The sequence below is a fragment of the Phoenix dactylifera genome, unplaced genomic scaffold (assembly GCF_009389715.1).
Source record: "Phoenix dactylifera cultivar Barhee BC4 unplaced genomic scaffold, palm_55x_up_171113_PBpolish2nd_filt_p 000097F, whole genome shotgun sequence".
In the NCBI taxonomy this organism is placed as follows: Eukaryota; Viridiplantae; Streptophyta; class Magnoliopsida; order Arecales; family Arecaceae; genus Phoenix; species Phoenix dactylifera.
In genome coordinates this window covers 1-54106 of record NW_024067681.1, presented here as the reverse complement: position 1 = coordinate 54106, position 54106 = coordinate 1, and the positions used below count along the sequence as shown (strand labels likewise).

The 54106-nt window shown below is 41.0% G+C and overlaps 1 protein-coding gene, 1 long non-coding RNA gene and 1 pseudogene across 4 annotated transcripts; all 3 read right to left on the bottom strand.

Moving 5' to 3' along the window:
• Positions 1 to 9831: 9831 nt before the first annotated feature.
• Positions 9832 to 12611, bottom strand: LOC120104755 (ACT domain-containing protein ACR8-like). Of its 3 annotated transcripts, none has more exons than XM_039116482.1 (4): positions 12295 to 12611; positions 10981 to 11797; positions 10743 to 10847; positions 9832 to 10640 (listed from the first exon to the last, which is right to left on the bottom strand). In XM_039116482.1, exons 1-4 carry the CDS (start codon positions 12345 to 12347, stop codon positions 10245 to 10247), a joined length of 1371 nt encoding a protein of 456 aa, XP_038972410.1. In that variant the 5' UTR covers positions 12348 to 12611; the 3' UTR covers positions 9832 to 10244. The 3 variants fall into 3 exon arrangements, with proteins under 3 accessions (XP_038972410.1, XP_038972411.1, XP_038972412.1); XM_039116483.1 differs by having other exon boundaries at positions 9832 to 10613; positions 12295 to 12610; XM_039116484.1 differs by having other exon boundaries at positions 12196 to 12331.
• A 5571-nt stretch (positions 12612 to 18182) lies between these two features.
• Positions 18183 to 43017, bottom strand: LOC113463119. Its single transcript, XR_003386835.2, has 3 exons — positions 40053 to 43017; positions 20814 to 20881; positions 18183 to 20726 (listed from the first exon to the last, which is right to left on the bottom strand). It is a non-coding gene; the product is annotated as an uncharacterized LOC113463119 (long non-coding RNA).
• Positions 43018 to 50402: 7385 nt separating this feature from the next.
• On the bottom strand, positions 50403 to 52552 carry LOC120104772 (annotated as a pseudogene).
• Positions 52553 to 54106: the final 1554 nt, after the last annotated feature.

Below are 54106 nucleotides of genomic sequence, written 5' to 3'. Positions count from 1 at the left end.
GGAAGTGTACGCAAGTAACTACCAAGGGATAGGGTTCGGTACTACCACCAATAGGGAAGGCCAGGAGAAGAGAATGATTCATAGTGGATTGTTTATTGTTATTATAAGGGAAGGTTGTTTATTAAGGGAAGAGAATCTTGATCATATATAAAGAACTTTATCATTAGCATGGAAGAGATAACAACAAAAGGGTAGAGTGGAAGGTGATACACCTCAGAAACGACCACAATTGATATGGCAGACTGATCAATTAGAGTTCACCACAAAGCCTCCGATCAATTAGTCAAAGCCTGCCACATGGCCAACTAAGAGGCACGCGGAGAGTCCTTCAAATGTCGAATTCCTTTTCCAACTAGTCAAACTTCGGCCATGATCGTGAGCAGTTTCCATAACCGCATAAGCAAGATGCACAGAGAGTGATGCGAGGTTAAACATCCGCATATGACCTTTGAATCGTGCAATGGGCTACCAGAAATGGCGATTTACATGCCCAAATTTCTCGGCAACGGGCACGAACCCTCGCCTATATAAACTGTTCTCAGATGATCCTCTAGGCAAGGGCTCTCTAGTCTCTAACGTCCTTGTAATATCGCTTTGTCGCTCTCACAACACCTCCACTGTTCCTAGAGAGTCAGACCACCTACACTATTCTTAGAGAGTCTGTCTAACTTAGGCATTGAACGGTTGCCCACCATACACTCTCCAGCAAGAGGACTTTTTCATATTTGTTGTTTCAAGTCACATTCGGCATTAAAGTAAAAGTCTAAGCACGGTCTCCTCTTCCCTGCAACATCTCAAAAATGACCAGCATTGGAGGCATCGCCACCCAAGCACAATGATCACCATCTCACTACCTCAAAAGCACATTGCAACCTTCAACCAACATCTACAGTTCGAACGGCCTAATTTTCAAGCCCTTAGTAGCTCAACTGGTGGAAATAAATGACACTAGAGGAAGAGTCTGTGATCCCACTACCAAAGTTTTCACCAGACTGCAGACGACTTATAACCATGAAGTCTAAAGAACTTGTTCAAACTGGGTCCAAATCCTAGCTTTTAGGCTGCAAGAAGAAAGAAAAAAAAAACTATAGAGATTTTTTTTTCTTCTCACAGAATTTAGGCTGGATAGAGTTTGGCCGAAACAGGGCTATGCTTAAATGAATGGCCTAATCCACAAATTCTATAAAAATTTTCAGTCCAATCCTATAGAAATCGTCAAGCAGATTTGGAAAGAGAAGAAAGACATAAAAAGTAAATTCTTTTTTGACCCAACTCAAGTTATGCATCCATGTTTCTAACACGGCAAAGAATCTCTTTTTCCTTCTCTTTTGCAATTTAACAAATTCTTGTAGAACCTTTACAGAAATACTTATCCCATGGATGTCACATTTAATAGATTCAGCCATAGCATCTATCTAGAGCAACAAATCAGAACCAGTTCTGGGAATGATATGGAAGCAAACTGAATGCATGCCCTGGACAATGCGTTACTTCATGACAAAGAAGTGATTTATCCTTCTAGAAGAAGAATCAGCATGAGAAAAAGTTTTAACACCCAACTCAGCTAGATTCTGTTCAAAGCCAACTACTGAAAAGAGAATTTGAAACCACACCATGAGGCACCAACTTTCCTACTTTCAACGTGTGAAACTACAAGATTCGGCAGGCACTTTTCTTTCCCTCTCTCGAACTAAAGTCATTGTTGGGCGGTGTAATTTAAAGAAAACCAACGTAAAGTAGAAGATTACAGGAGGGATGTGAAAGAATGCTTTGAAAGTATCAAAAGCTGCCTTCGGCCTTCAGGTTACAGCACACTAGATAGATATTCTGACCACCCACCTTCCTAGATCCTTCAGCTCTTTGAATCGAGTCAGTCAACTAGGTATTCCGGCGTGGCCGCTGCAAAGCTGGAGTGCCATTTGACGAGAGCATCTTTGAGCCAGCTTGATATAGTTTAGCAAGTATGACATACTTACTGTTGCCACTGAAAATTCGGTACAACTGAGGCACCGAGGTGCCTGAGGTGGTACTAGGAAGAGGAGATCGTGCTTGGACCTTCACTCCGATGCCAAATTTGACCTGAAATAGCAATAACGATGAAGAAGTCCTCTTACCGGAGACTATTTAGTATAGGACTATATGAGACCTAATTCAGACAGACTCTCAGAAAACAATGAAGATGTTGTGAGAATAGTAGAGCGACAGCACAAAAGCGTATAAGGGCTCGAGAACACTTACCTGTAGAGTCCTCTAAGATTTATTTGTATAGGCGAGAGTCAAGACCTGTCGCCGAAGGAATCGGATGGGCAGATCAACCGTCTTTAGTAAGCCATCGCACGTCCCGAAGATTATGCACGGGTATTTCACTCGTGCATCATGCCTCGCGCATCTCATTGGTGCGATTAAGGATACCACTCGCAGCCGTAGCCAAGGTGTTGCAGGCTAGAGAGAGAATTTGAAATTTTGCGCACTTTTAGGCTAGCCATATGAGGGGCTTTGATCGGTTAAGTGGAGCCTTCATGGCGAGATCTAATTGGTCGGTTTTTCATGTCAGTTGTGTTTAATTTCGAGATGTATCAATTATATATATGAATCACATGAGCTTCTAAAGTGTGACATATCTGGGTTTTATTTTTTCAGCCCTTTTCAGTCTTCCAAACATCAATACCAAGCGATATATACAACAATCTTGGTTATAATGCATGAGTTTCAAGATAGACTAATTCCCGCTGATAATATGGCTAGTTAATTTGGTTTGTTCATAAGGGTAAGTTGTGTGGCCCTCCATATAAATCTTAGGCTTTCATGATACAAATCTCAGATTTTTGAAAGAATATATGCATGTATATAAATATGCATAAAAGACCAGAATTTTTGGATATTATAGCTGTAACCATACATATAATTTACCTTAACTAAACCTATTCATAGGTTGGGTCAAGATAGGCTTTGCCCAAACATTAACACAATTTACTTAGACTCAGGCCCAACCAGGCCCGACTTTTGAGCCTACGTCCCAAGCCTAAGTCTAGCCCTTACTCGAACTTCGGGATTTGGACCAAGCCTCTAGCTTCATGACCCTTTGTTTATTTTTAGAAAAAAAAAACTAAAAAGGCTTAACTATATTTCTAAAAATGCTAAATATAAATAATCAAATATTGTCAACAATATAGAGCATATCTATTATCCTATTAACTTCACATATTAATAATAACTGTTAATTAAATCTGCAAATATATAAAATATAAACAAATAATATAAAAAATATAAAAATTCATGTCGAGTCAAGCACAGGCCAGGCTTTAATCATCAAGCCCTAGCATGCCTCTTTTATTTTATTTTTTTTTTTGTGCTAAAAAAAGGGATAGGGGGGAGGAAGGGACAAGCCCACTCCCGCATAGCAACCCCCACTGAGCCTCCACCCCGTCAGGAGAATGTTCGATGCGGGCAGACAAGTTTTACTCATATCCTCCCCATCCTAGGGTGAGTACGTCACACCTGGCACCACCAAAGCTACCAGCGGACCAATAAGCGCTTCTAGACCCCACGTCCAAGCAGTGTCACCACATTTTAATCGACGCGCAGGGCAACTCGAATTTAGAACCATGCAGTTAGAAGACAACACCCAGTTCCCTGGCATGCCTCATTTATTGAACAAAACTATTTTCAGGCTCAACCTAGTCCATCAGGTTTGAAATTTTTGGCCGGAGCCCATTCAAAAGACTTCGGGCTTGAACGGGCTAGGCCGGTCAATTCCTAACCGAATTAGATCACTTGTCATCCCTAGGTATGTAGAATGATGGGCAATTACCTAGCTTAATGAATTGCAAAGGCCCTAGATGAGGTTTCGCAATGCCATGTTTAATTTGGTCGGAAATTGTTTCAAAGCCTCCGTGCTGCTTCTCTGAGGGGTTATTCAATTGCCGTCAAGCCTCTAAAAATTTGCATCTATATAAGTGAAAAATCTTGCAACAACCTTGAGGCAAATCCAGTCCAACTTCTTGAGAATAAACTTCAGTTCAACTTTAAATGGATAGCTTGTGGCCCTACGCTGACTTCAAGCAATGTAGTGCAAAGCTAAACAATAACGTGGAACGTCGCAGGAAAAGAAAAGAACAGCAAAAACCAAAGCAAAAACTGCGTCTCTTGCTCATTATATGTTGTAGTGGATAATTTGATCTTGGCCCATATTATAGGATAAGGTCCACTTATATATAACCATTAGTCAAATTCACATAATCTCAATTTAGCATCGACCATGATATTTGTTATTATTTTAGATTCAAATTGTCTCAATTTAGCTATTTTTTTCCAAATAATATCCATCATACCCATTATATTGGTCAATAATGTTGAGTGTAAATTTGATCAATTATTATGCAACATAGTGAGTTAAAGTCCTTGTATTCTTACATCTTGAGGCATCTTGTGATGCTCCTAAGAGACACAAAGTCAAAACTTTCATGAATGTCTTACATGTTTGCCTCTCTTCGCCTCCATATGAGACATGTGTGGCCTCATACAGACTATACTCGGCTAAGAGCCTACGAATGTCGTATAACAGCAATCTGAAGCCGGCATCACACTCTCGGCCCCGAATTCACTCAACCACCGTGACCGAGTCATCCCCGAGAAGAATGCAGTCCGCTCCCAGAACCCGCCTGGTGTAGGTGACTCTCTCCCCAACAGCAAGAATTGTTGTTCAACGTCACAACAATTACAACAATTATTATCTATCTCAAAAATAGCATTTCAAATTTATTATAGCTATTATAATAGCACAATAATGAAAAAAAAAACTATTACCGTTTTTCTTTTAATTTTTTTATGAATAAAAGTTAATTTTTTTTTAGAGTGTACAACTATTTTGCAGAAACAAGGTTATGAAAAAAATAAAGTTCAAAAAAAGCAGTCTTTATTTTTAAAAAAAAGTACAAGTAAAAAATAACAGTTATTATTTATCTTATAATAGGCTGCTAAATAATATATTATAATTATTTTCACTTTTTATCTTTTATTATATATATATATATATATATATATATATATATATATATAATATAACGGGGTTTGTGGCCGATACTTTATAATACCATTATTTAAACGTTTCGGAAAAGGCACGTTCTCAGCGCCTAACGTGCGACGTGCCGCGTCAGGCGTCACTGTCACGTGATCTATCGTCCGTCGATATTCTCGCCTTTCCATGTGTCGCCTCCTTTTCTGAAATAATTTTTCTCTGCTGTCTCTGAGTGGGAGCCAGCTGTTCTCACGATCTCACCCGAAGGCATGGGTGAACAAAAACCCCACTTACGAATTACGATCTCCCTTGTAAGCAGTCTCGAGGCTCGTGGCCTAATCATAGTAAAGGCACCCAAAGCCACTTTTTCTACTCCGTTTGGAAAATCCAGCAATTGGATTTTCTGATCATGAATTATACTTCAACTCAATTCATGTCCAACCTAAATTTTGTAGGAGAAAATAAAACTTCATAACTCTTTTTTGCCTTCTAGTCCAACAAATCTATAGATAGAATTTAGGTCAAAAGAACAATTGACCTTCAAAAGAAAATTGACTAAGCCTCCAACTTAATTATGGATGAAAGTGGACCAGATATGTTCTATTTTTATATCCGAATCCATCCAATTATAAATAGAAATTTGTGCATCTAATTAATATCCATATTTGTATCCATATTTATTAAAAAATAACTATCAGATGTGTATCTAAATATCCGATTCTATTTGTAATTCTACTTAATTTTATATATTACTCATTAACTTTAAAGAAAATAAATAATCGTATTAACGTACTATTAACTTAATTTATCATCTACTTAGTAATATATTTTATTCTTTGATCATAAAGTTTAATTATCCGATTTGTATTTATATTTATATCCATACTTTCGGTATCCGATTTATATCCATATCCATTTAAAACAGCATCCGAATAACATCCATATTTGTATCTGTATATGTTAAATGAAACAAATTAGATATATATATACTAACATCCAATTCAATTTTATCCTTAAGCTCAATCTTGCCTATACTACGTGCACCAACATGACTATGTACATAACCACTTATAGCCACCGGTTTCTCTAACGGTCCCTGAGATGCATGTTTGATGAATGAGGTCTATAGAAATCTACAGTAATTTCTATGATCGGCTATATGGACGATCACATAGTGCATACAGTATGAGCAATAATTTCTGGTTCACAAGTTTTTTTTTTCTTCTTAGTAAACAAAAATTAAATACTATGGCAATTTTAAGTTGGGCATCACGATCCACTGCCACACGGATTCCCAATGGAGATTCGACAAGGATGGAGATTCGAATTTCGCCTACGCATGAGATTTTATATATATAATACGTGGATGCTTGACGCCATCCTGGCCATGTCACAGGCTGCTTGATGTCTCCGCCACCTTTCACCTCATGGAGCATCCCGTTCACATTCTATCCCCTCTAGAGGTTCTCTTTTGGAAGTGAAGCTACATGGCATTTATGCTGCTATATTGTATGACGAAGGCAAGCAAAAGAATAAAATTATATATGGATTTGCTCCGACAAACTGAATTAGCTCCACTCATTAATGGCAAGCCGGAATTGATATAAACTTCTATACATACTCCACTCCTCATGGGTTTAATACTAACCAGAATCGAAATCCCACCCTTATGCAGATGGCAAGGCATGGTACCATCCAAGAAAGCACTTTGATGATAGGCTTCCCCGCATGGAGCTCCTCGCAAGTCAACTTTTGATATCTCTCTTTTAATGTTAAAATCGAATCGGATCGGATGCTAGTTTATCGATATCTATATTTATTTTATTTGGCGAATACATATACGAATATGAATGTTAGTCGAATGTAAAAATATTACTAAGTAAGCATGGGTTGGAGGAGTCCCATTCTCATTCTGATTCCATAAGGAAATGAGAATGCCCTAATCTTCTAAAACCCAATCCCGACTCTCATATGATATTCAAATTTCATTTCGATTCCGATTTGAGTTACGAAGCAAATACATCAAAGAATATAATTATTCTGATTTCCATTCCAATCTAGGCCGATTTTGATTCTAATCATGAACAAAACACATTCTAATTTTTTTGGATATTCCAAGACTTACTCGGCGATTAGATTACACAGTCATCCAAATATATCAATATATAGTACAAAATTTCCACAAGCGATAAGAGTTCTTATTAGTATGATGTGGCAAGACTGCAATCCGAAGTTCGTTAAATTGCCTTTCAATGACTTCTATCACTGTAATTTGTGTAGCAGGGTTGAGGATTTAGAGTTTAAGATTTGTGCAACCTAATGGAGACACCTTTTACTGCTGGTACTAAGAAATTGATGATGGATTTTTTAGCTGACAAAGGGAGGAAGGTTGGTGCTATGGGTTCAAGTCAAGTTGGATAAAGTGGCTCCTAGAATAGATCCAAATCCCAACATATTGGGAGTTTGGGTTCACATATTCATCCAAGCCCTGCCGAACCAAGGAATTAAATTGGGTCCAATTCTAGATAGGATCCAAGAGAGACTAGATTGGATAGTGTTGGCCAGATTAGGTATGAGGTGGATCCAAGCCTAGGTTGTGTCAAGTATGCATTAAGAACAGATCTAGATATTCAACAAAAACTGTTATTCGGCAAGCATAATTCCTTTCGTCACATACGCCTCAAAATTATTATTTAGCCTTAATGTATAATTAATTAAATCTTGTAAGAAATGTGAATAGAACGAGCAATGCCATATATTATAAAGATAAATTAGCATGTCAGGGGTCAAATTGGAATTATGAAAATCAAAACTATATGCTAATATGATATATGAACGGGTGAGGTTGAGTCGGAGTCAAGCAGGGTTTTGGTAGACTAATACCTAGATTCAAGAATTTGATGGATCTATATTTAGATTCGTAGCTGCCCACAAGCTTATGAGTCTAGATTGTGCTCAGAATATTGTGTTTGATAAGATCCAACTAATAGGTCTATGTGCATTAGTGACAAACCTCGAACGTTCTCTAAATACTTGGATCCATTAAATAATATGAAAGTTTTAGCATAACATTTTTTTCGCCTATATCATCAAAATGTTAACTGCTGCAGTTTGGCTAAATTTGTTTAACACATTGTTACAACATAAATAACGTCTACTTGTAAAATTAGGGTTGGCTCTGAAGATCCTCAGCATAGATATCAAGCTAGATACTTCAGGAATTATTAGGTTATTGGCATAAAAAGAAGGGGAACAATGGTTGGGCAATGGATTCAAGCATGATTATAGAACAAATTTTTTTTCCCACCATTTTGTGCAACCATGGTAACTTAGCATTTGCTCCTCCGATATCATCGGTATCTAGCTGATATCAGTTGGGCTCCAGTAGTCCTATATAAAGCTATGCAATGGTAAAAAATATCTTGAGCTGGCGTTGTCCAATATCTATCAAAGTCTTCCAACCATCTGCTGAATTTGGATGCAAGACTTCTAGCCAGGTATCCAATTCCAACTAGAACGGCAATTAGAAATTAAGATACTCATTAACTTGTAACCAAACATAATTAATGAGCAACATCAACGGTACAAGCAAAATTCAAGGTACAATAAGTAATCATGGGTTCGCACTCTTTTAACTACTTTCCGCCTACACAAATCTCAAAATAATTATTACGCAATTTAGTCATAGATTTGCGTGAAAGAAGATAAATCCTTTCCCGCGAAAGATACGACCCTACTTGCGATCATGCGTACTAAACAAGGCAATTATCGGACAAACTAAGATTACGTATTTTTATCTAATTTCAGTGTCTGTCCTTATCTCCGTGCATGCAAAATTTTCATGGTTAGATTGATGTACGATTCGTCGATTTCCTATAAATGGTTAACAATTGGCCCTCATAAATTGCCTAACTATATATTTTAGTTGACGGATCAACTACCGCACTGAATGTATCCTATGTCACCTGTTCTCCCAGCTGCCATTAATAGGAGCATTCTTGATTTTGAATTCGTTTGGTTCAAATAAATAAATAAATAATATATATATATAAAAGTTAATGTCTAATAATATTATATTAAAAATAATAATTTTTGAATGTTTAGTTCATAATAAAAAATTGGCAATAAAAAAATGATAAATTTCAAAATAACTTATGTTTGATTAAAAATCTAATTTTAAAAAATAAAATACATGTTATATCTTTAATAACAATAAAAAAAATTATTTTATTCTATCTAAAAACTTGAGCATTATTTTGGGAAAAAAAATTATCCCAATTTCTAGCTAGTGAAAATTGAAATTTTTTTAAATCTCATATAAGTTTTTTTTAATAAAATGTAGAAATTTTATTACTATAAAAAAGCTATTTTTATCCATGAAAACTTCAGCAAATAAAAATATTTTTCTATCTTTTTGTTGATCATATTTTTTTCCTTCCTTCTTCTGCAAATCAAAGGAGTTCCTCATGCCATGAAATATGATGCATCCATGGCTTTCTTCTAATATCACCAGCACAGACACCACAGACAGACGCCAGAAATGCGATACAGCAATCCACCAGCACAGTCCAATTCCAGACCCTTTCTCCCCTGATCTTTGTACCATTAAAACAAGGACAACAGTCATTTTCACCGTTGATCTACTGCGCCTACTGAAGAACTTTTGATCAAATTTTAATTAGCAGTAGGTGGAGATAGGTCTGAAAGCTGCAGTCTGAGGTCTTCTTCCGAGACCAGGTACAGACAGCCACGTTTTGGCGTCTCAAGCACCAGAAGAAAGAATCCTAGAAACCAAACAAAGGTAAAGAGAGAGAGCAAGCAAATGTACCCAGTCAAACGTTTCTAGTACTAATTCGTTATGTACATACAAAGTCTGTGTACGTAAGTGTAGCAGAGGAACAAATTTAGACCCACTGTCGGCCATCCGGACACCATCAATTCCACCATCACCACCTACCAATCTCACGAGCCAAGCCAGCTTCCAATCACCCAACCGAGCCTCCTCTGTTTTTCTGTATACATCTTGCAGCCTTTTAGAAGTTTCTTCACACTCTCTCTCTCTCTCTCACTTTTACAACAATGTATGGTGTGTGGGTCCCCAAATTCTCACCATCCCCAGTGGATCCTGATTTGATCTCCTCCGTGCAACAACCATCAGATATTTCTTTTTTTCTTATGTAGAAACTAAAGCCAAACCAGACAAACCTAACTTATAGTCTTCTTGTTCCTAAGAACAGGATCTGATGAGACCCAGGTTGTAGAGGTTCCTCTTCACTAAGCTTCCCAGGTAGAGCAGCGCAGCGCCACCGCCAGCTGCCGCCTCGTGGCGGCCGGCCGGGCTCGTCTTGCAGATCGGCCGCGGCCGGTCGTCGTTCACCTTGAGGCTCTCGACACCGATCCTCTCGATCACTGAGTCGATCATCTTGGGATCGGCCGGGTGGCCGGCGGCGTCGGTGACGTAGAACACGTTCGTCGCCATTTGGCCTTTGGTCGAGACGTCGGCCCTCGTCACCGAGAGGCCGTTCTCCCGGAATGTCCGGGTCACGTCCGCGAGAAGGCCTCGCCGGTCCACTGTGTGCAGCTCCAATCTCAATCCCTGAGATTCACCCACGAGAGGAATCAACTGTCAGTTTGTAGCTGGAATTAGAGAATCGGATGCCTATCAGGCTATCTTTTTGGGAGGGAATCGAGGATAATTTATTGCCAAGGATGGGGAGGAAGGTACCTCGGATGCTCTGCGCTCGATGGCAGCTTGCAAGCATTGGATCACACGCTGCCGCTCTGCTTCCGAACTGATTGGGCTCCCATCTAGATGCCTGATGTAAAATTCCTGGAAAAAATAACCAGAAAATCCTAAAATTAACCCACGATTCGAATAGAATCCCCTCCAAAAAAAAACCCCAAAAATCTCCGAATAATGTCGAAATTTAAACTAAAAGTGGGGGAGAATCCAAAGAATTTACCTGATGTGCTCGATCGGCATTGGTGTCAATGGTGCCGTGGAACACGACGTAGTCCATGTCGGTGAGGGTGCACACGATGTCGAAGAGGAGCTTGGGGCGATCCCCGCACTGGATATTGACGATCGAGTACCCGCGCTCGATCCAGTTTTGGACCGAAACGGACGGCTGCGATGATGACGATGAGGCGGTCTCGGCGGAGGAGACCCGCTCGTAGTCGCGGTCGGCGAACATAAGTTGGTGGAGGCGGCGGTCGGAGTGAGTGAGCGACGGCGAGGGCACGGCGGCGGTCTTGGCACCGCGGACGTCGTGGTCGCCCTTGAGGACGTGTCGGAGGCGGGCCTCGACACGGCGGATCCGGTGGGGGTCGTCGATCGGGGAGCCGGAATCCTCGTCCCGGACGAAGATGAGGGCGGCGATCCGGCCGTTGTGGGTCCAGACCTTGGCCTCGACGACGGCGCAGCAAAGGTCGGCGAGGACGGCGAAGACCTCGGAGAGGAGGCCGGGCCGGTCGGTGCCAGTGAGCTCGAGGGCAGTAAGGCCGTCGAGGGCGGTAGCGGCGGAGCGGGGAGCGGCGCAGGGGGAGAGGGAGTGCTCGATGTAGGAAATGACGGAGTCGTCGGCGAGCTTGCGGCCGAGGTGGTCGGTGACGTGGAAGACGTCCATGAACCACCGGCCGTCGGAGGAGATGTAGCCCTTGTTGATGGAGAGGTCGAGGTCACTGAGGACCTGGACCGCCTCAAGGAGGACGCCGTGCTTCCGGGCGCTGTCCAACTTGACCAGCGTTGCGGTGGGACACACGGCATTGTCGATAACGACTCTGCAAGCAACCAAGAGGACGAGTGAGTCAAGAGAAAGAGAAAGCGAGAGAGCGTTCCAGATCTACAAGCAAAGAACATAGGGAGTGAAAGTAAACGAAATAGGCGGTAGGCGTGTGGAAAAAAAATCGGAGGAAGACTGGAAAGTGGGACGCAGTCTGAGATTTGACGCAGAAACAGTCAAAAATATCATTATGAGTGGGAATGAAGCAATTCATCAAAGAGAAGAAAACAGAGGAGTTTGAAAACAATGAAGCAGTTCGAAAAACGAAGTTAAAAATGAATTATTTTCAAGTATCAAATTTAGCAGACGAGGAAGAAGAGCAAATTAAGTATAAAAAAAAAAAGGACTCCAAAACATGAATTAAAAGACACAGATAGTTCTGAAATGAAGACAAACCAGTTCGGAAATAATAACAGATCTGAAGGAGCCCATAAGAGCAGACTCTGAGAAAGACAGAGAGCGAGCGAGAGAGAGAGAGAGAGCAGCGATACCGACCTGGGAGTATTCATCCGACTGCGGAACTCATCCAAACACGCCGGCCATTCCATCTCCTTTTCCCCCTTCTTCTCTCGCCTCTAATTTAAACTCTCTCTCTCTCTCTCTCTCTCTCTCTCTCTCTCTTATATAAACGAAACAGAAGGGGGACGAGATCTCCAAGGCTACAGCAAAAAAATGAACCAGTGTTCCAATCGCCCTCTCTCTCTCTCTCTCTCTATATCCGTTCTGTAGCTGCTTGCTGGGGGTAGAAAGCACGCGTTTCCCAGTGGTCGCAACCCACGCCCGCAACCCTGGATGGGGGAAGGGGGGTGGCTTTCATATTTAAACTTCAAACCCACGCCTCCACGCCATAACGACCGTCACATGCCGTGGGCAGCGGGCTAACCTAACCGCCAAGCGCCAGCTATCCCCCCCCGTTCCGTCCTGCCACGTAGACAGCACACCAACTCCTTTCCCTACTCCCACTCCCCCCTTTCCTTCCCCTTCAAGCTACCCTCCTCTACGAGGGAACACTGTGCCATACCGCCATCATATTATACGTATTTCTAACTAATTTGGGTTGGGGCGTGGATTCGGCCTTCCCCGTGGCTCCACGTGGCATGGGGCGTGGGGTGGCCCCGGTATATGGCTTGCTCCGCAAGCGTGGCAGCGGGCTGCCGGAATTATGGTCCCTTCACCCTCGGTGTCGGCTCCTGTCGTCATTTTTTTTTTATCTTCGTTGCGGCCGTTGCGGGTCTCAGGCGTCCCGATCTCCCCGCCAGCTCCCTAACTAACCTTCTTACTAATTATTATCCCCCGCTCCGACCCGCCCACGAACCCCTGCCCCTGGATGCTGCCACGTGTAATTATAGGAGAGCGGATCTAGTTACCGTTTGGCTGTTTGGAATATTCCGACTTGTATTCGACTAACTCGCGGTAGTTTAGGGAACATTAATGGGATTTTGGAAGCAGAGTAAACAATGATTAGATTGGACGCCGCTTGCGGTCTCAAAAACCGGAGTCCTTTGGGTGGGCCCCACCACGTGGCGGCAACTCGATGGGGGAAAACGGACCTGGTCCGGTCCCTGGACCGGATATCTGATCGGGTGCCAGAAATGGTTGAAGCGACGGACTTGCGCAAGTACGGGGCGACGTGTCGGAATCCGATTGGCGATCAGATGCGTGGAGGCACGCGCCATTTCATGTGCCGCCATTAAAATTCGGGCGACACGTGTCGGGCGCGGGAATGTCACGTGACTCCCCGCGTCAGAGATCATGTGCTGCCGCCGCGCTCCCCACCATGCACAGAATTCCTTTGCCTCCGACCGAATTAAATCGGTTATTTACATCGGCGGATATTAAATAGGCTGGTGGGCCGCACGATCTGGCGTGATCCCTCGTGATCTTGACCCGTGGAAGACAGGTCTTCCGTGAGGGGAGGGAGGTAGCCGTTAAGTTTGACGGAGGAGGGAAACGGTCAGCCGGAACGACAGCGAGAATCGAGGGAGCGGCATGATGCGTGACGTATTTCTTTTAAAGGTTTGTTTTTTGTAGAAAAAATAGTAAAAAGAAAGAAAGAGAAGGCGGGAAAAAGGCCAGTTTCCCGCCATGGGCTCCACGTCAGCGGAGGTGTGGGGCGGTGGGTATCCACATCGGTTTCGAAGAAAGCTGCTGACGTGTCAGCATATCGGATGGCGGAAAGGAGAAAAAGGCGGAAAAAGAATGGGTGCGGAGGCAGACGCAGAGGCTGGAGGAGGAAGGAGATTTGGAAGCGAAACGCGGAATGATGGTCCGACGTCGATGCGCACCGTTTGCTTTCTGGTTTCACATCACGTGATGGTGATGGTTGATCGGTTGTCGACTGGAGAGAAGGTGATCCTCCCATGGCTGGTGGGATCCAAGGTTTTCTTACCACAGCAACCTTTGCAGAATGACCAAGGAGGTGAAATGTTTTAAGATACAAAATTTTCATTATTTAGATTATGATAAGTAATATGCCTCCTCTTGTCGTCGATTCTGGGCTGAGATCAGAATGCAGCTCAAACAATCCTAAGATTGGCTGGACACGAGCTAAACAGACTGACCAAAATGTAGATAGTAGATTTTCTCCAAATGTGGTCTGTAAAAAATCTGTTTGCCGAAGACTTTCCGATGAGGGACCCTCCAATGCCAAGTCGGAATAGAGAGACAACAATATGGAAGGAAGAGAATTTTAGCAAAGTATTGTCTCTATTAGTTATATTGCATAAGTACCTATGATCCCGTGAGCTGTCCTCTTACATAAGATGCCCATGTTGTCGTTAGCTGGCCTGACATGGCGTGCAATAATAACTAGGTAATGGCCACTAGCATTACCGCGGCGCGGGTGCCAGCCCATATCGGAGGCTAGCAGCGTTAGTGGGGCGCAGGCCATAGTGTTGCCATTATTGTGGGGTGCCAGAGTTATCGATAATTAGGATTGCTAGCCTTCCTCGACACGTGTTGACTGTTCTCCTCGGCTGATGATTCCTCCTCAGTCAGGACCGAAAGTGCTCACCTCGGCTGGTCGACTACTCAGTTGGGGCTGAGGTTGCTCTCCTCGACTTACGTCCGAGGTCAAGAGGGCAAGTCTAGCCCAAGGTTGAGTTGTCCAAAATTTTTTCCAACACATGCCCCCCCTCCCTTTCAAGGCTGAACTACCTTCCGGTTCGCGCGACGGAAGTCAAGTCGTCATTTCCATCAAGGGCGAAACTTTCGTCATGAGAAATAAATGCGTTGATCTATCTTATCGAAGCATCGCCGCATTTGGGTTGTCTCAAGGCATCATCATAGTAGGATTTTCTTCGAGCCGTCATTACTATAGCGATTTTGGCGAATCACCGCGACGTGTCTCGAACTGACACGTGACTCGATCTTCCCTAGTAGTTGAACTGATGCTTCGATCAGGGCCATCCACGCCTCTATACAAGGGTCGTCTGCGCCCCTATATAAGGACACCCCACTTTTTGTTTCGCTTACTTCTTCGCCTGAGTGCTCGAGTGTCTAGGCTCCCGGGTGATACCCCACGAAGTTTTTTATTCCTCTGGCACCGACATCCTCCGTACTTCCCTATTTTTGGTGGGTTTTCGCTCCGTAGCTACTCGGCCCTTCTTATCTTCTCTCTCGTTGCCTTGTCCTCTTCTTCATTTTTTTTTAATTATTGTTTTCTTCTTTATTTCCCCCATCATGAGCGACGGTGAGGTTAATGCCTTGGAGAGGAGTCGTTCGTCGAACCATTCTCCCCAAACTCAACACCCTCACCTTCAACTGAGTTCGGGGTCCAATCGGGCCCGGACTACAAGGCGTCCGTCCTCACAATAAGAGGAGATGCACCTCATTCGAGCCCAGCATTTTGTTCCTCCTGAGTTTGTCTTCGAGCTCACCGATCCCAATGACCAGGTTACCCGACCCCCTTCTCGGCTCGGCCTGTTTGAGGAGACTTTGTGCGCTAGGTTGAGACTACCTCTCTACTCCTTTTTTGTTAAGCTGGTAAGGCCCTATAGCCTTGTCCCCCTAATTTGTTCTGAATTTCTTGAGGGGCCTGATTGGCTTCCACACTCTTTGTTTTCTCTAGGGAATCCAAGCCTCGACTTCCCTTTTTTGGGGGTGCTTTACTCTAAGGAAGCATCCTCAAGACAACAGCTGGCGTCATTTTTCTTCTTGAAAAGGTCGCCAACTATCGGAGGTACTCTCTCTTCCCATCCACAAATGGAAAAGAAGGTTTTTTTTGTTCACTCCGAGCAACCATAGGGATTCGAGACTTGTGGAGGGCGCCTCAAACTAACCTAAATCGACTCACGAGGTTGTTCGGTGATAATCAAAGGGCCTTGGATAGGCTTCTAGAAACTCGATCCAAGATTCCCACCCTGGAGGAGCTATTGTCCGAGGAGACTCTAATTAATGTCAAACTGAGCCTGGTTGACTCCTTGGGTAAGCTCCAACTAAACTCTTCCTCTATCTTCCCACCTTGTTGAATTCCTTTTTGACCTTGTCCCTGGTTTCACAGTTCTTGCCTCCATAAAACCGACCTCACGATGATTCGTCAAAGGAGGCAAATGAAGATGAAGTTGACTGCTACTGTCGAGGTCGTAGGTCCCCAGAAGGAAAGGCCGAAGGGGGAGTTCTCTTTGGTTATTGCCGCCGAGGCTTTTGCTAAGGTCAGGATCCCTTAGAGGAAAAGGACGAGGGGGGGAGTCCTCTTCGACTGATGTCGCCGAAGTCGGGGTCCCTCGAAGGCCAAGTGGGGAGTCTTCTTTGGCTGCTGTCATCAAGGCTGCCCCTGTGGTAGCCACCAAGGCTTCAGTCCCAAGGTCCGTAGCTTGGCTTAGTCCAGTCCGAACTCGTCCATCCTCCAAGAGAACCTTTCCACTCCTGGCAGTGCCCCCATGGTTTACTCTCCGTGCTGGTCTGTCTAAGAGTCGGACTCGGCTCTAACGAACCCTATGGTAGCGATGGTGTTGATCGAAGCCATGCAGCTCCCGACCGACCTAGAGGCTATGCACTCTGTTAGCATCACCGAGTTCTTCGACAAGGCTTTCACCACAGTCATTCGAGTAGGTCACTGACTCACAAACTACCTTGTAGTCTTTCACTTTAGTTACTGACTCTTTTTCTAGTATGCCCTTAAGATCAGCAAGACGCAACAAATGGCTACGACCTTCTCGAGATATTGCTCAACGCTCGAGAGAAAATGGAAAGCTATCGAAGGGCTGGCCGAGGTGACCGAGGTGAAGGCCAAGTTGGCTAAGGATGAGATCAAGCCAGTAGAAGCTTGTGACTCGGCCACGCAGGCCCAGGCGGAAATGAAGGAAGCCCAACTATGTGCAGCCAAAGAGGCCCTCAAAGCCACCGATTTGAGGGCAATAGAGCTTTCTGCGAGGCTAGCCCAGGTCGAGTAGAGGGCCAACGGGACCGAGCGGTGGGCTACCAAGGCTAGGGAGCAAGTCCTCCATATCAAGGCAAAGGTCGTGGAGGTGACCAAGGAGTACTGCGCCTTCAAGGAGTTCAAAGAGGAAGCCTTCGAGAACACGACCGACGCCTTTGGAAAGGGTTTCAAAGAATGCTTGAAGGATAACTTAAACCTTGGACCAGTCACTGCCAAAGCAAGAGGGTGTGATTATTGAGCTAATGCCAGGCATTAGTTTAAGCCAAATATGGGCTCCATATAAGCTTTTTTTTTTTTCCTTCCAACCTCTCTTTCCTGCAAAGATGGTGAAAGTGCTCGAGCACATGCTTGCGTGCATGAGAGAGAGAGAGAGAGAGAGAGATTGTTAGAAATAGCGGCATCTGCGGCTGCCCATTGACTCTCCTAATTTGGGTTCTGGCCATGCCTCACGGTAGTGAGCCCATTTACTAAACCAACACGAATTCGACCTTAGCATGCACGTGTTACGAACCGCTTCAACTACCCCCATTACAAGCTAAAAATACCAAAAAGAAACCCAATCCTCTCTGCTGGGCTATTAAGCAACTCTATAATGGAGAGAAGATAACTTCAATGTAGAGTGTTTTATGACAAATTTTCTTTTAACAAACATAAAATAAAAGGAGGGCAAAGTTGCTTGAGGTTTTCTGGTCCAATGGCGAAATTAAAATATAGGTCAATTCTCTCTCTCTCTCTCTCTCTCTCTCTCTCTCTCTCTCTCTCTCTATATATATATATATATATATATATATATATATATATATAAGACTAAGGTTATTCCACTTGGAAACCCTGGATTAGGGCAGCAAACAATCCAGGCTACTTATGAGTAGCTTGGAATTGGCTCCACAATGGTTCATCTGAGCTTCGCTCAATTAAAAAACAAGCTAAGCTCAAACGTTTTATAAAGCTCAACTTATAAACGAGTCACACTTGAATAGGGGTTGATTCGAAATTGAAAGAAAAGCTTAGCTAGAAACTTGGCGAGCAACTCTTTTTTTTTTCCTTGGTAACCGCTTGATGACAAGCTAATTTCATTGACTTAATGAAACGGGTGGGATTTCCCTCCATTTTTCTGAAAGAAAGGAGAAAAAGAAAAAGTCAAGCTCAGGAACTTCTTTATATGCCAAGCTCAGCTTCTTTATATCCCGGATTACACACTTACTCTTGTGCATTGGTTTGGACCAGCTCATTTCCACAACAGTTTTATATCAAGCCACCGATTCCTATCAGGCAAAGTTGACTGCTTCCAGCCACATTCCTTGCAGAGCTAAATTTCTCCAAGTTAAGATGGTTGGCGAGAAGTTTTTATCTCTCTCACCAACATCTCCTTGTCCATGAATATTGAATTAAATCCATACCTTCCCCATTCCAAAAATACAGAAGGTGAAGCACTGAAGCCATATCTCCTTTCCTTTGTCACCTTATCTACTTACGAAACACTGCAGATTCCTTCGACAACAATTTCCAGAACCTTAGGTACTAAAATATAGTAACTTTCAAATCAGAAGAGCGCCTTATTCCCTTTGTTCACATGAAGAGTCTTTGCGTCATTTACTCCACATTTCCAAGTTTACTACAAGCATACCTTCGAACAGAAGGAGAACATCTTACCGACTATATAAATGCCCTTCATGCTTCATGGACCGTCCCTTAAAAACAATTATAACTGCTATGCCGCTTTCCAACATAGCTCACACACATCAGATGAACACCATCAATGATTCCATGCCATCCATCCATATGAGGTTCTCCAAATAGTTCTTGCCACATGATGTGCTTGGCTTCCTTTGGAATTTAGTTCCAGTTTTCGCATCGAAATCAAGCATAACAGGAATTGATTATAGGATTCAGCATTGCATTCCTTCTTGAATCCAATACATCGAACCGAACTAGCACAAATAATGCGGATGAGGTGCATTGCTTACAAAGGGAGATTCAAGAAGAGCTTAACCATTCGAAGTATTATAGAAATTGGATAGAGTCCACCATTAGTGCAATAAATTTCAATTGGTTGGATATCATGAGAATTGAAAAGAAGGATTCGAAACCAGAGCAGCTGTGCTACCCCCAATCTATAATCCCAGTACATGACCACTGTCTGATTTTGCCCAGAGCTGTTGTGTAGTCTATGGATCAACATCCTGAAAACTATTGGAGCTGAACAACCTATCAAACCTCCCATCGCCCTCCATGCGCAGTCTAGACCATACGAGTGGAGGGACAATAATGACTGAAATGAATCAAAATAACAACTGAGATAATTAGCATCGAGGGGATTTTGAATGCACAATGCAACTGACCTAAAAAGCTTAAGCTACTTGGGAAAGGATCACCAATATATATCAGGCTTAACGATGAACAAATCTGCTCTGAAGCTGTTGCAATCTTTCCTAGTTTTAATTTGCAAAATTTCACTTAAACTGATTGATTTCTCTATCGTTATTGCTGGAGATTGATTAGGAACCTTGCAGCTCCCTTTGACAGCTACTCAAAAGCTCCAAGAGATGTACACACTAAGAATCCATCAGTTCTAACTGTGGATCCATCATAACATAATATATATACTTCAATCAAGCAGCAAATGGTAAGATCTATTAGGCAGCAACGACCACAAGGTCTCAACCAATATACCTGTAAAGGGAATGATAGCTCCTTCCAGACTGATAATTTAATGCTGCCTATCTGCCATGAAAATTCACAATGATGACTACTCTGTTTCCTTGCTCCTGGGTTGTTTGCCGCGGCATCTGCAAATTTCTTCTCTGCCGTGAAATATACCTCTGATCCTCAAGAAAATACCATGAGAGAAGAAAGAAAAGACAATTTTCTTTTGATAGTAAATAAACATCGAAACAAATCTTCCAACATCAACTAGATTAATTAAGGATTCCTTTTTTTTCCTTTTTTTTTCTTTTTTTTTTCTTTTTTTTTTTTTTGCTGCTATGACGGGCAATTCACACTCTTCTAGCATAAATACATTCAAGAGAATCAAAAAATAAAATCTCTTACAGTGCCCTTGAAGCAAGTGTCAGATCGGTCCACAGCACCTCACCAAAGAGCTCAGCCACATATCAGGCTGCCAACAAAGGATTCCATTACTGTGATCAAATTTAGATGGTTGAGAGAACCAGCTATTAGACTAGTCTTCCATGGGCCCATAAGCTACGATTTGGCGGACCTTAACCAACAAAATTAAAAATAAGATGACCAAAGAATTATGAATTCAAGCAAAGACCATGAAACATTTGGCTAACTGATATAAATGCATCAAGCAGCAATTCTCATGCCCAGACACCTTTCATTATATATAAAAAAATGCCTAAACACCTTTCTTCTGCTATTCTGAAAAGCAAAAAAAAGAAAGAAAAAAGCAGCAGGCCAGAGCATCTAACATTGCAAGGACATGAGATACCAGAGCCCACCAAATCTAACAGCCTTAAATCTCAGACCTTTTGGAGTGCACCAACCAGGTCATCTATGCCTCTTGAACTACAGCTGTAGGCCACTGCACAGTATTTGGGTTACAGTTCTTCAGCTAAGACAACAGTCACTTACCTCGTTCTGAATGCCAACCAAAAACTTAAAATGCTACCTTGCAATTGGGTAGATATTATGGTGTGTGATAGTTGAGCTGCCTCCAATCTTGGGCTCTACAAGCTCCTGAGAAGATGACAGAAGATCAAGGAGACGACAGAAAGTCGCAAGCGTAATAGTAGAATCATATGCCTGCAGTATCTCTTTGGTTCAAAAAATGAAGAATAAGAAATCACACTTGATAGACAAGAAATACAGGAGAGATACGGAACCTCAAACATCTCTGTTAGGACACAGAAGTGATCATTGTTCTCCCCCAAATAACAGTAATAAAAGGATATATATGGCACAAGTGTATGATCACAGCTAGTGCTAGAGTACGTGCCAAGCATCACTAATGCATTAAAGCTGAAAAATCCGGATGCTCGCAACTGCTTCAGATATATGCCAGTGCAATCGAAGTGAATTTTTTTTTAACAATGGAAAATGATTTTTTTTCTCAGAATTTTAGAAAAAATGTTGCATACCAGGTTCCCAAATGGTTTGCAGACAGAAAATTGATTGGGCCTGTCTACCAGCATAACATTACATAGAAACTGCTCAGATTTGTCCGATCTGTTTAGATTCAGCTTTATTAAATACCTTCAAAATATATCCATCTACAGCCACATAATCTTAAGCTAGCTTCTGCTCTGTTCGATTAACAAAAACCTCCACCATGTCCAATTTTAAGCCCCCTCGCTGTCCTTCCTCTCACAGGGACTCAATACAATGTTGATAATGTCAACCACTATTCAAGCTCTTCAATATTCATCAATGTGTTCCTAGTATAATTTTGCCATTTTCAATTTTATCAATTCTCCAACTTCATCTAAGTCGATAACAAATCATCCAAGCAAAACTTTTGAGGGAACTTGTTCTGCTGCATGGTCAGCTGAACTCGCCCAACACCTACAACTAGGTCTTCCAGCATAGGTAGACTGGATCTAACCCAGACATGACCAGATTGACTCAAGGTTCAAATCCTGTTCCAGAACCAAATGCAACTGCCATTATATGTAAATAAAGCCCTGAAATGTAGTTAGCAAATGGTTGAAACAACAAGGGCCTGAATACTAAAACTAAACTATAATTAGGTTACACATGGGACAAGCCAGACCAGAAACTGATTTATTTGCATCCCTTTCTATGAGTTTTTACTATGAATAATAATATCTAGATACTTATCATTAGATAATCCAAATATAAACTCAATGTGTAAGACTTACAACATCATTCTATTCTGGCACCCTTCTACAAGTTTGTGTCCTATAGAAATAAGCAATACTGTTTCGTTTTGCTGAGAGAACGGTCAATTCTTGTGACTGGTATACAATCTTAATCTCCATGTTAGCACAACCTATCCTTCATGTACCATATGGATCTTTGCTTTTCCCCAAAGTGCTATCCTTACTAAACTTCCCACCCCCTCCTGCAGCCTCAACAGAAAAGGGTGGCCATCTCATGCCATCGTATATCCTTTTGCTTGCTAAACAAAAATAATCGCTGGCCCCATGCTCCCATATCTTTTTAAGGAAAACAGATGATTGACTCACCAGATCAGGCACTAATTAAACAAAGAAATTAGTCACCAACATATGATAATATTACCAACACCACTCAAATCTGCAGCAGTAATAAATCAGTTTAGTCCCTGCCATTAAGGATCTTCAACCACTAAGTTATTTCCTTGGCGTTGAAACTTACAGAACACCACATGGTCAAATATGATTTGAATCTCAGTAACAACCCTAACTATGCGGTACAATGCAATGGTGTTGCTGGCCACAGATCATCCAATAGTCTATGGATCCTTATGCTAGGGCCACTAATATAGATGGTGCAAAAGGGTGACACATTGGGTTTTCAAGAAAACAAGTTATTCATAAGCCAACCTCTGTTTGACTTGTTCTATTAGAAAACAAGCCAAGCTCGAACTATGAGTATATATATAATTTTCATTAGTGTACATTATATTAGTTATCATTTTCCATATTAATTTTTATAACCATATAACTAAGATATAATTAAAATGATTGGTTCAAAATAATGAAAACTTTTGAGAGAAATGCTAATGTTGATGCAAAGACTGAGAAGACTAATGAACTCACCTAAATAATAACTCGAAACAGGTCAAAAAATTCTAGTTGAGATGCCGAAGGTATCAGGGTTCACATAACATCTATAAGTTCGCAACAAGCAAGTTTCACAGAACTACTCAAGAACAGAAATGCTAATGTTGATGCAAAGATTGAGAAGACTAAAGAACTCACCTACATAGTAACTCAAAACAGGTTAAAAAAATCCTCATGTCGATACGCTAACGAAGAATTAGAAACCATACTTGTTATAGGAAGCAGAAAACTGTGAGAGATTAAAGAAATCTTCAGAACCCCTAAGTTATTTCCTTGGCATTATGCTAATAAAGAATTAGAAACCATAGTTGTAATAGCAAAATGTTCATGTTAGATAAGCACTAAGAAAAAATGTCCACAAGCTTAGTCCTTGCCATTAAGGATCTTGAACCACTAAGTTATTTCCTTGGCATTGAAGCTCGCCGAACACCACATGGTCTTTATCTCTCTCAATACAAATATGTGATTAACTTGATATAGAAAGCACAAATGGTCCATGCAAATTTGCCATTAAGGATCTTAAACCACTAAGTTATTTCTTTGGCATTGAAGCTTGCCGAACACCACATGGTCTTTATCTCCCCCAATACAAATATGTGACTAACTTGATATGGAAAGCACAAATGGCCGATGCAAATTTTTCCTTACTCCTATTTCTTATGGCACCCCTCTTTCTCTCTCTCACTCTAAATATGTTGGCACAACTTATGAATGCTACTCAATTTTGCCAAATAGTCAATGCACTTCAATACCTTAGATTAACCAGGCCCATGGTTTCACAAACCACCAAAATGGGAATGGATGACCAATATCATGCTATTCCAATACGAGAACTTGGACTAGCATGGGTGCCAGGATGACAAAACCCTAGGTACCAGTACGTGGCTGTACCAGTCTTTATAAGTGTGCATCGGTGGGACAATACCAGTACCTTACCATACCATTCCAATGGAAAAACAGTACAGGAATTGATACCGGTATTTAGAACCATGAACCAGGCTGATTTGGCCTCCATAATTAACAAGGTTTGTCGATCCATACACCCATAGATGAACACTACACGGCAGTGAAAGAATACTTTGATATATGACTGCTGCTGCTCATGACAGCCTTATTCTCCAACCCTCTTCTTCAACTACCATTCATGCATTTACTAATAGAGATCGGGCTGGTAGTCCAAATCATTGTCACTCCACTAGTGGCTTCTACATTTTCCATGGTCCTAATCTTCTATCGTGGAGCTCCAAATAGCAAGCTCCAGTTTCCGCTCCTCTACTAAGGCTGAATATAAAGGCCTAGCAAACACTGTTGCAGAACTAATTTAGCTAGAGTTTCTTCTTCATGACTTGGGTCTTCATCTTCATCATCCTTTAATTTTTTAGTGTGATAATCTAAGCAACTTATCAGAGCAACTTATCTAGCTGCTAATCCTGTCTTCCATGGAAAATCTAAGCATGTTGAATTTGATTTCTTTTTGCTCAAGATAAGAGTTGCTGCCAAGCAATTGGGCGTTCACTGTATTTCTAGTTTTCTACAGTTGACCAGATTGCTGATATCATGACAAAAGGTCTTCACCATACTCATTTTCGCAACTTTAGAGACAAGCTCATAGTTCATGACACCTAGTTGAGCTTTATGGTTAGTATGTGTGGGGGTGGCGGCGGAGGTGTACATAAGATGAGATAAGTTGTTGTAACCTTTATAACTGGTTTTTGTTATGCAATTATAACTACACTTTGTTAAATTGCTGGGTAGTTGTCATAATAAGATAATAATCTCATCCACTGTAACCACTCCTTTTATATACCTAACCAGCCAAAGATTTCATAGATGTAACTGAGACTATTTTCTCTCACTATATTATTTTGTTATTTCACAAGTTGGGCAAACAATCAGATCTCTATCCTTTTTCTTTTTTCATCGAAAATGAAAGAGTACGCTGAAAGCGTACAAAAGCCAAGATAGAGAAGAGGAGGAGGAGAATATGGAAGGAAATAAAAGAAGAAAAACAAAAACCTACAAAAGCATCCGAAACAAAGCAGGGATAAGTAAAAAAAAGAAAGCAACAAAATGATGTCTAATCTCCATGATATCAAACAAGTAGCAGATGACTTTGGGAAGCCTCCGAATAAAGACATTGAAGAGCCCCAATAAGAATTATCATAGCAGAAAGTAAAGTAAGGAAGTCGATGTTTACTTCTCTCAAAATGAACCAGTTGCCAGCTTGTTTCTTCATTGTCACTTTGCTAGGATAATCTAGGTTTGGTTCAAGCATGTTTCTATTCACTCTTGGTGGTCGGCTGAGAGTTGAAGAATCAAAGAAAGGACCAGTTAGTTGCAGATACGTTGGGCACAGGCATGCACTATTATTTGGGTGCTTTGAAAGGAAAGAAATGTGAGAATTTTCTTGAAGAAGTCAAACCCGCTGAATGTGGGGATTCCTAGTCAATCTGTTGCTGTCTAATAGAATCAACCTATTGTCTTCAACAGGTGAACGTGGAAATGAGAAGAGGATTCAAGTGCTTTCTGTGATTGTTGGTCAACATGTTGAGACAGGGAAGCAGAGAAAAAAGGATGGCCTAGTGCACGAGGCTCCGTCATTGCTGGGTCTGGGGCGGGTTGAGATATACACAGCCTTACCCCTACATGTTGAGAGGCTGCTTTCATATTCCGAACCCATGACCTCTAGGCTACAATGGAGACACCTTACCATTACACCGAGGCACACCCTCACAGGTGAATGGAGGGATAAGAAGAGGATTCAATTCCTTACTATGATTCCTAGTCAATAACTCTTTTTGTTTTGTTTTTTTGTTTCTTGTTACAAGAATTTTTGACATTTTGCATTGGTTACTCTACTAGTATTGTACTTCTAATTTTTCCCCTTAGCTTTAACGGGGAACTCTTATTGTGTCTTGCTTAGACTTTGTAAATGAAAACAGGGTGGATTATACGCCTTTCTCTCTCACACAGACACTTAAAAAAAAAAAGATGGGAATCATTTTCCAAGTAGGTCTTGTGGTGATTATTATTCACAATTGGAGCACTGCAAGATTGTTGCACTACTCATGTGCAAATAATAAGCAGATCTATCTGTATCCTGTAAAAAAACATTGACCAAAAATCAGGATATATTTATACTTTTCCCCTTTTTTTTCTTTTTTTCTTTTTTTTTTTGTATAAGAAGGCCGAGGCTACCAGGTACATCCACAGGGTGCTATGGTAGATAGAACTAAAGTCCATCCTAATTGAAGTCCGCTAATTTGTGCTTAGAGAGCCAATCTGTGAGCCAGTTGGCTACCTAGTAGCATGGTTCATTACAATTGAAGTCGAACATTGAAGAAAGGAAATTGCATCCCCAAGGTAGTGGAATTACAAGGCTCTGCTCTGCACAGCCATGTAAAGGATGTAATAGAGCCCCCCCACACCGAGACATGAGTGGCTATGGCACCAAGGTCGCAGCAATGGAGATGCATCACCAAGTTACACAGCTCAACAGCTGCAATGGAGTTAGAGGAGCCATGCGACCAACCTAATGCCAAGCCACATGGTTACAAATAAGTCACCTATATTCCAAGTGACCATCAGATCAAGTGCTCCATCAAAGTCCGAGTTTGAAGAAAGGAAGTGATGGGGGAATCTAACAAAGGAATTTGGGGTGAAACTAGAAGGTTGCAGGCCTAAAGTTTCGCAGGAAAACAACTATCCAATAAGGGTAGGTTTGGATACCCCAAAATATTCTAGTGTTGGAGAATGCTAAAGTATTTTGAAGCAGAACTATAACAATTTACAAGAAGCTGTCTAAATAGGTTTTTGAGTGACAAAGTATTGGAGTAAAACCCAATACAAGATTTTTCTAAAATTCTGGTTGAAACTCAAAAAAAAAAATTCCAAAACTTATCACCCAAAGACACCAACTCCAGCCCCTGACCCTGCCTCCCCCAAGCCGTAATTCAGGACTCCCCAACATATTCAACCCTTCAATCTAGACATTTGTGCAAGGGTGACGAGCACTTGAAAATTTAAGCTCGCTGACCGGTAGCTTCCATAATTCATCCAAAATCACCATAACTTCCATAATTCATGATATTTACTGCTCAATCAGATACAACAGTTTTAAAATTCCATACTATTTGAAGAGCCATAATCTAATACAATGCATGTACAAAATAGAACTCCATTAGGATGTCTTCTGTTGACTCGGCATTCAATGGATTCAAGTGTCTCATGTGATCACATATAAGAAGAAAACTTCCTAAGATATCATTTCGAGTCTCAATAAAGAAAAACTGGGATCCAACCAATCACTAAAGAAGTCCAAACAAATAAAAGAAAAAAATGCCCAGGTCCCAACCATCTCTGTCTATTTCTACACCTTTTTTATTAGGCTTGAAAAAGCTAGATGGTTTTTCTACTCCATCATCTCAAAATTTTAAATGGTCATGCCCTTCTCTTGCCCTTCAATTACGATGAAATTCACAAAGACAAAGAAACCGCATTATTAGAAAGTGGATGTCTACTTACCAAGATATATAAATAATGAAAAAAACACATGGAATATCACAAGCATCCATGCCTTATCCTACAGGCAGTGTTGCATAAACATGGGCAGAAGAATCAGATTCTGACGTGTCCAAAAGTCTGATTCGATAGAGAAAAGATGGAAATTTGGGAATACATAGACAAGTTACATAAAATATATATATTTAAAATATTGTATAAGATAAATACTAAAAGATACTATTGGTTAAATTTTTCAAATATGCATGTTTGTAGTCCAAACTTCCTTAGCTTAATTTTTTTTGAAAAATGATATTTTGCAAAATTAATCTAACACTTACTAATGTAGGCCAAAAAATGGCTATCTCGAGATACATGCTTAGGGCAAAAGTTCAGCAAAAAATTATTGTGAACGCCCCCAGCAAACCTAAATGATGCTTAGCAAGACCGAGTGCCCCTAGGAAACCTAAATGATGGTTAGCAAGACCATGAGGTAGCACTTGACTCAAGTGCCCCAAGAGCTTAAATGTTTTCAATATCAGATTGCATCCTAGGTACTAGCAACTTTAAAAATTCACCGAAAATAGCATAAACATAATTTTGGTATGAAACCCCTTCCAACACCTCCATAGTTGACTAAGCTTTCCAAGGCAACTTGAATTGCATCAGTCAAAGATTGGACGAGGAAGAAATGGACAAAAAATCTAAGTTTTGTTAGTTCTACCAAGCCTTTCTGAACTAATGGCAGCAACTTAATCATTAGATCAAAATACAATAGTAGCAACCCTACCCAAATAATTTTGGACAGTATAACCCTGTTGTCAATTGCTTCCTTGATTAGAATTCAAAATTGTAATCTAACATAAGTTATGCTACCGTTAGTTTTCTAGTGCACAGGTTACAATCAAGTAAGATTTGTGTCCAAGATGCCCTTAACATACAAAAATTAGTTTCTAGATGTTCTATCTTGATATATTTCGAATCCTAGTCCAAATCTAAGGGCAACCACAAGTCTGAACAATGTATCGACCTATAGAACCAGCGACTAAACCAACCAAACCGGACAATTAGGCCCATACCGAACCGACACCAAATCAGGACAATTTTGATGGGTCGATTTGGTTTGTAAACCACCCCACCTCCCAGTTCAGCCAATTCAGCCATTCAAGAAAGTTTCCGCTCTCTTTTCTTGCTTGTCGCTTGCTCTTCTCCCCACTTCAACATCGACTGACGCCGGCCACTGTTGAGGTAAGCCCATCCCTCTCTCTCTCCCCCCCTCCCTCCCACCCTCCTCTCTCTTCCTCCCTCTCCTTCTCCCTCTTCCCAATCTCCATGTAACCTCTCCCTCTCCCTCTCCCTCTCTCCCTCTCCCTCCCTCCCTGCTCTCACCCTTCCTCCCTCTCCTACTCTCTCTCCATCCCCTTAGTTCGGTACACCCCTAGCTCAGTATGGTATGTACCAATACCATACCGAATTAATCGCCAGCCGATACAAGCCCTACTCTCGGTCTGACAAACCCTGCTTAGAACACTATAATACTCCTTGTAGTCCACTTTTTTACATCATAGTAAATAAAATTAAAATTTTTCAGTGCTCTTTATGAGTATTCTTGGTGGTATGGCTCCGCCTTCGCCATGATGTGACTTCATAGCAACCTTGGTGCCACTCCAAGACCTTCTTGCACGACTTTTAAAGACCCTACACGAAATTGGTGCAATGTTGACGGAGATGTGTGAAGCCTGAGTGATGACCAATGTGACTCTAGTTGGATCAAAAAGGTTGGGTTGGTGAGATTCTAACTATCCTAATTCAAATTAGATTCTATTTATCTTCTTTACTTTCCTTGCTTCTATAATTATTATAAAAATTCAAAGAAAAATAATTTATCATATTTGCTTTAATATAAAACTCAATCCCTTCTAGATTAGAAGAGGCCTTGATTGAGTCCTGCTAGGATTATCCCAGCAACTTGCACCCCGACTTGTCTCTTACAGTGATTCATAATTCATTGCTTATGCAATTCCAAATTAGGTTAATCACTACTGAGTCTATGGTGGACCCTGACATCACGGAGCCGGATCCTTGATCCACATGGTCCCCAGCCTGTCACCAACACTCTTGAACAATCTCTAATAAGAACCAAACTTATTGTTGGAAGAAGTCCAACCATCTATCCATTTCTAAAAGTTGCAATTAAAGAAAAAAACTGAATATTATCTAAGCATCTAAAGTTATCCAATCCAGATACGTATCCAGCATAAATTCCTAAAGATAGATATGAGTTTCCACACAACATGGTCACAGGCATGTGCTGTTTCAGATTGCACACTCGTGCCTCTTACATAGCATTAAAGATCTATCACAGCCATCTATCTCCCTTTAATATGCCTTGCACATACTGTAATCTAGTATGAGTTTAATAACAAAGTGTTTTATCATCACTCATTTTATAAATATTATTTCATATGGCGTGCAAATATATGTTACACACCATTCCTTAGTCAAGAAACAATCCATAGTTCAGCTTTGTTTAAGTGGCCAAGTGATTAACCATGAACTCGATCATAACGAAGACTCACAAGGATGATTCTAGGCATTGCACTCATATATAGCTACCATGAAGGCATGGATAGTGTCAAAGTACACTCACTAACATGTCAATGAACTTGGATTGTATGAATAGCATGTGGATGTCCTCTGTAACACATGGTTATGAATAGATTTTTTAATAATGAGATCGTCTTTCACCTTAGGATCTGACTTTCTGACTTGTATTTTTGGTTACATTGAGCCATTTTAGGTACTAACCATAATACACCACATAGTACAACCTATGTAGTGTATTTAGTGAAGCCCAATGATCTACCCATGACCAAATATCTACATGAGTAAAGCCCAAATATCAAAGTCAATCATCGAAAGCATCAAAATATGAATGAAATTGAAAAATCATTAAAGTCCAATATGTAATTGAGACCCAATATTGCATCAAATTGGCTAGCATTAGCAATGTTATTGCTTGTCCTAGTACAAGGTGATCACATCTTGCTGAATCAAGGTAATGAGAATCTGGCATCAGGAATGTATCATGTAGCGGGCGATGAAAGAGCACCAGAGAGCTTACGGAGAATTCATCACTACCTAGGAATGATGAATTACAAGTTACAACTTAAAATATTACTCCCACACGACAAGAATCAAGTATTTGGGCAGCTTATTTGCCTTAGTAAATGAAAATGATCAGGATCAAGAATACAGCATGGTGTAATAAGTCATAAATAAGTATAGTTTGGCTAATCACAATGAGCTCAACTTTGGCACAAAACCAACATAGCATGCAACCAATATTTATGAGATTCACCGCTGCTTCATTGATAAGGGCTTCCAAAGGTGCAAAATAGAAGCCAATCCCCATGGTATATTAAGCAAAATATCAAAATCTAGCAGCACAACATCCAGTGAAACAGAGGAAAAGAAGAGATTGAGCAATTTTCAAAAGAAAGAATCTCAAGAAATTATTTATTATTTCAAGCATCAATGATGTCAACTTTTTGTCACTAGCTACCCTTCCAAAACATTATCTTAGTGTCAAGAATTAGATTTGGGTAAAGCTACTCCTTCCTTCCATGTTTTCTAGCAATAAGTGGGAAGCCAACCTCAAACAAGAGAAGAAAGTTAATGAAGCAACCAAAACATATTTCAAGAAAAATCTAAGATTCAATGCATTCTTTGAAGTGAGACAGCTGAAAACCCGACCGATATAAGATGGGAATAGGAGAAACCCAGAAATTGTTGAGTATAAGATTTTATTACCATCTTCAATCACCCACTAGGAATGTTTGTTTCACTTGCGAGTATATATAGCCCTCCCAAGCATAGGAACAACTTCTAAATCATAGTTCCACCAAAAGCCAATATAGTTACACTTGTAATTGACAATAGTGGACCACAGACCGTCCAAGAACCCATGAGAAGATGGTTAGCAAACCTGCCTAAAAGCTTACCTCCAGTGAAGCAGATGACGAATGGTAAGAATCTCTAAAGCTTTTATAAACGTGACAGCATGCTTGTTAAAGAGGTGTAAGCTACTTGCAGAGGTTTCCTCACTGCACAGAAAGCTACAAAATGCAGCATTCCAGTTCAAGAAGATAGCATGTATATAGAGACAGCAAAGAAGATTGATTAGAGTAAGGCTGCTCATCAGCCTGGTTAAGAAAACCTGACTTCTAACAGAAGAGCTGGCCTTTCTCCCATTTGTAAGAACACTGAAGTACTCATTAGAAAGGTAACCCCAATTTGGAAACCCCAAGTCCAAACTCCTTCCAGAATCTAAATTCCTGGCATTCTTCCAAGATATGCTAAAAATGGATGAAGACAAGGTAGGAATCTAACATAAGATTTTTATGGATTGGCTTTCTGTACAGATAATAAGTAGAAGTGGATGGCCTGAAGCAAAGTACGCCGAATCGATACTGGTCGGCGTACCGGTGCCGACCCAGACCGGTTCGGTACCGGTTCGGGCCGTACCGAATGGTCCCGAACCGGTTCTACTGGTTCAGTCGGGTTTCGGCTACAACGCCTTTTTTTTGCGGGAGGGAAAGTTCTCTCTTTTGGATCTTTTTCTATGAAATTAAGTCAAATTTGATTTTTTTTGTTGTTTATTTGAATTTTTTTTCATGTTTTTTGATGTTTCTATGTTTAGGTTTAAGTTTTAAGCTAGATGGTGCATCTTATTACTTCCAAATGATACAAATCATGAAATGAAGAACATAAAATATTTTCAAATTAAGATCCAATCAATTACATACATTTAAAGCACTCTCGAATATCTAATATTCGGACGAGAGGCGATGGCGCTCGTAGATATTCGGATCATATGTATAGTCAGGATGAGACACATCAAGCCAACCAGAAGGAACGCGCGCCGGATTATAAGAACTATCGGATCTCTCTCTCATGCTCTAAGTCTGAGATGTGTCTTCTGACTATGTAGAGGTCCATCCGAATATGACGGCAGCAAAATCCGACCCTTGTGATGCTCCATGTTGCGTAGGATAATGGCCACCGAAAGATGCCTCCGATGCACTATATCCATATCTATATCCGTATAAGTCATAAGCTATCTGAAGCTGCGGATAATAGGATCCAATATACGACTCGAAACTTGTAGCTGCATCCTGTCCTCCTAAATGACCTCGAGGAGCATGTTTTCTATCTGCAATAGTATCCTCGCGGGCTCTATTAAATGGTCGATAGTCTTCAAAAAATATTTTTAATTATTGTAAATTCTAAAAAAAAGAAGATTTCTGCCTCCAAAATGACTTTTGAATTATGTAGAACGTACTACTATTTTTTCAATTTTTTTCATTTTTTATTTTTTTATAAAAAATATTTTTTAGCTCTTTTTAATTAATATAAATTATATATTTCGGAAAAATATTTGTCACTATGCACATTGTCCATAGATCTACAACTTATAAAACAATCAAGCCCAAATTGAAAAATTGGGCATGATCTCCTTTTTTTTCAATTTTTGAGCTATTTTTCTGAGCACCTTAAAAAAATATTAAAAAAATAAAAAAAAGAAACCACACCTTAATTAGCCTTTGCTATGTTTTTTTGGAAGAAGAACAACGCTCTCACCTTAATTTTTTTCACACAGCCATGCCGGGCCCATACCTAGAGAGGAACCATGGGAGAGAAGAAAAGAGAAAGAGCGGGCGAGGGAGGAAGAAAGAGAGGGCGGGACACCTGCGGAGTGCTGACGGACATCGAAGGAGGTGGCGGAGGCTGGCCTTGGCCGCGGCCGCTGCCCATGTTTCAAACCAATTTTTTTAAGGCAGACTTTACTTAAAAATCATGATTTTTTTAAGGCCACGACCGGACTCTGTTTCATTCGAAACAGGGGCAACAGCCGCGGCCTCACTACCCGCGATCGAGGCGAGCCTCCGACGGCCTCCACCAGCACTCCGTCGGTGTCCCGCCCTCTCTCTCCCTCCCTCTCCCACTAGCTCTCTCTTTTCTTCTCCTTCTCCGGCTCTGGCAATGCGTTCCGTTTCCGTTGCTAGAACCGTACTAGTGAGCCACCGGTACAGCTCGGGACGGCCGGAGCCGCTCGGTTCGGGACGATTTTCCCGACCCTGCATGTACCTAAGGAGTTAAGAGATGGATGGGATCAACTTGGTGATGGCAATGTGCTGGTGCTTATGGGAAAAAAGTAATGAGGTGTAGCAAAAAAAAAAAAGTAATGATCAAATTTTCCTTACCAAGAAATACACTCTTTCGATAAATTTGCATCAATTATTGCATACTGTATCTAAGTGGAGAGTCCTCTATAGCAGAAGAAATACCAGAAGTGAGGAGATTGGGGTGAGACTTGTTTCTGTGAGTCTGTAACTTACCATCTTCCTTTCAGTGATATTATGGTCCGTTGTGTTCTTTTATTATTCTAAATTTCTAATAGATATGGTGAGCTCTGCCCTCCGTTCCCCCTATTAAAAGAGAGAGAGAGAGAGAGAGAGAGAGGTAAATGGATGTCAGAATTCAGAAATTGACAAAACTAGGAAAGATGCAAAGTGCTCAATCTTGTATCCGCTATGTTAGGCGCCGGCCAAAGCAGTTGTTGCACCAGGTGAAAGAAAGACCAGAGTGGTCTAAATCCAAGAAGTTGTTTGAAGCCATGAAAATGTGGAAGGTTTATACATCTAGTACTGTGGAGTTCCCCCTATTTCTCCACAGCTTCAGTTATGATGTTGAAGTCACCAACGATCACATCCAAGAATCAAAAATAGGTTCAATTTGTTCCAAGTATAGCTTTGAGTGGTACTACTAGTCAGGGCATAGACACTGCAAAGAATCCTTTAAGGTGGGATTGCTAGACGGTAGACACAACACCATAGCATGATTGCTAGCAAGAAAAAAATTAAGGAAACCACAACTAGGATTCTAGAGAGAAAGTATACCTTCAGAGTGGCCAGTAAGCAAAGGTTGACAACTATGAGCCTCTGATTTTTCAGATAACTAGAAGACCTACATAACCTGGTGAGCGAGTTTCCATGAGAATGATATCATCAGATGTATAAGGCCTTATATGGCACCAGGGAGAGAAATTGGTTTCTCACCTCGCTTAAAGATGACCTTTATCAAAGAGGCTAAAAGAACAATGCCCTTCAGATGGGGTAAGTACAGAAAGAATAGGAAAGATCTCTAAACAACAACATGAAAGGCAAGGGTGGCATTGTTGTGCCTTCTTGGCGGGTCACCATGTGAGATTAGAATAAACCTCATGCCCTTCTTGAAGAAATTTGCAGAAATTTGCAGGAGCTCTTCACCCTCAAAATCCAAGGGATCTCCTTCAAAATGTCCATATGAGGCACCAAAAGGCAGCAAAACCAGCAATTAGGCCTACCACCAACCAAGCCTCCTGACGACGACTATCGATTGGTCCACCTCTGATTTGAATTGAAATAGATAACATCCCACCACCATGGGTCAATAATCCAGACCACATCCTATTTTCTATGAAGGGTCAACTGAAGCAAGTCAATGGCGAGGCATCTTACCAAAAAACAGTCAATGAGGAAATAGCACCAAGGCTCCTTTAACTTTTTGTAGAGCTACTTCTAGGAAGATGGGTGACGACTTGGTCAAACCAGGATTGTCTCTACATACATCCAGATGCAACTGCAAACCAAGTTGGCAGAGCATCCAACAGTTTGCGAAGGTCTGGTGGCACAACAGAGTCACTGCTACCTTTTGGGAGATGGGATCCTTCAGTTTTATCGTTAAAGGATTTATTGGTGCTTGCAGATATTCATGGTCATTTAGTCATTATCTACATAAATATTTTTCTTTTGCATCTTTAATTATTGTACTAGAACCATTTTATTTCTTGTTCTCTAGTTCTCCTGAACAAAATGCAAGAATTTTAATGCTTTCTGCTCTTTATATGGTGTATTTCAGTCCATAGGATTATTTCTATATGACTATTATTGTTGATTATTTCTCTAGCTAATGAAGTGTTCCTAGGTACATGCCCTTGAGATTCGAGTTATGGTCTGCTATGCGGATATAGGCCAGCACAAGTTTTGGACAAGCTTTGGCAGATTTATCAACTTCTCAGGTCATATTTGGTAAACAGATTAGACCATCAAATTGAGTTCAGATTGACCCCAACCCAATTTGAACTCAACCTGTTTACAGTCCTCATCCTAACTCAATTTCTATTTGGTCAACAGTTTGAGTACCAGATTCCGTGCCGGTATGATGCTAGTGTAGTGTTAGTACGCCCACCATAGAGATCAGTTCGACATACCAAGACTCGGTACACTCTCTGTACAAAGTCTCAGTTTGGTACCTATACAACACACTGCACCTGGTATGGAATAATACGCACTAGTACGGCAAACCATGGTCAGACAACCTTAAAAGTTCATTCTCTAAAAAACTGAAGCACTTAAACAATGAAAAAGAATTAAGACCCAAAAACTAAATAAAATTTTTAAACCATGGTAAGAGATTGAAATACAAACATTTTACCTAATCCAGTACTTCTCAAATCCTTGGGTTGTGGAGAGCTGTTGATGGGGTCAATTTAAATTTTGAGGTTCCCAAAGGAAAAAAGAAAGATACATGTGTCAAGAAATGTATTGAGGCTATGGATAAGAGAAGAGAAACAGGCTTTCTGGTTGAAGATGGTGATTACATTGCCATTGAGGGGTTACTACCGATAATGATTCCCACATAAGAGTACAAATTTGATCTCAAATTAATGAAAATGTCAAATTCAAGAGAAAGAAAATAGGAAGGATTTCCAATCCTGTAACAAGCTTCTCCATTAAAAAAAATTCCTTTGAGGCAAAAAAAGAAATGAGTCATTACCTAAAACTGACTAATTTTAACCCTGGGTCAAGGCTATTAAGTACCAATTTTCAATGGTTTTTCTTCCTGTTACCTGAGTCGAAAACGGGATAAAAAATAAACATTATCCTTTGAAAGCTGAAACTTCTAAAAGGGCCCTTATTAGTCATTATGGTACCATATAATGACAAAAGAACAATTGTATACAAGACATTTCGCAGGAATAAATGCTTTTATATAAAATAAATATACACTGCAACTAGATGCATTTGATAAGATAGCCACCTTACCTCAAAAATGCGAGAAAATGCCAGGATTTCATATATTTATATATTCTACTAAAATATGAAGTAAATATTGGGATGCACTAAGCATTAAAAAGATTCAAATTTGTTAAATATGATGGATTTTTAGACAACCAAAGTTCAATAAGTATGAGCACGCATACATACATACATACATACGTACATACGTATACACATATACATATATACATACCTACTTAAATACCTACATACCTAAGTACGTACTTATGTACGTAGGTAGATACATATGTACCTATAGAGTCCTCTCAAGAGGGGTATCTACTCTTGACTCCAAAATCAATAATGGGGCATTGAAATCGAAAAGCCACACCGTTGATCATGAAAATGCCTAAAAATTGAAAATTATGAGTTTTGGTGGTCTCTAACTTATGCATCAACTGTGCACAAAAATGGGTGACTTCTATCGTGCTTGTGTGCTAGAATAAATGATAAAGCATTTAAATTGAGAGTCCACCTTAGTCATCATGATCTTTACATGTTAAAAAATATATCGATTGAAAATCAATAGATTTTAATGATTAGATCATATCAAAACATGGTCCCGATGTTATTTTAACAGCCTATTTTTGTATCGTATGATCGATAGGTTAGAAACCACCAAAAAACATGATTTTTGATTCCTAGTGGTATTGGTTATGATCAACGATGTAGACCTTCAATTTGATTTTTTTATTGCTTATTTTGGAGTTGAGAGGAGTAGATGTCGTTTTCCTCTCAAGAACAGCAAAGACAATCTATACATATAGACACGCACACACGCGCGCACACACACATATATCATGGTATGCTGAACCGGCCCGTACCAGCAGTTAAGCCCGTACCGGACCGGTCTGGTCCCCAGTCCGGTTCAGGTATGGAAAACAGTTCCTGCCCCAAAGGGGTCGAAATCGAGCGGTACAAGACTGGTACCAGTGCGAACCGGACCAGTTCCAACCGGTACCCGCGCTCAAGAGCGCCCGCGCGTGGGGCCCCGTGCACTAGGCTGCAAGCCCGCACGGGCGCAAGATGGGAACCACGCCCGTACGCAGTTCCCCGCACTAGGAACCACGCCCGCATGCGGTTCTAAGCACAATTCCCCAAGGCAGCGCGCCCGCACGCAGTTCCGAGCGCGATTCCCCAGGGCAGCACGCCCGCACGGACGTATTTAATGCCACAAAGTGGCATTTAACACGGTAGACGCGCATCCGTGCATTTTTTTTGCACGCGTTGTGCTTTGGCCGGTTCGATACTGATTCAAACTGGTCCGAACCGAAATAGTACCGGTCCGGTAGGCAACCGATACCGGTACAGTGTACCTATATATATATATCGTTGATTGGCATCTCATCCTGGTTGAAGGTGTACCAACCAAGGACGACGGAACCGGTACCAAGCACCGTACCGGCTGTCCGGCGGAATGAGTTGGTATGGGCCCGCATCGTGCCATGTCAGGCCCGTATCGACACATCTTCTACGGCGGGGGAGAGGAAGAACGAGGCAAAGAGAGCAGAGGAGGAAAGGGTCGGAACCAGGCGGCAGAGGCCGGGGAGATGCGGAGGCGGGGCTCCGCCTCCGAGCCCCTATTTCGAACGTTTCTCTGGCCTCCGCCAACCGGCCTCTCTTCCTCTCCCTCCCTTTCCTGTTCTTTTTCTCTTCTTTTCCTCTAGCGAGGCATCTCGGTTTCAGTGGCGAAACCGTCTCGGTACACCACCAGTACGGCCCGGGACGCCCCGAACTGGACGGTTTGAGACGATTCCATAGGCCTTGGAACCAACTCATACTGGGTCAAAATCAAGACAAGGTTTCAACTCGGTACATACCCCGAACCGACCTAAACCAACACATACCAATCCGAACCAAGTATTACCTCCCGTACCGAATGTATGTATGTAAGATAGACTACGCTCCTCTTGAGAGAGGGTATCTACTCTTCTCAAGTCCAAAATCAATAATCAGGCACCCAAATCAAAAATCCATACCATTAATAATGATCTATATCATTAAAAATGCCTATATCATATACTATAGTGGTCTCTAATTTATTAATCAAGTAAACACAAAAAATGGGTGATTTTCATTATACTTGCATGCTAAACTATGTGAAAAATGTTTAAATTGAGAATCAACCTTACTGATCATGATCTATACATGTTAAAACATGTACAGATTGAAAGTTAATAGATCTTAATCCTTAAATCATAGACAAAGATATTCTTATATCATTTTAAATGAACACTTTTTGAACCTACTTGATGCACAAGTAGAGACCACGCAAACATATAATATTTGGTCTCTAGGCATTTTTAATGGTATGGATCATAATCAATAATGTGGATCCTCAATTTAGATGTTTGATTATTGATTTTTCAACCTAAGAGGTATGCCCTCTCCTCTCGAAACAAGATAGACCATTGCATATATATATTGTGTTTGTGTACACATACATACATCTATGTGTGTGTGCATATATGTGTGTGTGTGTGTGTGTAAGTATGTATGTATATGTATGTGTAGACCCCTCATATCGGGCATACCAACTTTGTACCAAGATTTATAGGGTCCGATACCAAGATTGCGAATCTTGCCTAGATGTTTAACTTGCTAATATATTATGAATTGGCACGTAACCAATTCATGTTTTAGAAAAATGTAGTGACTTTGGAAATTGCCATCTTACCTATGTTATTGGATTATAATTAGTTTGGTTGTATTTGTTGTCTTGTTTGACAGGTTGTACCCTTAGATGCCCGTGAGGCCCAGCCCTATGTGTGCAGTGGGTTGCTGCATCTTTGGACATGTGCTTTTAGGTCAGGGGCGTGACATGATATAAGCAAAAATAAAGATAATAGAAAAGATATGGAGAAAAGAAAGGATAGAGAGAGAGGAGAAGGAGGATAAAACGGCCGAACCTAGCCTCACATCTGAATTTCTTTCAAATAATTCATTAAGAATGCTTTTTCTGAGTCATCCTAATAAGCCCTCTTGTAATTCTATAACTTCTTTTACAAGTAGGATTCCTAATAACAAAGAAATTAATTACCAAAACCTTTCCTTCAATGGAAAATTTGGAATACCACAACAAACTAATTAGAGAGAGAGATAAGGCATTTCGAAAATCAAACTCTAATAATCTCATGACCTGTCTAATCCAACATACAAGATATTATTCTTTTACATAAATAAGGGTTCTAAACCTTATTTTAAAAATTACCCAAATAAAAGTTCCGAAAATACAAAAGAAATTCTGAACTAAAATTTCTTATTCCCCCCTACATACACTGCACACGTACCACATGCATGTGGCCCAAACACAAACACACACATGCGCACATCCATAAGATAAGAAAACAAACCATATAGTTACACACATGGGTATGTATCACATGATATATATTTTGAAACTATCTATCATATATTTTTCCATGTTATTATAAGGAGAGATTTTATGATAGAGCTTACCTGTAACATAAGAATCTGGCATTGCATGACTCAATGTTGTGTAGTGCAGCCAACTGAGAGAATAAAACAAGAAAATATAAAATTTGCACACAGATGAACAATTGGAAGTAATCAAAGGCCACTCTACAGCAGAAAAGCTTGTAATCTTGCAGCGATACTGGAAAAACTACCTCGTATTGTGGTAAGTAATATGTGCATGCAGTCAACCCCATGTGACATAGCAAGTGACTTCAGGTTTCTTGGAGATGAAGCATGTCAGACAGGCCAGAGCTGTATGTACACTTATCTATAGATGCTTACCGACAAATATAATTATCAGGCTGCATCTACACGGTCTTCAGAAGTGTACGCCAAGTATTCTTCAGAAACAACAAGAACTCCATGCAGGCGCACTTGCACCCACTTTGAGTCGTGAAAACTAAGGTTTAGTCATAGCAGCCATTAGGTACCAACAACAATTCCAATTTGAGAAAAGTACTATGCCGAGAATCAGCTTTTATATTTTTTTTTAAATCACATAATCAATATTGGTTGTCTGAAGTAAAATAACTACTGCGATGTGGGGAGAATAAAAAATAATATTAAAACATAGAAAACGAAATAAATAAAATACAAATGGATACAAAAATTTAGTCCGACATTGAGGAAATCTTGTCAATTTAAGGTTTCTAAAAAAATGTATGTCAACAAAAGCACTAACTAAAAAAAATCCTAATAATTAAAATATAAGATTTCAAAGGAAATGAACACTTTAAAAGAATATCATATTTTTCTTTTTACAAAAAGATACGATATTGTTCAAAGTTTGCCGTCTCGGTACCGAATCCTGTAATAGTACCATCCTATTACAATGTCGGTATGTAGTACAATACAAGATGGCGAAACGTACCAAGTGTCGTTATGGTACAAAACTGCATATCGATTTGACACCGATATAGTACAGTACGTCCTATGCAACAAACCTCTCTCTGTATATAATGGGCAAGCCTCAAAGCCTAGCATGCTTGTTACATTGAGGCCTTCCATTAAAACCAAGGAGTCCAGCATGTTGCTGGATTGCAAAACCTTTTTGACAAAATTTTGAATAGATTTCGACATGAAGAAAATAGAAGCCAAACAAGTTACCAAGGAGCTGAGAATTAACTTCTCTTAATAGCACTATTTACTTCCAAAACCAGAAAATTTTCTGAAAAGAGCATGTACATTGCATGTGCTGAATTCTAGCAATATGATAATCATGAAAGTTCCAAATTCCAGCACCAAAGGTACCGCAAGAAACCGATTAACTTAGTTTATTTAAGACAACTACAATAAAAAAGATGAAAACAATTAAAAAAATCTTGATATGACACTTATGTTACCTTAGACCCAACTTCAGCATAAGACCCATGGGTGAGATGGGCCCATATTAAGGCTTGACCTCAAATTGGGTCAAGAACTCAGTAGCAGTGATCTTCTGTTTAAGATGCTGCACATGCTTCCCGGATCTCCTTGGAAACTTATCTCTGCACTCACTTACCAACCATTTTATTCTTACTATTTTGTTTGAAGACCCACTTTCCCATACCTGAATCTGACTTCCTTCCAGGGAACTAAGGTCAAGTATGGATGACTTGTTAAGACAAAAAATAATAAAAAAGTTTAATGCTATCTTGAAAATAATTAAATTGTGGACCTTGAAGATTGGATAGGACATGAAAGGAGAGCAAACACAATCCAAACCCATCAAGTGATGCAGATTTAGGTCTAAACTTTAGGCCCATAGCCAGTTTGGATCAGATTTTGGTCAAGCTAGATATAGACTTTCTTAACCATGGAATGCGGAATCGTCCAGTTCCGCCCGTTCCAAGCCATACTGGTGGTTCATCAGTACAGTTTCGACTTTAAAAATGGCTCACTACCAAAGCCGGAGAAGAAGAGCAAGAGAGAGAGAGCGGGGGAGGGGGGGAGAAGGAGCGGCGGCGGACGCTGGTTCTCTTCTCCTCCAGCTCCAGCATGTTTTCTCTCGCAGTACGGGCCCGGCACAGCCCGTACTGACTCGTTCCACCGAAGAACCGGTGTGGTGCCCACTATTGGTTCCTCCGACCCTATTCTTAACAAAACAATGCACGATATATAGGTTATTTACATAGGCTTCAATCAAGGATTCAAATCATAGTTTGAACCGGTCCATCCAAGATCAGATTGGTGAGATGTCGAGTCTTGAGATTAAATCCACAACCCTAGCACATGACAAACCAAGTCAGCCCTGTTGGTACCAGCACCTATGAACCAGCATGGTGACCATGATGACCGCTACCACCAATACCAACCAAGATGTCAAAAGGAGTTGTCTGAGTCTCTTTGTTTACACTATTTGCTTCGCATGCAGGAGAAAAGCAAGTCGGGAGAAAGCGAGGAAGAAGGATACCGGGGAGTGAGCTTACATCCAGCTTCAATTGCTCAAATTTGATGCCAATATTGGTACCTGCACCACAAACCCAATCATAGGCTTAAAATATCTCCTAATCCTAAATATTGACCTAAACGAACACTCAAAAGCCTTTAAAGAACCACTAAAAACAACAAACAAGAGGGAAAATGAAAAAAAGGCAAAATCGATGTCCTACTAAATTACCGAGACAAAAGGCCATTCCAAGTGTCAGCATGGTACAATTCTGCTACCATACTGACCTAATCCATGACCAGATCCCAGAGCCAAGACAGAAATCTGAAACCTTGTCTTCAACGTAACCATGTTCCTAAGATGCAACCCTTTTGTTCGGGTGCACAAACTCCACTATACAGAGAATTAAATCCCGCCTGCACCTCTAGAATGTTACAAATTGTAGGATTTTATCAAGTGTCGATGCTAGAAGTACCAAACCATCCAAGAACATAACTAAGTGCAAGCTCAATATATGAATCATCTATAGAAAGGATCTTGATGAGTTAATCCACAATTCCATTGACATCCAGCCTTGTCCCAGGTTTGATGTTAGCTTCATGGTGAGATAGGAAGTGGAATAAACAAAAAAAAAAGGGGGAGGGGAACTGCTGGCTCACAAGTCAATCAACAAGAAACATGGTTTCAAAAGTATAAATGACCTATCAGCATCACGAAGACATGGCCAAATATATTAATCACGATCTGACTCTTATTCAAGAATCAACACTCATGTGTCATTAACTGATAGACATCAAAATGGTTTACAATCCCTAGTAGAGATATTTAGTTGTCAAGTACGTAACGTAGTACAGATAAATATCATTGTTCTAAAAGGTGGCCGCAATATGCTGTCAGTCAAGGGACCATATAGCTAATATGTGGTATGCAGGCCAAATATGCGAGTGCATATGTAGAGGGTATTCTTTTGAACCTTTATATAACATTACATGAAGTACATTAAAACAATGAAAATGACTGTAATTTTGTGCATAAATAATAATACTATTAATATTAATAACCATGGTACATTATACCGGCCTAAACCGAGCAGTACAGAGCATACCGTACCACACCAGTTCGGTACCAATAGTCGCTACAGGTGGCATACTGACACTCGGTATGCCAAAAAGATTCTGTACCATACCATACCGACATTATGCTAGTGTGGCACCGGTACGAGGTGCGGTATTGAGACGGCGAACCTTGTTAATAACAATAACTAGCACTTAGTGCCCACTGCTTAGTACTTAATACCTAATAGCAATAGTTATAGCAAACTTAACATATTATCATTATCCACACCACCACCCAAAACCCATATCCATAGTTTTTTTCCCCTAAAAAACAGCTTATATTATATCGTAACAGCCTTTGAAACATCTGTCGTTTTAAAAAGCTAAGCTCGAGGCTTAAAAAGCTTATGCCTCGAGGCTTAAAAAGCTTATGCCTCGAGGCAAGGTGGTAAAAGATAGCCTCAATGCTTCCACCTTAAATCACTAAGGCTTGCATTTATGAACTAAAACATTGTCTTTTACAATGATTTTTAAGGCAAGGAAAAGGCATCCAACTTTTTATTTCCTCATATATTATGCTTTTAATACTATAAATATAACATTGCTTCACAGCTTCATCAATTGTTGAAAATGGCAAATACACCCTCAAGAAAGATCTAAACTTGTTTACTTCATTTCCTCATCTATATTCTCTATAAAATTTTAAGATTCAAATTTTAAGATTCTACCCTATGCTTGGCACCTTAAGCTCCATAGTCCTTAATGGAGGGCAACCAATGGTTTGAAGCAACCCATGTGACATTCTTATTCTCATTATGTTATTTATAATTAACTGAACTGAAAATTTGAGGCTTGAGCTTTAAACTGCCTTGAGACTCACACCTTGTATTTTTCGGCTGAGCCACCTCACCTCTGCTTTATCCTTTTAAATCTTGCCCAAATCCAACCTGACTATGAGCTTGAACCTGCTCCGTCTACACAAGCTCCCACAAGAATAGGCCACATATCTCTCCATAAAAATAAGAAGGCCACATATGCAACTGCACAAAGCTAAGCAAAACATATACGTCAACATACAATGCTATGTGGATTTTTTTAACATGTGGTACGATCGCGTATACCAAATACATATATCTAATTTGGTGCAGATAGGGGAACGTGTTCCCATTTGCAACCTCATGCACCACAATGTAAAACAATAGATAACATTTTTAATAATTATAGCCATAACCATCAAGCCTTATTAGGACTGGTGTAATATATCCTCATTTGGCTAAAATTCCTATTCGGGACCACCTCTAATGTAATTTGAAGCTTTTTCATACCTTTTCTCACAACCTCTTTCCATGTCACCTTTGGACTGCAAATAATCCAAGCTACTCATGCGTAGCTCGGGCTCGGCCTAGGATCGGTACAAACTCGACCAACTTGAAAATGAGCCAAGCTCACAAAATTTTTGGAGCCTAGCTCATAAATCAGCCAAGCTTGGTCATGAGCTGGTTGTAGAATAATGGATAAGATTGGCTCGTCTCGATAAAAGTTCTGCTTGGAGCTTAAATGAGCTGAGCTTGAACAACTGAAGTTAAGCTTGGTTTAAGCTTGAGCCGAGTTCGAGCAGCCAATATATTTATTGCAAGTCGAGCTCAAGCAACACATTACTCGACTCATTTTAGACCCCTGGTCACCTAAGGTTTTTGCCTCCTACATCTTTTAATGGAAATTAAAGTGCCTCTTCATAATACAGTCCCCCCCCCCTCAAATCTTTGTTTACATGCCTATACCATTTTAATCAATTCCATCATTTTGTTCTTAACCCGTGCAACTCCGACAATTCCACTAATATGCTCATTTATCAATCTAATTTTTTTTAAGTATTGCCATGCTTCCTTCTTCACATCCTTGTTTCTACCATATTTGTTTCCTAGGCCCTCTTTATTGCCCAACATCCTGAGCCAGTGTTTTACAACGCGGTGCATATTGCAGCATATGTGACCACATTCGCATATGCAGCCCCTTGACTACATGTTGCCTATATGTGTTCTAATATGTGGTTACATCACACATGGACCGAAAAGGCAATCCACTTAGTATTGTATGGCTGCACATACGGCCTGCTTGGTATTGTAGGACAGCATAAGTGTGCCCGCTTAACATTTTGGAGCCACATGTACAGCCCAATGTGGACTTGAGTAGCTAAAGTGGTCTTAAGCTAATAGTTAGCTTTGTATGAGTTTCAAGGAAGCCTGGTTTAGGTATTAGTAATATTAAAATATTATCTATGTTTTTTTATCATTATTGGGTATTAGGTACTAAGCCTAAGCATAAATTATTAGTTGTTATTAAGGTTTGTCGACGATGCTAGAGGTTGTACCGGCTAGCAACCAGTTCAGTATAGTAACGATACATACCATACCGACCAAAGGTATATCAGAACCAGAGGAAGAGAGATGGAGGGGAGGAGGGAGGAGTGAAAGAGAGTGATAGAAAGAAGAAAGAATGAGAGAGAGGGCAAAGCCGCCAGGGTCATCATCGTTTCCGAAGAGAGCTTGAGATAGAGGAGAAAGGGAGAGAGAGGGAGGGGCGAAGCTACCAAGGCCGTCGTCATTTGAGAGAGAGAGGGAGAAGCCATCGCGATCATTATCTTTGGGAGAGAAACTGAGAGAGAGGAGGGGTAAAAAGGGTGAAGCGCATATTAATGGCCATCATCAGAGGCGGCAGCAACAACGGAGGGAGAGGAAGCAGCGTCAAACCCTAACCCTGGTCAAACATGAGAGGGAGGAGAAAGTGATCAGAAGCGAGGCAATTCAGGGTCAGGTCAGGGGGTTATAAAGGTAACGAACTGCCGGAACCATCCTAAACCGAGCAATACACGGTTCTGCTAGTTTGGGTCAACTCAAACCCATTCAACACCTGTTCCAAACCGAACCTGTGTCTCAACCCAATTTCTGCTGGAAACAGGTCCGTAAGCCTTGAACCAAGCGATTCAAGTCAAGATAGCTGACCTTGGTTGTTGTTATTATTATTGTTGTATTTAATGTATTATCTTATTTTTAAATAGTGAAAAAATAGTAATCACATGGGCAACTACTATGCAATCCGCATACGAGATACGAACTATGTGGTCCCTTGACCACCTGCATACTAGAACCGCCTTCTAAAACATCGGAGTCATATAACATCACAAGCCTTATTGTTATCCTATAAAATTTTCATTTAACTCATCAAGGCATGTTTTGATCACATAATATCCCAAATAAGTTACCTAGACACTCCATTGTTAAGCTATCTGGAAGTGTCAACACTTATGGACAATCAAACATGGCAAGACATGACATGACATGACATGGTTGGGCACTCCACTTTGAAGTGTTCTGTTGACATCGGCAAAAAGTGCCCAATACTAGCCACTTTTCTTTAGAATGTCATCTAGCGAACTCCTAGTTTTAAGTGTTGGATGCTTTCAGTGAAGTACTAGACACTTTAAGGAACGTGCCCTTATGTTTCTAATATAAGGTTATCAAGATTATATGGACAGATTAAGCAAATTATCATTATATCTTCAATATAAAGTTATTGCAATTATATGAATAGTTTAAATAAAAAGTCATTATGTTTTAAATATAAATGTACCAAGTTTGTTCTCATTTTACGTATCCTAACACATCTCAAATAAACCTAGAGAATAAATCAAACCACTTATATATACATATAAATATATTTATGTGTTGTGTCCCCGTGCCTAGATGCCTAGGTTTTTGGATGTTCCCATGTCCAACACTTGAGGGAACTTGGACGCTAGGCACCAGTGCCAAGTGTCTAGGTAACATTGCCAAAACCACCTCACACTTCATCCAACTAGCTCCAATCATATTACATATGTCTTCATCTAACTCTCCATTATTTTATATCATAGATATCAAATAACAAAACCTATCACCCTATGATATCTCCCGCCCATCAATCTTAATTGAAAAATCATCTCTCCATTTTCACTAAAATTGCATTCATATATTCTTTGTTCTAAGAATTTAAGATAGTAAGAATCATGTTTTAGTACAAAAGAAAAACAAAACTGAGTTAGCAAAGATGTGTTGAAAGTAAGTTAACAATTAAATTCAGAAAAAAACAAAAATGAAAAAAAAAAGCAAACTCCTTCTTCAAGAGAAGTTGCTACACACTAAAAACTTACAACTAGAAATAAATCCAAACCCTTTCATTTTGTGGTGTGGTTGCGCGTATTTTTCTTTGTTTCTTTTTTTTTTGTTGCGCGGAAGGAAGGGGGGGGAGGGGGTCGAAGAATTTCTTGGGAACCCTACAAGATCAATTCGTTCTTTTTTTTTCTGATAGATGGTTAGAACATCATCTGGGTTCGAATCCTACTAAGAGGTCCACTAAAGATCATAGCAAGCTGACATGTGGGCTTCCCAATTCCTAGCAAAAGCCTTAAAAGTAAAATCGAGGACCCTCTTGAAAGAAGTATAATTAGGTTCTCCTTTTCCGTTTTCCCTTTCTTTGCCAGAAATTCAAGCAGCAGAACAGAAAATTTAGAAAATTGGAGTTCTCTTTAAAAAAGAAGGTAGAAACGTTTATTCTTTTCCTTTTTGGCAAATTTCCTTGCAAATACAACAAAATCATAGATCAGAAAAGGCCCTAAAAGCTAAGGTAATCAAAGAAAGCAGTGCACACTACATAAACCAGTCAGATTTTTTTTTTAAACAAATTAAAGAAAGCATTATGTAAATCTAAAAGCTAATTAAAGAAGGCATTAAATCACTCAGATTGAAGAAAGCATTAAACACCACATAAACCAGTCAGACTGTTTCATAATGAAATCATATTTGTACATAAATCTGAAAGCTAATTAAAGAAAGTACTTAGCACTACATAAACCAGTAAGATTGTTTTCATGATTCACAGTTTTAACAAAATCCAATACAAGGGCTGAAAGAACTAGTCAGTTGTCTGAGCAAAATACACCACTAAATTATTGTTATGAAGATGCTATACAAGAAAGACTCCAAAGAGAGCTGTAAACTGTTCAGAAAATGTAGCAACTAAAAGCAGTCAAGCAGCACCTAACAATGAAACAAAGATATATCTTCGTCTTATTCATCGCATCAATACTACTCTCATTGCCTCGGTACCTGGAAAGTCCCAAGCCCAGATGGTGAAATACCAGGCATATTAGTACCAGTAATAACAAATTTATTGCATGTCCTTGCAGCTACAAGAATGAAACTAAGTAATTAGTACTACAAAAATGTGAAAGTATACAAATTCACGGTTAAAGCAATTTCAACAAATATCTAAAGAAAAATAATAAAAAAACAAGCATTAAGAGCACACTCACTTGACCAAATTCAGTTCTGCGACTATTGTTCATCATGCCTTATGGGCAATGATTCCAGCATGGGAATACTCTTCTCCTCCGAATTACCAGTCATAGTACATCGTCAAACTTGCAGGCTCCTTTGCAGAATCTTTCTTTTTGGGAACTCTACCACCACCCCTTTCCATAGCACAATGCTGCAAGAATCCGAAAAAATCGGTCTCCTCCTCTTCAACAGTTACATCATAAGTTGAAGACTCTATAGAGATGAAAAATGTTGGGCAGTAAGGAGCAGCTTTGCAAATAATATGAAAGTGGTAAAAGTGAGAATGTTAATGTGTGTGCACAGTAAAGTTGGGAGAAACTGGGTCCAAGCTAAGTAGCTAGAAGTCATAAGATCTTGAGCAATGTAAGGTTGATATTTCTAACCAAAGAAGGTTCCCAAGTATATAAAGTTGACAAGTTAAAACAACAAAAACGTAATCAAATATGAATTAGATGGTCATAAGAAGACAACAAGACATGATTTGGAATACCTATCTATCTCAAAAGGGCATGGAAAAATGAACAATATGTCCACGATAAAGTGATAATAGAGCAGGCACACAGACCAAAGATCGTAAGATATATAGATACCATTCGCACTTCGAAAGTCTTTGCCGATATGGTGCATTATAACAATGACCGTTGAGTGGCATGTGTTTTAAGTTTTAAGGCAACAAAGTAGCAAAAAACAATGACAGACATTAAAACACTCGAGCAAATGGACAGCAGGCATCCAGCTAAGTTGGTTAGGAATGCTGATTGCAATCATGTGGTCAAAATTCAATGATGCATATCTGATAAAATAACCAAGATAGTCATATAGAATAAATGAAATGCATCCTGATAAGAAGAAGAAGCACTTCGACATTAAATGGTACAACGAAATAATCACATAAAACAGTATGCAACAAAAAACAGCAAAAGGAAAATCACATATAATAAATACCAAGCAACTTGCTTGATTAGTAAAGGAAGCAGAAATTTTCTCAGTGGGAACTACTCATAAGCAGAGAACTTGTCAGAGAACAGAACTAAATAAAAACATCCCAATAACATTGCAATTTATAGCAACTACTACCACTGCTTCCAATAACGCTGAGATATGGCGATTAATATGCAGCCATGACAATTCATAAAACAAAGTAAAGAAATAGCCATACTGATTCATACATTTAAACCACCTGTCAATATTTGTACAGCTGCAAGAGTAATACGAACTACCACATGTTAAACAGACTTCTTCGTTCATGCAAATATTTATTCAAAGAAAGCAACTAAAAGTACTGCCATAAATCCTATAATGCGCCAGCCACCAAATGTCAGCACTAACTTATAATACAAATTGATGACCTGCCATACTTATTCCCAGAAACAAGCATTCCATACTTATAGCAATGTGGCTGCAGAAAACAATACACAATCATACAAAGTACTGCCAGTCATGATTATGATCAACCTAAGAATGCACTGGAAAAGGCAAATGGTAGGCAAAAATGAGAACAAGTAGAAGGGAGCTGATGACCACAAGCACCATAAATAAGCCTACTAAAACATGGTTTAATTGATAAAGGCAACCTGTGTATGAAACAAACCAATAGGATACTGCAGGGATCTCCACCTAATAAAGTGAAGATGTGGGTCCCAACTTTCCTCTAGTGTACAGAATTTACAGATCCCTTCCAACATCAAGGAAGGCAAACCAAGCAACTCCTAAACACTACCTCATACAATTCCTCCATGCCTAAACCCACCATCCCCAGAATCCGCACCAGGATCCAAGCCACTTGGTGAATCATACCACTTGGTAGTATCAGGATAGAATCCATCCACCTGCATCCCTAGCAGATTCCGGTCCGCCACAATCGTCCCATCATTCCTTAAGGGCTTTATCAGCTTGGAGTCCTCATCCTCACCACAATTCAGAATGCTCTTCTCGTCAAAGTCACCACAGTCCTCCTTCATCATCCACTTGTCAGACTTCAAGCCCTCCCTCATAAGCAGCTTCCTATCCTGGCACTCCCACTGACATCCTATCCCATGGAACAATGGCCCCAAGAGTCGAATCAAAATCATTCTCCTCCTCATCAATCATCTCTGCATCCTTAGCAAATATCCTATCATGGCTGTCAAGGTGGTGGTTGCCATCATGACCCCACTGCCCAAGCTCCTCATTGCCCACTACCAAAGACTCCTCTGAGTGCTGAGTTACAGCCACATTCCTCAGCCTGTGAAGAATATCCACCAGATTGTGCGCCAGAGAACCCAGCATCTCTGGTGGCATTTTAGCAATCTTTCCCTCCAGAAAACCCAGCCTCCACCCTGAGCTCTTGGACCAGCTGCAGTACCATGTGGTGGGGATCCCCACAGTCTTCCTTCCCTGTAAGGTTAACAAATGACTCCGGTTCAGCTTCCTCCCTGACCCCATAGTCCACTGGGTCAAGATCGAAACCCCCCTTCTGCCCGACCACCCGGTGGATGATCCTGGCATTTCCATCAAGTGGGCCCGGCTCGTGCCCAGAGTGCACAGCATACAGTTTAAAAACAGCAGTGCCCTCATCCTGATACACAAAGGTCTTGTCTTTCTCATTATAGTTGGCAATGGGAACAATTGCCCGGATACGGAACCCACATCCGCACCGCTTGGACTGGTAAGGCTCCCTCTTTAAGACCCTGGCCTTCTTCGAGGAAGCAGAGGCTGACGATGGGCTCCCCAGCTCGGGTGGCAGGCATAGTCCTTCACCTCAGCCATGAAGGGCTTGTAGCGAATGTACTTCTGGCGGATGCAAAGGACCACCTTGTGCTTGGCCGCGAGCTGCTGGAGCTGGCGAGGCACATCCTTGGCAGGCACATCAAAGGACTCAGTGGTACTCAAACCGCCGGCGCTTGGAACGGGCAGCAATAGAAGCACCACCTGCGGGACACAGCGGAGGAGGAGGAGGTGCAGACAGGGCAGGAGGCGACACAAACCCGGATGAACGACTCAGGAATGCCATAGAACTTGGCGCCGACAGTCCAAGACTTCTTGATACGGTCGACAGTTTCCTTGAGGCCAAGGTGGCGGAGGAGGTCCGGGTCGGCATGCGCAGCAGTGACGATGTCCTGCCACTGGTCGACATGGGAGACGCTCTGAGCGGGGTTGTTCTTGAAGAAAAGGACGGGGAGGGAGCCGGGGCGGGCACGGGGTCGAGGTGGGCAGGCGAGCTTGTCCTGGATGCGCTTCCAAGCTGTGAGGTAGGCGGTGTCCTCGTTGCGGTCCTTCCACACAGAGCGCCACGACTTGAGGACGGGGGCGGGGGTGGCGCCGCGGATCTCGTCGGGCCGTCGCGAGGCGGCCCTCCAGGATGCAGCGGACCATCAGAGCGTGGGAATCGCGGTTGAAGGTGTAGAACTGGGAGGAGATGTGAGACGAGGGGTCGATGTGGGGGGCCGGAGGGACGGGGACGGGGCGGGGGCGGCGGCGTCGGCGGGGGGGTCGGCGGCAGGAACTGCGTGGCCGTTGAGGGCAGGCTTGTGGTCGTCGTTGCCCTCGATCTCGTCGTCGTCCTCGGTCGGCGGGCCTCCTCCTCCTCCTCCTCCTCCTCGTCGTCGTTTGGGTTCGCGGAAGAGAAGGGAGGAGAAGGGGATTGGTCGGAATTAGGGTTAGGGTTAGGGTTAGGGTTAGGGATCGAGGATTGTGATGGATAGAGGTTCAGGTTGGGCTCGGGGTCGTCCTCCTCGTCCATGAGGAGGGATTGGGGGTAGGATTGGAGATGGAGGAGATCGTCGTCGTCGTCCTCGTTGTCGTCGTCTTGGGGAGGGGGTTGGGATTAGGGTTGGGGAGGGGGTGGGTTAGGTTAGGGTTTGGGATGGGTTTTGTTCATCGGGGTGATGGTGGGTGATGGTGACGATGATTTCGGCATCTGACCTTCACACCTCTCCCTCCCTCCCTCCGTCTGTACGCTTGCCTTCGCTCTCTCTTCCTCCGTTGAGGGTACGACAAAAATGGTACAAGTTTTGTGTGTTTCCCTAGGTGGATGACGGAGCTTATCTCAGGGTAAAGATAAGGCAGCGACAGAGTACGAGCAAATGACCCCAGTCCGACCAGGTCACCAGGTGGCGCCGGCTATCTTATGCTGTGGGTCCGACGGGAATCCGAGTTGATGCGTGGTGTGAGATTTTTTTTTTTTCTTTTGCCGTCTCACTACATACGACGTGAATACGTCCGAAATAGTCACAATGCAAAATACACCGCAGTGCCAATGGCACGTGCTCCAATATCTCTTAGTGATGGCTCAAAAATAATGTACTGCCAAAAAAAAAGCGACTCAATCCGCTGCACTATTTGCATTCCAAAATACATGCATGACACTGAAGGAATCAGACTCCTCCAAAAAATGGCAAATATCACTGACTAAAGAATTAAATCTGTCTAAGCTCATCCATCAGGATCCAGTCGATCACTATAGCCGAATCGCCCTCAAAAAAATCCCGCCACATCCAAGTGCACTTTGGCATGGATAAGACCCTCTCATGCAGCACATCAAAATTATAGTAATTTGAACCATTTTGATTAGCATAAAATTACAAAATAAACAAAACCTATGCAATATTATTAAAAATTAATCAAAAAAGAAAAATAACTTACAATTAACCAACTCTCGTAGGGTTGTGGTATAATCACTCAAATACATGGGTGAAGCAAAAGGCTCATGAACATGAAAGAAAAACTTAAAGAGAAAAAAAAACCTAAGAAGATATAGTTATGAAATCCCTTACATTCAATAAGAATTTTCAGATCTAATTCTTTAATTTATCTTATTTACTCTTTTTTTTTCTCCTCCCTCGTATTGGTAGTATAGAAAAGATATAGTTATAAAACTAAAATCATGACCAAAGAGTCCACCCAAAGTTAGGGAGGAACTTAGTTGATGCTGAAACTATTGAAGTTGACAACTACAACATAATCACCTTGATATATAAACTGATGACTTGAAGGTATTTATGTAAACCTTTTTGCCTTCCTAAACATCTTTCTTAGCCTTGATTGTGAGTTGACTGTTGAAAGTGATAAAGTCTTCGAGCAAGACACAAGTAGTATAATTTAGGGGGGGGTTTGGTGGTCCAAATTGTAAAAAAAAAAAAGAGAAAAAGGTGTTCACCAGCTGGCAGGGTTCGATGAATCATAAGAGCGGGCGAAGATTTAATAGCTGCGGAATCTCCTTCCCATCGGGGTCTGAGGAAGAGACGGAGTCTGCCTCTT

Coding starts and splice junctions, on each gene's coding strand:
- LOC120104755 (XM_039116482.1), bottom strand. CDS start 12,347: ATGGAATGGCCGGCGTGTTTGGATGAGTTCCGCAGTCGGATGAATACT. Junction 11,798..12,294: donor AGTCGGATGAATACTCCCAG/GTCGGTATCGCT, acceptor GGTTGCTTGCAG/AGTCGTTATCGACAATGCCG. Junction 10,848..10,980: donor ATGCCGATCGAGCACATCAG/GTAAATTCTTTG, acceptor TATTTTTTCCAG/GAATTTTACATCAGGCATCT.